General features: G+C 41.7%; 2 protein-coding genes and 1 long non-coding RNA gene across 4 annotated transcripts; 1 reads left to right on the forward strand and 2 right to left on the reverse strand.

Annotated features, from left to right (window-relative positions):
• Positions 1-18061: 18061 nt before the first annotated feature.
• Positions 18062-32718, reverse strand: LOC117005640. Of its 2 annotated transcripts, XR_004419859.1 has the most exons (4): positions 31294-32718; positions 25691-25937; positions 25219-25268; positions 18062-24536 (listed from the first exon to the last, which is right to left on the reverse strand). It is a non-coding gene; the product is annotated as an uncharacterized LOC117005640 (long non-coding RNA). The 2 variants fall into 2 exon arrangements; XR_004419858.2 differs by lacking the exon at positions 25219-25268 and having other exon boundaries at positions 18062-22092; positions 31294-32715.
• Positions 32719-34453: 1735 nt separating this feature from the next.
• FZD8 (frizzled class receptor 8) lies at positions 34454-37112 on the forward strand. The gene has a single exon (XM_033077540.2). It carries the CDS (start codon positions 34454-34456, stop codon positions 36464-36466), a length of 2013 nt encoding a protein of 670 aa, XP_032933431.1. The 3' UTR covers positions 36467-37112.
• A 17568-nt stretch (positions 37113-54680) lies between these two features.
• Positions 54681-58757, reverse strand: GJD4 (gap junction protein delta 4). Its single transcript, XM_033080821.1, has 2 exons — positions 58694-58757; positions 54681-55944 (listed from the first exon to the last, which is right to left on the reverse strand). Exons 1-2 carry the CDS (start codon positions 58755-58757, stop codon positions 54764-54766), a joined length of 1245 nt encoding a protein of 414 aa, XP_032936712.1. The 3' UTR covers positions 54681-54763.
• Positions 58758-70848: the final 12091 nt, after the last annotated feature.

The raw sequence follows: 70848 nt of genomic DNA on the forward strand, positions 1-70848 counted from the left end.
CAAACTACTAGAAACATTGGATTAGTGTTAGGAATGTTTTAATTCCAATGCTCACAGAAACCATTTTTATCCCTCTGGAGTAGTAAAAATACCCAAAAGGCTCAGTTGCTTTTTGCAATTTGCAGACTGTGAGAGAATAAAAGTTGCAAGATGTTTTGTTGGTGAGCTTCAGTGGGCATCATTAAGATGGAGCAATGAGTAAAGATCCAAACAATAAAAGAGACAACCCTTTTTTTTTTTTTGCCTTCCAATACAGGAGAAAAGCCACCAAGACGTGGCAAGGAAAAAAATAAAATTAAAGTCTTTACCTTCACGGTACACAACAGTCTTTCCTAATTCTTAGATCTTTCTTCTGTCCTTCCTAATAACATGAGCTGTCAATGTTTGCTCTAACACTTAGATCAGCTCTGCAAATATATGGTGAATTAGCAAGAAGAATTCAAGGACATTTATCACAATAAATATCATATATACCCCTGAATTTGTTTTAATGCCATGACATTTGGAAATATAACTACTCAATGAAACAAGGTTAAAATTATGCCCTGGTCCATTCTAAAGAAAATCAAACTAAAGTTTAAGGTATTCTTTTGGTGATTTGGGCTTTTTCTTCCCTCATTTGACAAAATCCTTGGGCAAGGAGCTTATTTGCTAAGCTGAAAAGCAGCAGAGAGTTTGCAAGCAGGAAACTCTGTTAATATTTAACTTGGACTAGAATTTCCCATGTTGGTGGAATCAATGCACAATGACTACAAGAGTTGGTACTGACAATATATCTACCTGGAAAAATGTTTCTGAAAAGTCTTGTAGTGACCATATGGCATAACACAATTAAAATATCTGCTTTTCCAAGTGTAAGGTAATGCTTCTGGCATCTGAAAAAAAAATAAAATATTTCTGGTAAATTATTTTAACATTATTTTTATTACTCACAAACATTTATGAGGTTAATTTTCCTTTGACAAGGCTGAATTTTGCTTTTCTTCTTGACTACTTCATGCACAGTAATGCTCTTGTTCTGGCAGTGCAAAATCTCTAAAGTAAAATATCAAAATCAATATCATTTTTTAATGAGGGAAATTAAAGCAGAAAGAAAAACAAGATGTTGAGATATTTTTTGAAGACTATACCAGGCATTTCTCAAATTCCACAAAGGTAGTGGTATCAGCATATTTTTGCAAAATGCATTTTCTAAAAACCTTCTCAGTCCTTTAGTCAGTAACAAAATGAAAATGTAGGAGATAAGCATTACCTGAAACCTCACCAAGGTGACCAGCTCTGTTCTGCTATCAGTCACTATGACCAGCTCCCAGGCCATAATACAAAACTAGGTTTCATCCTGCTTTTTCATGAAAGTCAAATATGTCCCTGCTTCTAATGAAATCAACAAAACCTTTATATTCATAGCAAGAAAAAGAACTCTGTCCTGCATCACCATGCTTCAGCGTACTTATCCATAAATAAACAGCTAGAGAACTAAAGAATTCAATTAAGTTTTCATTTCTCTCAGTCAACTGCAGATCACAGAGGAAGCACCAATGACAGCAAAGACAGATGATGAAAACCTGATCAATTGCTATCACTTCAATTTAGATAAAAAGTCACTCACTTTTCAGCTCTGCTTGGTGCCCAGAAGAGATGAGATTAAAACTAAATCAGGAGAAAAATAAAAAAATCCACACACTAGCCAAAGAAAACCGTTTCCAGCTCTTGTAAATGTCCTCAGTTAATCCTACTATGTAAAGTCAGGCTACCAGCAAAGGCGAAAAGCAAATTCCTGAAAGTTATTCCTTTGAAAGTTATCAGTACTGTTGAGCCTTCAGAGAAAAGGAGCATGGAAAGTTAAACTACCTATTTGGTTAAGTTGTCTCCTTCTATACTGGATTTTGGACTATATTAGAAAACTTTCTAGAACATTGGGGCAAACATTACAAATTCTTGTGGCTGCAACCCCCAGTGTCATAGACCATCACATTATGTGTGACTCCCAGAAGTTCTGGTGTTATTCAATTGTTATAAAGTCACTGCAGAATTTTTTTAAGATCGATCACACCCTGATTTATTTCAGTTTTGGGAAAATATAGATAAAGTACTGAGATGCAGGATCAGCAACTGACACTTTAATTTGTATTGGATAACAGTTTTGCAAGTGATTTCATAAAGCAAAAATATAAAGAACATGAATTTAGCTCATTGTTACAAATAGAACACAAGGGAGAAGACATTTATTTCACCACCACAAGCTGTCATCACATATAAGAATTTATAAAACAACAGAAGTAAAAAATCTTTACTTCATTTAAAAAGAAAACACATGCTTTGTTTAAAAGCTGAGGAATTAAAGTTGGTTCATCCTACCAAATTCTGTGTACAGCAGCAGTTCAGATATGAATGGCATATCTCAGCAGGCAGAATTAGCACCAAAGGAAACACTTTAATGAGAACAATATTAATCCTAGATTTTATCTTCCTTCTGTCAACATTTGTCACCAGTACAAATTATCCAGTCAGTTAACACATTGTCTGGTGATGCCCATCCCTGTGGCTGAACACACACCGAGCCTTGAGCAGTTGGGAGCCAAGAGTGCTGCCAAGATGTGACCCCACAGGGGAGCCCCACAGCCATGGATGCATCTTGGCTCACCACCGAAACCCACAGCTGGGCTGACCCGCCCACCTTGGGGTTTATTGTGCACCCCGCACATGGACAGAGCTGACTGGGAGTGCAGCAAGGAGGAGCTGCAGGTCCTTGGGACAGGTTATGCATTGGCACCCAAAGCTGAGGGGCCCTAGGAGAGCACAGCGAGCACAGGGTGGATCACAGCCAGGGCTTCTATTGCCACTTCCATGTGACATGAATAATCCTTTGTTTAAATTCACTTACGTAGTTGACAATCAGCATCATACAAGAGAAACAGAGTTTTGCAGTTACAAAAAAGAATCACAATTTTAAAGTATCATAAAATACTGTTCTCCTTTGAGAGGAATGTTGTATGACTTGGCCAGATTACCTCAGAAGGCCCCATGTTGGCACAATAATAAAGACACTGATGGAACACCAAATCAGAAAAACTGGAATGCTTTTCTGCCTCTGCTGCTGGCATAAAACTGGTTTTCCTTCAATCTTTCTATTATTTAATTCATGCAGGGCTACCATCTTGGTTTTTTGAGAGTAGCTAAAGAGAGGCAGAGAGCGGCAAGCTCCAAGCACAACACAAGTGAAAGTGCTGGCTGTGCACTTGGATATGTACAGGAAAGAAAAATGGGATAGAAAATTCAGCTCTAGATAAAGCAACAAAACAGAGGCATCCTAAAGATGCATCAGACAGAAAGAGGTTACAAGGTTGAATAGCAGACTTCACATCTCATGGAAACCACATTTTCCAAACAATTCAGAAGTCCTAGTCAGCCCATTCAGAATCCCTCTTCCTCACTCTGTGCTGGCTGAGCCAGGTCTTATCAACCATTTGTCTCTCCAGTTCCACATCAATTAATACTAACATTGTTAGTAAGTCTTCTACTATGCGGACAATAAAGTCCAAATCTTAGTTCAGGACTGAGAAATTTCCTGCAAAAAGTAAAAGGCTTGATTGCACAATATCCAAGGCTTACATCCATCTCCACAGAATCATTTCTACATGGAAGTTACCTTGGCATGATGACCGTGGTGGTCACAAAAGCAAATCGTAGAGGAAATCCAAAATTTTTTTGCAGGATATCCCTGGGAAGATCTGATAGATACAAGTTTTTATATGTTTTTAGTAGGTATTGCTTTTATGCTCACAAAGTTTGACTTAGCAGAGCCAACAACTCAACACCTGACATGATGCACAACAGAAGTTGTCTGACTGACGTGCAACGCACTGGTGAAAAGGGATTGAAGTCAACCAGCCACGTTTGGACAAGTCTTAAATTTCACAACAGTACAGACACTTGCAAAAGCACTGTTTGGCTGTGAGGTTTTGTTGATGGTGGTTCCCATATTCTTGTACCCATTATTAGTCAACTATTACAAGAACATGGAATAGTTACAATGAGTGGCATTTCTCCTGCGAGGCAGGAAAAGGGGAAGTGTCAATCCAATGGTTAAATTTCCACTGACATATAATGCCAGAAAACACCACTTTAGGAAACTGAAGATTGCCTCTCTTTTTTTATAATTTTTAGGAAACCATTGCTATTAAACAACACTTCTCATTGAAAAATGCAGGATACATCAATACATTAATTCCAGTAATTGCTGGCATTATGTTTCAAGATTTAACTGTACTGCACAGTGTCATGGTTTTTCATAGAGAAAAGCAAGGAAAAAACAAACATATAAAAATCAAAACACACATCAATATAAATACTCATTTGGAGGTAAAATAATGAATTGTCATTTTGGTAAACACAATGACCCTATCCTCAAAGGAAAAAGGACACCAATCAGTCATATTCTCATTGTTTCCATTCCAGGGGAAGACTGTGGAGAATTACTATTCTAGTAAAAAATAGAAGCAGCAATACTTCCCCTAAACAAAATTTATTATTTTACCCAATCCTAGACGTGCAGTATCCCATCTTTAAACCAAATTTTCTCCCTTTCCTCTTCCATCCCCTCCACAGGCACATGGGAGGGATAAAATCTAACTGCAGACTTCACCATAACCAACAATTTCCATATTTATGAAGACCCAGAAGCTAATGTAAGCTTATTGCTGACATGACAGTTGTGCCTGGCAGAGGAAACACAGGAGGGAAAAGAAAAGAGAAAGAAAAAGGATGAAACAAAACACCTGAAGTAGAAAGCCTAGCCCAGTTGTAGCGTTTTAGATCTTCTGAAAAGAGTAAATGAAGACAGAATATAGGCAAAGTAAGCCTTGCCTAAACTAAGGCTGCTCAGAGGATGTGTTTCAGCAGACCCGTGACACCTTCCCTTTTTACAGCAGTGAAACAAAAATGTGTGACTTTGCATTATGAGGAACATCTACCACATAAAAACAGTACTGCTTCTTTGTGTGATTGTGTGTGGAATTCTGGGATTTGTTCATCTTCGCTGTGAATTTGCTGCCATATTATTTTTCAGAGACATTTCTTCTCCTAGATGCCCAGAGCAGCATTTGATTGATTAGTGTGGGTTTTCTGGCTTACCCGCTAAGTTGATTTGAACAATCCATTTGTTAATATAGCGAAACACACGTTCACGATTATAAATTGTTTAACAAGTCTCAACAAACAAGTCCCTTGGTGGTCCTGAAGTTTTTTAAAAGCAGATGGATGAGGTACAATTTTATAGATTCTCTTTCCCATTTGTGAAAAGCTGCTAAGGTCGGAAATAGGCTTTAGTGCAAACAAGGGGCATTGTCAGACAATAAAGAGACAATTGCCCGTGTTAGCACAACAATTAATTTATTTGCAGAGAACCACTCAGTCTATTTGTTACCAGAAATGTGCTAATTATTCCTGCTAATTACATGCAAAACCTTCATTATCACCTATATGAGGAAGAGAACCCCTCAGGTTTCAGTGACAAATTAATTACTGTGTTTTCCTTCTGAATGTACTTCTTGACAGTCCCTGTTATCTCAAAAATAAATTGGCTAGCAGGAAGCTTGTCTCTCAGAGACATTCTGCAAACTAAAAGCAAACATACAAATATCATATCAAGTCACTACTGCTATTTTTTCAGGTAGGTATATTCGGAAGCTCTCAGAACTTCTATATTAATTTACAAGCCCTTAATCCTAATAAAATGTATCATACACTGCTAAATTCCACCATTTAGCTGTTTTCAGAGCCCTTTACACATCTATAAAACAATGGATAAGATAGCAGGCATTAGATTTTAAAAATACAACAAATAACCCCAGTGGTAAACTACATGTCAGTAAAGCATTGACGTCATTTCAGGGAATAAATATTATTTAAAATTCGTAACTAAAGTGAGAAGGAGAGCAAAGGGGCTGAATCACTTAGTCTTGCTTTATCACCACTCTAATTCAACATATAGGACACTTGGCACCGATTCTCGGCGATGCATGTCAGGGGAAGCTTCATGCAGAGGGTGAGGAAGAGGAGGCAAGCAGGATGAAAGCCTTGATTTGAAAGGTAGCAAATGTGGTGGGTAAAAGAGTTGCAGCACAATAAATCTGGCAGAGGAATGAATGGAGAGGCTGCACTGAATACTCAGCACTCAAGATAAATTGACTATTCAAAAAAAATTATTTAAATGTCTTAAATTTTGCATAGAACCTGTCAGGGAAGTTTCAGCCATTCCTGTGTGACACCTTGCCAACAGCCTGCCTCCACTTTTATTAAAAGTTGCTCTGGTGAGTTGTGCTCCCTGTGCATCCTGCTCATAGTTACTCAAAGCCTCCTCAGTTTCTGTATTTAGTAGAGCAGAATATCAACACCTTAACAATTCAGAGTATCAGTAGCATCCATAAAGGGCACATGACCATCACCCTGCAGTTCCAGAATTTGGATTTGCAACCACGACTTTAGGGGCAGCTGCGATATGACATTGTACAAAACAAAAGCTAATTCAAGGCTGGATACAAATGGTGTGGTCATGGCAATGTGCCAGGGATGGGAGAGTGTCTCTCAGGCAGGGCTACCAAAACGTTAGAAATAGTTTCATAATGAACCAGGTGATGATTAACACACATACAAAGTCAAATTTCAACAGCCACTCCACCTTATGAAGATAAAGCAGGAGTGGAGGAGTGGATTCAGACTCTGCATGTCTGTAAGACCCAGCCCCATCTCTCCAGGCCATCAGCACACAAAGGCAGTGCCCAAGAGCTGCCTGGCTTTAGAGACTGAATTCATCCATGACTCACTGGACCCATGTCCTTCCTTCACTGTAATCGGGGCATCACTTGTCATACAGCATGCTCTTCTACTTAAAACATACTTAATTTTTTACTTGCATATGTAGCCCATTTTTCAGATCCTTGTGTTCTGTGTATCAAGCAATCCAGAGAAGCCCCTAATTCACCTAAATAACTGTTGGTGCTTTCTGCAGTGTTGTTTCTCTGAGGCAGGAAATACCCAGAAATAACTAGATGGCAACTTCATTATTTTCAAGTCTACCTTCATCCTCTCCTTTCATTTGAAGCCTTCAAAAAGCTCAGTAACAATATTGCCAATAATACACTCAGCTCCCATACCCTGTACTACTGAAGTTTCCATCTGTGTATCTTGGTTTGTCTTTTGTGTCAGAAGGTAAGTTCCCCAAAGCAAGAGACATCTCTTTTGTGCATTCCTGTAGTTAGCATGTCTTAACACTACTCAACTATCATCATTAATAGAAGTAGTAGCAGTAGACATAGGAGGAAGAGTATGAAGAGGTAGCACAATGCAAGTTTTCCAAATCAGAAATGCACCAAAAGATTCCACATTTGAAGACCAATACTACCTTTCTCATAATAAAAAAATGAAATTAAAAAAAAAACCTTTAATGACAAACCAGCAAAGAAAACAATGCAAACTCTCATGTAACCATAGCTGTATTTATAATTTTTATTTTAATTTTAGCCTATAATCCTAAGTGAGGTTCTGGCATACCTGCATTGCCTTTGTGTCCTCTAGCTCAACATCTACCTTCATTCAAATAAATCAAAAATAAAACAAGTGGGTGAAAAGAAGTGCTACACTCCATCTGAGTAAAGGAAGTTGGGTTTCTTAAGTCAGAGACATTAATGTAAAAAGATAGAATGTGCATGGTTTTATTTTCCAAAACCAGTAAGTCATAAAATTGTGCCTAAAGCTCAGTCCCCACCAACAGCACTGAATCTGTTTTGATGACAGGTATTAGCCCAAGCCATAAGGATAATAAATAAAACTTTTTATATATAAGAAGTTCTATCCTCCAAATCCCAGTTTATTACCAGGTTTTTGTTCCAAAAGATGGGAAGGGCTCCTTGGCATAAGCAAAAAATCACATCCCTGAAATACTGAGCATACTTTTTTTAAGCACTATATCACTTTCTATGACTGAAAACCTCAAAAAAGAAGAGGCTAGCATTGCTGCTAGGCATCTAACAGGTGCTTTCCAACCTCCTGTGCCCAAAAGCAGTACAGCTCCAGAAAACACAAAATTAACCTACTATCAATCCATTGAAAATTGACCTCAACAAGCAAGACTTTAGGAACAGAATTCAAAAACAGGACATAACTTACTGATGATAGAAAGTTCTTTTTTAGTTTTTTTTTACAGCAGGTCACTCACCAGATTTTTGTGTCTGTTTGTCAATAACAAGAACAGTAATATTGACTGACCCTGTAAGATGACCCACAAGGGATGCCATATGGCAACGAAGGAGGATTCTAAATCTGAGGGTCAACTGAACGAGGGAGGAGAATAATCTGAAAAACAGAGGTGCATGAAGAGACCTGCATAGCATTAAAATTATTGAGAACTGGACATGAAGGGGACAATGGAAAAGGAGGTGATTCTAGACTATTTATGTTGTGACACAGAGGAGGAACAGTACATCACTTTCACAGTGAAACATTTGAGCAATAAAATACTGAATGTGCCTAGCAGGCAAAGCCTTTCTAATTTGCCTGGCCTGAATTATGAGAACATATTTTTGGCCTGGCCTATACCACAAAATATGAGTAGGATTAAGTGCATTCAAAGTAGCTGACAAGATGCTGAGACAGAAGAGAACCTTCCCACAGAGACTAGAAAGTTGGGGTCAGCGCTGGATTAGCTGACACATAAACTGCATCTCGTGTTCCAGAGGCTTAATCACTCCACTTAAACCTATCAGCATGCAAAAGTGGCAAAAGAAAAAATTATAAACTCTTTGTCATAGCTGGCTTTGGCAACTATGTGACAAAGAATGACTCAAATGAATGACTCAAAGAATTTCTTATTTCTTTACCGTGTATGAAGTTTTCAGAGACTACTTCCTCCCTTCTTATTTGTTTACACCTAGGTAAGAATTTCTGCAGTCAGAATTGTCACAGTTGTAACAGTCTGGTAGTAAAGGCTATTTTTCCAAATGTAGGAGCCCAGAGACTTACACACCTTTAACTAAAAAACACATGCACTAAATTACCAAGAAATTTTCAATTCCTTTACATTTGATGAGGAGAGGGAAGTAGTTGTTGGGTATGGAATTTTTTTTAGATCTACATTTTCCTTCAGGTTTTCACATGCTCTTGCATAAACATTTCCTGGCTCAGTATTGTGTTTGCTCACACCAAAGTTCTTCCACAGACTCTTTTTACTTCCTGCTGCACAGAAGGGGGAGGGAAGGCAGTGTGCAGCGTAGCACCAGTTATCCTTTTCAGTCAAGGTTTGATTTAGAAAAGGACCAGTCACAACTTGCTGGGAACCAGAAGCCAAGTAAATTATTTTACTGTTTGATTATCCACATCATTCAAAACCTGTGTCAGTGGCAATTGGCTTGCTTCCTGTCATGCTGGGACCTGGGTTGCACAAGTTTGTCTTGCAGAGAAATGCGAGGTTTCTGGAATTGAAGGCTCCTGGAACTGTTAGTTTTCAAAAATTTTGTCTTGGACTGAGCACCTTAACTCCTCCCTGCTCTCTAGCACAGCAGCTAAAATGGAGCCATCCTGCTGGAGGCTGTACAGCCAGCAGCTTCCCTAGGGATCCCCCACACCCTTCCCCTCGCATTAATGAGCAGCTAACTAACAGAGTAAATAGAAATAAATTAGCAACAAATTTATTCTGGTAGATGTCAAGGAAGAAAAGAATTCCAAAGAGGAATTTAAACAGTGGAAAAGATATATGAGCTTAGCAGTTCGTTGTATGAAAGAGTGCTTGTGTAAGATACCACATTAAAAAAAAATAAAAGTTCTTGTACAAAAGACTTGTTAAAAAAATAGAAAGTAAGTCTCTAAGGCTTGCACCACTAATGGAACTGTGCAGAGACATGAAAAATGTTAGCATTATCTCCAGCTCAGGAAGTCCCAAAACCATGATTCAGTAGAAGGTAGGAGAGTACATCAAGAAGGGATCACTACGTGCTTGACATTTTCTTATACGCTACCCCAGGCTGCTGTCAGAAACAGGATACCCAGCTAGACAGATGTTTAGTCTGATCCTGTATGACTCTTCCCCCTTTGTGATAGTAAGGCATGAATGTGGATAGGAGGAAAGTTATGTGCAACTCAGGAATCACAAGAAACTTGAAGTTGATGCAAGCACAGCAGCTGACAGTGAAGAGGTTCAAACCAAGGCATGTCAGCTCTGGGCAAATTCTCATCACTAAGGACTTTCCCCCTGGGAGAAGTTCATGCTGTCCAAAATCCTTCTCATAGATTTTAGGATTAATCTTAAGGATATAGGGCACCTTTGGAGTCAAACCACTTCCCCTACCCTCCTCTGGTCTTTCAGTTCCATATTTCACTCTTTAAAAAAACAAAAAAAATGTTCTCTCTCTGTAAATTAATACCTGGCATGATGCTATTGCCAATGTAGACATTTTCTGCATTTCATTCTCTTGGTCTTTGCAAGAAAACAGTCCTCCCAATGCCACCAGTCTTTCCGATATGCAAGTCAAACTTATTTACAAAGTACAGCATTCATTGTCCTGCCATCAAGCATTTGGGAACTAAAGCAGATATGCAGAGAAATTTTGCAATATAATGACAATGTCACAGTGTCAACCATAATTTCTAAGTTGTACATAGATGCTCAAAATCATCACAGTTCAAATACAGCTGGAACAATTCCTAGTCAGGAAGAGGTTTTTTTCCTCCTTTACTATAGACTACAGTGAAATAAGGAACAACATCACAAATTTTCTTTCAGCTCAGCAATCAGAAAGACTACCTGTTCTTGCTCCTGGCCATTTGAATTCATGCTCTTTCAGGCAAGTTTGCCAAAGAAACTCTATCTAGAAAATGTTATACAACAATTGCAGCAAGTAGCCTATAGAACAGCTTATTTGCTGTGACAAATTGCACAGAGCATGCTGCATACCAATACTCCATATTCTCTTCTGGGTCACTGAATTGATTCTGGTTCAAATTCCTGACAGACATTTCATAAGTAAAGACATTAAAGGACTAGCACAATTTTCTTTTGCAAGCTCAGTCTAGCCTCTACTCTAGGAGCTAGGCAGCCTGCAAGGCAATACACAGCATGGATACAAGCCCACTCAGACATTTCTTGGATTAGTATCTAGCTACTATCATGTTATGTAAAAGGGAGCTGCTCCATTTTCCTTGCAGAGGCAGCTGCTGTCACTGCATTTTAGCAGGAGATGAAGCTGTCCAAGGATATTGTGTGCTCTGGGAACATTTACCAGATCAGCTGTTCCAAATAATTCTGATCCCGTAACACCTGCTTACTGGATCCTAGTCAAGCTGACAGAGCAGGGCAACGAAACAGAGATGGTTTGGACGTTGGCTGCAACCAGCATGGCAGGCACCATGGAACAGTAAAGTTGCTTGTGGAATTTAGGTGTCACCTGGGCTAGATTGCAGTTAAGGAGGGCACTCTCAGAGCCACAGTTTTGGACTTACATCGCTTACTCTTCCAAATCTCAGGGTAAAAAGGGGTGACTTCAGTGGTATATTTCTCTTAGCAGTATCATATACTCTACGAATTTATTTTTCAACTGACTCAAAAAATTACTTACTGGTTGTGTGCACCATAGCCTGATCCCTCAGATGATTCTCCAGGATATGTAGATAATATGTGAAATAGTTGTAATGGGATGATTTTCACTATGGAGGCAATCCCCCCATTTCACTTCAGCCATCCTTTAAAACCAATATCTCTTTCATAATGGAAAGGTGATTTGGCGAGATACCTGCTTAAGCAACAGCTTCAACAAGGTCTGACCTGACACTTAACAAAAATACTCATGAATGAAGTTTAAAACAGGTGGGGGAACTGGCCAGAAAGCAATAATTTCTCTCTGTTCTCAGATAAAAAAATGTAGAAAGGTAGCTTAAATTAGAGAGAAAAATACATGTGTTTATATTATAATAATCAATGTCACCTTCCACCAGAAGAAACAATACACATGCAGAAGGATTTATTTAAAGATAATGCACTGTAAATTACAGTGACATACATTTAGTTAACAGCTATAAACTTTTTCTGCTCTGGGTCTCTTGCAGACTGGAGACTTGCACAACAAGCCAGGTACTCCAGATAAGACTCACACTATATTAAGAGAGAGAGAAGTTCTCAAAACACCAATAGAGTTGTTTAATTTACCTTACCTTCCTTGTCCATCAGTGACACTAGTTCTTATTACTAAGTAAAAATAAACATGTGTCTATGTAAAAAGAGATATAGAGATGGATATTCTGTTATTACAAAAAGGTTAAAGATTTTCATCAATCTTTACATATTAAAGAGTGTTTATAATTTCTATCACAATTCCCATTCCAACTATAATTTATAATATATGGAAGACCACAATTAATCTGCTACTTCTCCAAATAATGTTTCAGTGACTTTTGTTTAAGACCCCATCCAGATCCACAGTCCCTCATGACTGAATCTGTGTTTCAACAGGAAAAACATCACTGGAGAGGCAATGGGAGGAGTTTCCACTAAACCTGTAATGCTTACCAGTGATACTGAGCAGTAAGATTTTGATGCTGTCAGACACCAGATGAGAAATCACTTTCTAATTAAATGGGAAAGTAGCAAATACATGAGGTAACAGCCAGCTTCTGAGTGTGGCAGTAATACCATTTTCTCATTTTGCAGGGTAGGTCTGCCCTGCTTCTTTAAAAGAAGACCCTGTTAAAAAAAATTAATTATGACCTTGGGAAGATTTGCTATGTATGGCATACAGAAACTGCTATTCCCAAGACTCCGCAGCTCCTAAGTGTTTCAAAAACAGGCACAGAAGAATTAAAAAAAAAAAAACAAAAAACAGACAGGTGACAATAATGGCATCAGCAAAATACCTTATGCCTCACTCAAGTACTTTATATTCAAGGCACAAGTTACAACTCATAAATTTCATTAAATCTACCTAATTTATACCAGAATCCATTGCCGCTTTGTATTTCAAGGGAATAGAAATACACGAGAGATTGTGGACAAAAGTGATATTTCTTATAGGAATAAAACCCAAACAGAAAAAGAGAGAGACTTAGGCTTAATCTTCCTTATTATTTGATAAAAAAGCATTTTCTGAGTAAAGGTACAAGTTATTTAGGGTTTTGATCACTCCAGTACACTCTTCCATACCTAAGAGTAGAAAATGTTTCAAATATTTAACAAATCAGGGCTAATTATACAGAATAATTGAATCCTTAATATAAAGCCTGAGAGACTTTATTCTTCTAACGTTACTTGCTGCTGATGTGAATACCATGAGAAGAGATAAAGCCACAACCTGCTAATACAAAGAAGACAGTTAAAAATTACTTTCAGTTTTGAGAAAAACACCAGGTTCTGAATATAAGTTAATTATTGAAGTTTGATTCCCTTTTCTCCCCAAAAAAAAGTTATTTTAATTACTGCTTTTTTATGCCAAGTGTCTGCTGAACTTAGGAGAAGAAATGGCTTTTTATTTGAAGCATTGCCTGCTAGAAATAAGAGTTACTCAAGGGCAGTGTTTTATTGATAAAGCCTTTTTCTTAATAATCATCATATGTCATAACATTTCACAGGATTCATGAGGTTCATATTTTTTCAAAGGCAGAAACAACTGGAAGTTCTGATCTGAAGCTAGCGAAAAACCCCAAAGCACTGTCTAAAGTTGGAGTCGTTTTTGGATTTTAAATCCTAGATATAGTAAAAGTCAGGTCTCTAAAAGCAGGAGAGGTTATTTGTTACCGTAAGAGCCACCATTTTTAAACTGTTATGAGTATTTGCATACATTTACATGCACTGAAAGCACAGCCATTCAGAACAAACAAGGTTCATTATGAAGACAAACATGCTGAGTATGACTGACTGACAATCTACACAATAGCTGATTTAAACTTACATTCACCGACCATTTTTCTGGGGAGGAGGAGGAACAGCTAAGGATGCCTTACATCTCTTCAGCCACTTTTTATTTTTGATAAACCCTGGGGCTGCCTCTGTTAAGGTGAGAGAATACACTAAGCCCATTCAGCCTCTTGAAAACCTCTGCTATGGTCTCTGACTTCTAGCAGGCAAGCTTAAATGAATCTCTCTCAAGTAGTGGAATAGGTAGGAAAACTGGTTTATCAAAACACATAACACAGTTCCCTTAAACAGTTCAACTTTAAGGCATGTCTGCATGCATTCCTACTGCCTGTGACAATAGTAACACTTCCTTTCAGCCTAATAGGTCCTGAGCCCCATCCTTTGTCTGCTGATTAACTGCTCTATTCATTGACCAGACCACTAATTGCATGCTCCTTATAGTTACCCTACATTACTGTAAGAATTAATGAGACACAATTACAGCTACCAGAAATCTCAGGCCTAGCCAACTGCAAAGCACTCCAACTGAATAAGAACTCCCCAAGAATAAAGAGAAAAATTCAGCCCATTGTTCACAGGAAGCAGAATGTTTTTTGTTAAAAAATTGTATTTATTTGAAGCTGTTTCATAATTAGGCCCTGGAGAAAAAAAAAAAAAAAGAAAAAAAAGGAGAGAATAGAGAAAGAACTTGGGAACCAGCATTCACTGAGAAATCACAGCGGATGCAGAGACAAGCACACAGTTCAGATATGAAGAGAAAAAAACATAAGGAAGGAGTGCATAAAAAAATTAGTGACATGAACACTGAGAACACCTATCAGCTGTTTAAACAGAGCATGTCCCCACTGTATGGGAATTAACACTAATGTAACTTCATATTTGACAGCTTCAATCTTGAACAATTTAAAATAAGTATATGGAAGCTTCTGCAGTCATGTCTCTACTATGAGACAGAAGAAGAGGAATTTAATTTCCCACTCTCAGAATTTAATATGCATTAGAAGTCAGTGTCATTAGCCATGAAAGTCAAAATGAAGGACAGAAAATGAGTTTTTTGAAAATAACCCATATTGAAAACTGCACTCACATTTAATCTGTGTAATCAACAGCCACAGCTATTCAAAGTCTTAGTGACTACAATCACTACCTATTAGCCTGTAAGTAGTTCAAAAGCTATTATTCTCACTTGAACAATTTTCCAATACACACGAGACAGCATTAAGTTAATGAAGTTAATATGCAAAGTCAATATTCTTTGTTATGAAGTCATCTTATTCCATTGGTCCCTCTTCAACGTATTTTCACCATATAAATTCGATTTAAATTACATGTATAGTTTGACAAAGCCACTGATACTTAAAATAGGGCTTGAAATGCAGCACTATACTTTATAGTTCCAGTAACCATTTTCCAGGACACAATTTATAGCAGCCACTGAGACCCCAAACTAAGCGTGTCAGACTGGCACTGCTACATTCCAGAATCAACATCTTTGGACAGAGACAACATTTTTTGTACGTCTCTACAGGGATTCTCAATAATTGCACCTAACTGCAGCAATAGTTTAAATTCATGGGAAATGGATGTTCTTCTGATATTGTCGCTCGCTGATATCACAGCAGAACGCTTTCCTGCATGAAGCAGACAGTTACCACCATGTGGTGCTGAATCCCAAGCAGGAAACAAGGCACAAATATGGATCAGAGACCTTTGTGTTCAGTGTATAATAAGTCCAATATCCCTGTCATAGAACAGCAATCATTAACTCGGGGATCTTTTGTTAAATGGCCCCTGTGGCTGGACTGGTAACAGCAGGGATCGAATTTGCAATCCTCAAGACTAGATTCATCCGTCAGGGAGACTGCAGGCCTACAGACTCATGCATTTCCAAAGTGAGTCTCTAGGACTTCTCATGAAAATACCAATTTCAATTAACCTTGGCTGATTAATCAACCTCAGTGCATGGCCACAGAGCTTACACAGGCAGCTCTAGCTCTGGCAGTATTATTTGAAATGGGCTTTCCACATGTCTTGAAAAAACCTTTGAGGTAAAAAGAAACCTTTGTCTCAAATAAAACATCACCTAGCTTGTTCAAGCTGTTCCCGTTTCAAGACCAAAAATAGAACAAGTCTGAATTCCTGCAGTGTGATGTGAAATTATTTCTGCTAGTGCAAATAATGTATTCTGGTATCTGGTCCAGCCTTCATTTCAGATGTTATGAAGTAACTTAACCAATACAACATATCCACACACTGGAAGTTAGCTGTAATTTCTAGTTAGGCTGTCTCTCCTTCTCCATAAGAAGAAATGTTGTTTCCTGCAACAAACATTATGAGCCCACACTTTAGGGCATGAATTCTAAGGCAGAACTTCTAAATGAAAAATAATTAGAGGCATACAGGAAGAGCATTGTAAGAGACAAGGGAAGGTTTCAAGTCATTACCTGAGCTCACTTGTTATTTATGGTAGTGCATACAGCACCAGCAAAGGACAATCCTGATCCTCCAAGTGTTCTCACATGCTTATTTGTGCTGGAGCTGATTAATTCAAGGAATCCCACTTTTGTATTTCTCATCCTTTAATTTGCATGTTGCACATCATAAGCTTCACTACTAGGGAGTTCTTTCCCACCTTTTCATTGTTATATCTACATCCAGCCCCCTTTCTTCTTGAAAGTAGCTCAGTTAAGCAATGGTTTTGTCTATACCATCTCCTAAGTGTGGCCCCAAAAGTATCATCAAGATTAGAACCACCAACAGGACAAATGCCAAACATGAAAATTCATGCATTGTCAGGAACTTGCAGTTGTAAGGCCAGCCTGTAGGCAGAAGACAGTGACACTGTTCTTAGCATTGCTCTGGAGGTCACTATGGGAGCAATGTAAGCACAGGCTATGATGTATCATCTCTGTGTGCAGTGATAAACTGGCATAGGAGTCCCTACAGGATGAGGCTTACAGCTGATTTACACTAGAAAGGTTAATATAGAAATTACACTAACAAGATTCTTCTTCTCAAGCAACCTACACCTATCCCTCAAGAGAAGTAAAATGTACAGGTAAAAGAACTCCTTATGCAGTTTCTGCACTGGGGTTTTTGCTGGCATAGCTATGTCAGCAAAAAATTCATATCCCTCCCTGACAGGGCTCCTTGATAACACTTTCAAGTGCAAACCAGGTGTCAGTATTTCTGTTATGACAGAAAAAGAGTTCCACACTAGTCATGAGCTGAATATTTGGCCTTTCATGACCTGGAAAAGTCCTTGCTTCCAAGGAGGTCAAATCCCATGACCATGTTTTCCACTGCATAATCTCTCATGACCACAGTACTAGTATGGTACAGTATTAACACATATGGAGTAGAAGAAAATATATCAGTAGCCAACCATTTATATTCTGCATTCCCATGTAAAAATTATCTATTTACACTATGTTAATGCCACAAAAAATCCAGTGAATGGGAAGGATCAACAGTTCTATGTAAAAAATTACTGTGATTTTTAGAGTAGGCTAAAAATGGTTTGAAATCTACTAATCTCAGAGCATTTCAGTTGGTTATATTTGGCGATCAGAAATATTTAGATAATTCTAAGAAGCAATTCTATAGATTGAATTCCCAGATCATGGCAGGAGCCGACCAAGTACAAACATCTTTCATTTTAATCAGTTTCATTAGGTAGAAAGTTAACAATATTGGTTTGAAAGCAGCTATATAGTTTTAAACACAAGACAGTTAAATGCATAAATCTACCACATGGCATCAGGCAACAACCCCAGAGCTGAAGAGATGTTTGGAAGAGGACATGCTGCCACAGGCAGTGTTGGAGAGGGTCCCTCGAGGATCACCAGCCTTGTACCTGTTCCTAACATAATTTACCATATCCTCTCCATCTCCAGTTCAGTTACTGTCTGATCCTATAAGACTGTTTTATGTTTAGGCCTTGCACTGATGGAGCAGCAAAAGGCTCTTTGAAAGCACCCCTCACTGGGGTGGAATGCAAGGGCCATGGTCCACCTGGAGTGTTCCTCAGTACAAACTAAGATGTTCTGTGATAAAAGTCAGCATGAATAAAACAAAGAGGTTATAACTACTTACACATACAGCACTCATGGCCATCGATTAGCCAGTGTGAATCCATGAGCCACAAGAAACAGTCAATCACATTAATTTCTTAATTAATTAATGTTCCTTTATTGACTAGAAAGACAGAAAGCATATTTCAGAAACAAAAAGCAATCTGTGATATCTAAGCATTAAAATCCCTTCCCAAACTGAATCCTACTCCTAAAACTAAGATAAAGTTTAGCATGGGAAGAAAGTGTTATGTTGATTTATGCCCTGGTTTACTATTGCTGAAGAGCAAACAGCAGAGCAGAGAGTAGTTCCTGTGACAAAAGCATTAGACTGGCACAAGGTTCTGCATCCTTTGACTACCTGTGACACACATCCCTACCTTTTTGTCAGTCAAATGAAGTAGAATTTAGCTAATATGCAACTTGAATATTGGTCAGTCATACATTGGTCAAAAAGTAGATTGGACACAACAGCCAAATCCCAGTCAATTTTGATCCCTAACAATTCCTTTTATAGCATCTTTACAAGATGCTCCATAAATACCAGCAGTCTTATGTTCCACACATGCCATTGTAAGAGGGAAGCCAGTCACTGGAAATTAAAGTGCCTTTATTACATATAGAAAGTGTAAGAGTGGAAAGAGGTGAAGAGGAACAGACAGTCCAAAGAAATACAGGATAAGATTAGGAAAAAACCTCTCCCAAAACAGAAGCATAATTAAGTATCCAAAGTGCCAATTAACAGCAAATAGCCAATGAGAGAAACGTGTATGGAAGAATGCAGTGATGTGTGGGGAATTAAGGGGCCATATTGCAACTCAGCTTTATACAATGGGGAGTTACAAGGTATTTAAGTTACTGAATTCTACTTAAGAACATGAAGTCCCGCTCAGTTCTACAGGAACATCTTCACAGCTCTGACAATTTGGGTCCAAGGACTGCTCCCATGAGACATCAGTGTCTGTGCCTCTCAAGGCCCTGTCTCACTGTATCAGGCAACCAGAAGAACATTATGAATGAACTCCTGATGCACCAGTGACTCGGAACAAAACTCTCACTATACCATAAATACATTTTATGTCTACATGGTGGACCATGTTATGAGACTCAGTAAAAAGCAGTTGTTTAGGGGAAGGGAAGTTACAAGCAGTTGCTTATTCTGAATTTATGTACAGGTTCAGAAATTTCCTCTGTAAAGCTTCCAATCCTTCCCCACACACAATTATCACGAACCATTTGTGTTACTGTAGAACCTGTAAGCCCAAGCTATGGATCAATCCTACACAGACACAAAGGAAAAAACAACATGCTTACCCGATGCAAGTCATGCAACTCAAACTGTCTCCATAACACAATTTTTAAAAATTTTATTGCCTTAAAGCTAATTACTATCATGCATAGTAGAATTATCATAAAAAACATTCTTCATATTGCATTTGGCCAGGTTTAGGAAGGAGAAATATGCATTGAACACAAGGAGAAATACAGATTATTACAGTATTGCATAAGCTCTGCATAGACAGGAGAAACACTTTATTTGAAAGCAGTGGGGTTTTTTACATTGGTAGATAAAATGTATTCCATGAAAATTACTTACAAAAAGTGAACACATGGGAACCACTCCAGTAACTACAGTCTTGGAGGGCTTTCTGTTAGAAACACAAGAATATGTTTGGATATCATTTATAACATGTACTCCCTGGCAATAATTTACCCTTCCACTCAGAAACCTTGTATAAAGATACTTCACTGTTGCCACACAAAAAAATCAGAATAACTTCAGAGAGAGCAGCAAAGGAAATTTGCATCTGACACTAATCTCTTCATAGGATAAAGTATATTTTAATGAAGATATTGTCAGCAATACATGTGTTTATGCTTCTTTTTTCTCTTCACACTTGGATTTTATTTCATTTATGTCATGATCTACCTTGCAAGTTTAAGAAATGCATCATTTATTCATGACCTCTACTTTCTTTCAGAACCTCAGTTACACAGCAGACCAGGTTAAAGAAAAATCAAGTGGTTTGTCTGATAACAGTTAGTGTCAAAATAAACTGTGTATGTTGAATTTCTGTTAGCTGAAGTCATAATAAAAAAAAAATCCCCAACCCAAAAATCAATGCTTGCTTTATCTTTTCCCAGAATAAACTCTCATAATTAAACTTTCTACTTTTCCAAGTAGCTGACTATGTATTCGTGCACAGCAGGAGGTTTTCTCCACAGACATATTGACTTGGACAATAAACAAAGCAAAAATCCCTGACTGGAATTTACAGCTAAATTTAACCATGCATATTGTTAATAAAATTTGCATATATGTCTTTCAACATTAAGAAAAAATAAAAGTTGAAATTCAATTAATTTGGGCACTGCACTGCTTTGCAAGAAAAAAAAAAAGGAGATTTAAGTTGTAATTTCCATATTTATTGAGGCTGTACGTCACAAGAAATCTGTGCAAAAAAAATCCTGGTGCTGCCTTGATGAGATTTGAAAGATGACAGCATATTAATAGTAAAAGAGCTTCTCCTTAGCAAAGATGGCTTAAACAGTACCTATAAAACACTGATGAAGAGCCACATAATTTTATAAAACATTTCCAGCATCTCTTATTTCACTGTCCTTCAACCACAAAACAAGTAAAAGCAGCTAACATGTTTTGAAGAAATATTACTCCCCCTTTCCCCTCACTGTAAACTTTCCCATGAAAAATTAACAGATCAGTCAACATTGACTTCTTACAATTAAAGGTGGTAAAGGAAACATTAACTGATACTTTTTCATTGATTTTTTTTGTCACAACACTGCATCACCGCTAGCCCTCCAAAGCCATGAACTATCAGTAGCAAACATTCACCTTCCAGTCTTAATTTTTATGTCTCTTTTCACAGCATCCTGGACATTTGGATGTCTTAGGAATTTGATTTAAAGGAATTAAGGTTTCTAGTTCTTTTAAAACTAAGTTACTTTACCTGGATCTGCCTAGCCACAAAAAGGAGACAATGCAACACAGTTCTGCCAGCATAAAACCTTTCAGATAAGCAAATATACTTTCCATCTAAAGAGAGAAGATCATACTCCTTTGAGGTTACTTTTCCAGTACAAAAGCTGGATGTATTCCAAGGATTATGCTGTTGGTTGGGTGGTTTGGGTTTGTTCTGTTGGAGTTTTTTTCTTTCTCTCTTTTTTTTTTTTTATAATTGAAACAGTGAATTTTTATCAGTAAAGCTCTCATTAAATTATAAAAAAATGTTCACATTACCACAGCATGTTCTTTATGGCTTTTAATACTTGCACTTGCTCTGGGCAGGATTTCAAGGGCATCTTTAACCTTTGCTTAAGTCTTCAGAGTTTGGCTACTCCTCAAGGACTCTCTCACTGGAGGAGTGAGAGGGCAAAAGCGAGGAACTCGGTCATCACTTCAGGCATTCCCTACATCCGACTGTGCGAATAAGTGGCTCAGTCATTCTTTTCTCAGGTTTCAGGTGAAACAAACAACCATTAACACCCCGGTGAGATGCACAGATCAGCTCTCACCTCTCCAAGCATTTCTAGCTCACACTGCAGGCCTGGGCAGGAGATCTCTGAATCCTGAATTTTTCCTTCAAGTATAGCTACAAGGTTTTTCTTTTCTAATCAACAAGCCGTGTTCTGCGAGAGAAGCGCACTACAAGCACCTCCAGCACTCAGACTGTGGCAATAAAGCTTCATATCCTCACCAGCTCTAACTCAGACTGTAAAACAGTGTGGTACCCTCCTGTGAGATCCTCGTGTTGTTACTTCAGGTTTGTTTCGCAAAATGCTGTATTCAGATTATGGTGTGATGGCTTAGATAGAGGAAGTGCAGGAGAAATTTAATTCTGCAAATGTGCAATAAAAAGTAGGTAAATAACCTCAGTGACACGGAGAAGTCATCAATGTCCTGTCTGCACTCCGGTGCAATCACAGAGAACCAAAAAGCTGCTGGAAGACATGAATTTCAGTGAGGTTATCCACGAGGAGCTGAGAGCTCCCTGTGATGTGTTCATGACATTGAGGTCAGCAGAAGTCAAGGATCACAATTCTCCAAATACAAATTGCTGAGCAGGAAACCGAGCCAGTAGTTAAACATCGCAGAATCAGGCACTGAAATTAATGAGTTAAAGATTAATTCACTCACAGACTGTGTGTACATGGTCACCTCATGGGGCCATCACCAGGAAGACAAGAGATCTTCTTAGAAGAACTGGCTCTACCAGAGGCTAATTAACAGATATGCTGACTGTAAATAAAAGCAGGAGGTGGTAAACAGAAAAGAATAGAAAGTTTGATGGGGCTCCCAACAGATGCTGTGTGTCAATAAACGTCAGTGGAAACTTAGATGTTGCTTTTGTGCTCTCTTAAGGAAATCATTATAATCACATTATTCTGTAACACAGTCTAGACTAATCTCCATGCCCCATACTAGAGAGGATATTTTTGATCAACTAGACATTTGTTAATTACAAAACCAAGCATCTTGAAGCTATTTTGTTTTACATACAGAACGAAGCAGCTTATTTAAAAGTGAAAATTATTACATTCACATTTACTACCCATAAAACATACTCATAAAGTTAACAACTATTTCTTACATCCCAAACCAAATTAGTGACTCTTGTAAAAATATTGTTTGATTCCAAAATGTCAGGTAGATAGCACAAACATGTCTACAAAACAGACAAGAGACTGATACATACAATGACAATTAGGCTTTTTAAGCATAGAAACACTTTTACAGTTTATCCTCATAATTTCCTAAACCTGTAGATGCATGCCTTAACTCTGGGTTTTGACATTAGATTCTTTATATACATTTTACCATAGGATTTGCCTTCACTTTCTATTTCACAGATTTTCTGCCAACAAAGGACTCTCCATAAAGAAAATAATATTTTAATATTTTAAATAGTTTTAATAGTATTGAACACTTAGAAGATGGTAATATTCATTGTCTATACTCTGCCCTACACCCCCAAAAGTTAACCCCCACTGCAAACCAGATTTTTTGTTTCCTAATCCCCTCTCCCATTTAATGGCCAGATTTGACAAACCTTTTCTCAAGCAAACAGACATTTTAAAGTAACCAGCATCACTCACAGGAGGACAGACTATTTTGCATGAGAAAGTTTACAGGATGTAATCTTCTCTTTTCCTTGAAGTTAAAGTAATTACTACCTAGTACTGAAATGAAAGAAATTTAATAGTGTCAGTCCAATTACTTGTGAACACATGTTTATTTTGCACCCAATTACTCCCCTCAATTCTTCCAGTTTCAAGAGTGGACAGATTTGGCAACTCTACTCGCTTCTCAGTTCTATTCCCTTCTCAGTTCTTGACATTATCATAAAAATTCTGATTAAGGCATACAAATTATGTGAGAGAAGTTGCACTATTCTGTCATTCTTGACACACTTTAGAGACAGGATTACAATATCTTCTTTCACTTCACAGAATTTCTAAATTAATTCTAATAGAATTTACATATTTTTTACTGCTTTTCTGGGAAACCATGAACATTTTTTCTACTTTTTCCAACTCGTGAATTATAATGTACTAAAATTTCTTCCTTGTACAATAATAATTTGAAGTAATGCTAATTGACTGTGGAGCACTATGCTTCAGAAAGTATTTAGATTCCACACATGAGCAGCTGGTACCATATGAGTTCACTCTTATGCTTCAATATTGCATTTTTCTTTCTCTGTTGTCCTTCCTGCCACATTTTGGGTTGATGAATCTATTTCTTAACAATACTCAAACTATTTATTTCTTTTAAATGTTGTCTGGCTATTATATTTTCTCTCAAATATTTATTTTAAATAGTTCCAAAATAATAAAAGGAAACTTCTAGTACTAACAATGTTCTGTAATAAAACTGTGCTGACAGAAGTCAATAAAAAGTGTCTGCCATGTCAGGAGAAGAAATAGAAGAGACCCCACCTATTTTGGTCAATATCACACCCAGGTAAATTTAAGCACACAGGAGTAAACTAAATATATCTATTTTCAGGAAATCATAAAAATTCTGAAGAATTTATTAAAAATATATAAAAAAACAACAATCCTGCTGTTTTACTAAGAGCATGCTCCTTTACAGATTTGATCATTAATGCCTGTGAAGACTTAAACAGCATAGCATTACTTAGCAGTCATGAACTAAGTTAAACTATCATAAAAACAAAGTTAAGAATATCTAGAAAGGTATTTCTGCAAAGCTGCTACAATACAAAACAAGCATTAAAGAATAACAATTAACTTTTGCTTAAGAAATGCCACATGCTGCCAGTTGGTGGTAGCTGCTGGCTACAAACTGAATTTTGACACTGAACTAATGACAGAATAAAATACATACTGAAACTAATGCAGATCATGCTAACAATTTTCCTCCCTGATTTTTAATAGTTGCTTTGTTTTCTCTTCTTGTCATGATACAAGGTCCAGTGGATTTTGCAGGAGTCTCACACTAATGTTCTCCGCACCAATTTTGGAAGAATACACTAAAGGTTTCACAGTAGTATTTAAGACATAGTTGTTGCAAATTCTTACTTCTACAAAAAGCAACAAAGGAGAAATGGAAGTTGCAAAACCTACTTTAAAAAAAATCAACAGAATGCTTGAGATTCCAGAATCACAATCTATTCAGACAAAATTATCTATTCTTATGCTCATATATTTAGTGATTTGTTTGCACATTTCTTGGTGAAAAAAAATTTAATTTTTTGATAAATTTTGATGAATTCCAGCTGGCCAAAGCCCACACTTACTCATTTGTCAGTGTACTTCTCCTCATCCAGGGAAGGCTATGACAATTCAGATCAAAGATCATTTAGCCCAGTATCCGGCTTCCAAAAGCAGTCATAAGCCAGAGTGAAGAGAGCATGAGCAAAGAAATCAAATACAGTATTTTCCCAGAATAACTCTCTAGTGCTTCAACTACATTCCACTCAAAAATTCCTGAGACTGATGTGATTTATCTACTTATCTTGCCCAATGGACCTTCTCTTTCACTTATCCAATTATCCCTTAAACTTATATAAACTTTTTTATCCACAACGTGCCAAAGCAAGGCTACCCTGGGCAAAGCACTAGGAACTGTATTGTAGTGATTCTGTTTTGTGCACAGCCAGTACACAGTACTCACACTTTCTTACTAAAACACAGCCAAAATAAAAATAAATTTTAAAAAAGCAAGATTGATGCACCCCTTGAAAGAAAGGAGTTTGCACATACCCAAGCGAGTTGAGTCCAGTGGGAATTAATATTCTGAACACAGTAAAATGCTGCAACAGCAAGAGTTATAACAAGGTTGAATATAGCTTGAAAGCAGGCAGATGTCATGAGTGAAAAAACAGACACCCTAACAAAAGCAGCCAAAAAACTCTCTAAGCCTCCCTCAGTCCAACAACCAAATTCTGATCCAAGGAGGTTAAATATAGGGCTGCTTGAAAATTTTCCACCGCATCTATTTTTGATGGGAAATGAGGCTTCCAGCTAAACACTTTCTGGTTGGATTGTTTGGGGGTTTTTGGCATGCCTAAATATGTGCTTCTGCAAATATATTTTTCGTACCAAAAAGCCAAACTTATCAACAAAAATATTTTGATTGAAACCATAGTATGTCATTAAGAAATGCTAGTGTAGCATTTCATTGTATCTCTAGCTTACCTGCTTTATGTGGCAGATCTCTATCAACTAGACTTACCATTTAAATGAGAATTCTGATGACAGATCACTTTGAGGGATTCCCCACTTCCAGCACTCCCTTCAAACTGGAAAGATCATGGCAAAATGTCAAAGGTGGAATGCAGCCTCAGCCTTGCAGAGCAGGGCCAGCAGGCATCCAGGTCACAATGCCAGAGGAGGACTACAGTAACATTTTTCAAATTCAGTTTGAGCTTTCAGACAAAGTCTTCCAGTCCTCTGAATTCTGTCAAAGCTTGTTGTGTTTCCTAGAAAATTAAGACAAAAAATAAACAAAAAAAGCTTTGCATTTTTATATCAAAAATTCGTGCAGGAAACTTCATGGGTGAAGAAAGGTCTTTCTTACTCATTAACCTGCAGATTCAAACCTATCACCTGGACCCATCCACCCACAAATCAGAAAAAAATTAAACAGCAGTAAAATGTTTCAAGCTTTCCATGACAGTTCTGTCAGCAGGACTGTTCAAAAGCCAAGGAGCTAAATCCATACAAAAACAAACAGAGTTCAATGCATGTGATAACTTAATGTATGAGCCCTAACCTATAAAAGATCAATCAGCCCACCTTACAAAAGCAAAGGATGAAAGCAAGATTCATACAATGCTAAACTTACTAAGTAAGAAACCTGCAATACAAAAATACATACAGCAAAATTGGCAAAGTGGAATGAAAATAAGATACTCCAGTTATTATTCCCTTTCAGGGTTCTCTATTTCAGTAAAGTAAACCAGAAGGAATAAATCAAATAATACTAATACAATAAAAAGTATCAACTATCCCAACATGGCTATTATCATCCCTTTTCTTGGAACCCCACAATCCCCTGGATGAACTGAAAGCTTTTCATCCAAAACCAGGCCCTGACCAGACCAAGACAGAGAAACACTCAACTGATACTACCAGGAAAACTGTTACAACTAAATTTCTAGTATTCCTCTTCCCTTGTGGCTGTTTCCTCACATACCATTGCATCCCTTCACCCCAATGGCAAAATAAATGTATAAAGAAAATAAATAAAAGACAAGAAATCAATCAAGACTGCACCTTTTGAAACACTGTTGAGACCCTACAAAAGACAACTACAGAAAATCTCATGCCAGTGGGGTACTTCTTTCTTTCCCCTCACCATACACAGAGAGGACTAGTCCTGCCATCATTATGCCAACTAAGAATCAAGAAAATTCAAAGGAACTGGCAAAGAAATATCCTTATTTTAGAGCTATGAGGAAAACAAAAAGAAGGACATTTTGCTAGTACAGTGCAATTCCTTCCAACACCTTGCTTTTCAATCACACCATTCTTTTAGTAAAATAAAAATAGAGAAAGGTGTTTAGCAGTTTCTGCTGAGACCAGGCACCTGAGAGCTCCCTATAAGCAGTTCCAAACACTGACTAATGCTGATTCCCTACAAAGTGTTAACATCTTTGACTATCTAGTGTTATAAAATGAAAAGTGCTAACACAATTTGTCATTCTCGAGGTAAATTTATTCATCAAAATTAGTACAAGCCCATACTTGCTGTCCTTACTCATATTTGGAATAACCAACCACTGTTTTCCCAACAAAACTGATGAAGTGAAGAATTAGTCAGGGTCTAACTCTGGAGATAAAAAAAATGTTTAGAATAAAAGAAATATAAAGAATAAATATTCAAAATCAGTGATGAAAGATACATCTGTTATTTCAATTTTATCTCCTGGCAATAAGTAATTTCAGTAAGAATTTTTCTGTGTGATTTTTATCGTTCAATATTTTAAAAATTACTACTGGGCATCCATCAAAAGTTGGGATAGGAAACACTGAAACTTTAAAAATGTCTACTTCAAACATATGCAAAACATAATTCCCTTAACTTATAATTTCACTGACCTCCAAGGTGCAAAAAGCAGCATCAGAATTTATGACCAACTTCATATTGTTCAAGGATTTAATTACAAGTTTCTTTTCAAATCAGTTAGACAGAGTTTTGCTTTCTTATATCTGGGTTTTAGCCTTATCCATGCCCTTCAAAATAAAGTGTCATTTTTTTTACCAGTTCACTTCTTCCTCATAAGCACATCATCTCTTTAGTTTCTCATTTAATTTACAGCATGTGAGAAGGCATATGTGCAAATTGATGTCTCCATGTAGCTTATGAAGAATTTCTTAGCTCAAAGTGGACTACACTGCTAAATCTTGTCTCTGTACCAACCTTTTTCCACCAGGCTGGGTGAGCTGGCACAGAGCTGCACACAGGCTGGGCTGGATTTCTTGCCAGGAGTCCCACAGCTGCGTGAGCTGAGCATCCCAGCTGTGACCTGCCCTACATGAGAGACAGACCTGCAGTCCCCACCTCCTCTGCTGGGGCTCCTTCTTTCACCCTGTCAGTATCAATACTCAGAGTTGGGAAGAGTTAAATGTGCTATTCACCCATCTGCTGTCACCCAAACATGGATTAAGTAACAAAACCAACAAGGTCAAGTTAAGGGGTGGAGTCCCCTAAATTCCCCCAAAAGCTATGACATCAAAGTCCAGATACCTGCATGTCATACCATCTTAAAGCCAGGTGGGAGCTGTAATTTGGAAGATGCTCATCCCAGATGGCTACATCCCAGGCAGGTAAGGCAGGGGGCAATGCAACAGCAGTGCATATTTGCCAGAAGTTTTGCAGGGGTTTATACCCAAGTTGTTAAAACTGAGGTGTCCAAAACTGAAGGCTGACCAAATGGGCTTCCCATGCTGGGAGTAGTGGTGGTGATGTGCCCTTCAAGCATACATGAGCATTAATTACAGAGCATGGAGACAGAATCACTACCATGACTGCAGACCCACTGGTGTGCCAGAGGCCTGGACACGCTCTCACTTTGAGAACAGAGTGCTGCATGTTCATACTCAGAGTGGTACATGCTTTTCACCAGGCAGCAACTAACAGAACCAGAGGACACAGTCTCAAGCTGCGCCAGGGGAGATACAGGTTGGATATTAGGAAAAAGTTTTTCATGGAAAGAGTGATAAAATACTGGAGTGGTCTGCCTGGGGAGGTGGTGGAGTCACCCTCCCTGCAGGTGTTTAAAAAGACTGGATGTGGTACTTGGTGCCATGGTCTAGTTGAGGTGTTAGGGCACAGTTGGACTTGATGATCTTGAAGGTCTCTTCCAACCCAGTGATTCTGTGAATTCTGTGAATACTCTCATATTAATCCCCAGTGACCAGACCTCTCCTTGCCTTGTCCTGAATCCACATAACCTTCCTGAGATCCAGGAGTGCATTTACATACTAATGTTCTAGCAGAGGCCCAAAAGTAAATTCATGGTTACCTGGGTAATCAGAGGAAGACAATGCTACTCACTCTGTCCATACACACATACATTATGGTTAGCAATTCAACTGCATGAAGTTGGTGTTACTCTCCAAATACAGTGACAATGGATCAACAGACTATTTAATTCAGCACAATTTGTCTTCAAAAGTCACATGATTTATCATGTGTGAAGCATCACAGCATGAGCACAGGTGGATTTATAAATGTAGCTTGGTAACTAATGGTGAATAAATTTTCAATTTATTTTATTCAAAAGAAAAAAAATAATATGGAAAAAGCCCTCAAGAACACTTATTTTCCTTTACAATCTTTATAATCTGTACTTTCGTTCCTTCCTCCTGCATTGCTTCACTAATGAGAAAGGAAGTAATATACAATTACACTGAGAGCGCCAATACTTTGCAGCTCGATCACCAGCTGCACAGTGTGGGAGAACACGGCTAAAGCCCTTCGACAGGAGCTCATCTTATATTGCACTCATGCTAAACTGCTGCTCCCACTGACTCCTTACATTCATTCTGCTGCTTATATTCCTCCTCTAGTGGAGCCCATGCTCTCAAAGCATCCTCAGGAAGAAATCTAACCATGGTCTGCTCCCATATTCAGCAGAAAATCCTCCAGTCACATTCAGGGCCACAACTTGCAGCTTCACTGTCAGAGCAATACTGAGACCCCAGCACTGATCAAGCCCTTTGTGATCATCCTTTATGACAAAGGAACAGCAAAGGACTCTTCCAGAAGCTTCTCCTCCTCCTCTGTCACCTGCTCACTGCACTCCAGGAGCAGCTATTGCAGCACATTGTGCTCAGCCTATTTTCTTGTTGCCTGAAGTCTCTGTCATGTCTCGTTCCTACCGAACAACAGTAGCATCGTGGTATTGTGCCCATCCCAGATGAGATCTGACATGCCTGAAAAAATGTAAGCAGAACATTGTTCTTGCCTACAAATAGTTCTCATGAATCACAATAAAGTACAGGCTGACTCAGAAGATGTATGAATGCCATTTATTTTTTAATTTATTTTTGTAAAAAGAAAAATACCAAACTGGAAGACAGATATGCACACTGTATTCTCCTACCCCTATTTCTCTTCAGGTTTCACAGTACTGGATTTTTGCTTACAATTCGTGCTTTTCATACTTGCAGTAGTACAAACCAGTCAATTCTGTCCCATACTTGAATGTGACATCATGTTGCTCAGTTCTGGACCACATGCGGCATGTGAGAGACAAGGACAGACTGGCGGGGGAAAAAACCAAAACAGTTTCCCATACTTTTAACTGGAACTTTTTAGAGGAAAGCTGAACATAGTTAGATGCAACAACTCTACCTCACTGTGTTTACTAAATGGCCTGTAAAAATACTCTTTCTTCCTGCTCCTATTTATCCTGTCTTCAAAAAGTTCCACAGTTCCTAGTTTCATGGTGTTGTTCAATGTATTGTCCATGCAAAATCCCCTATGTCTTGCAGCTAACCAGCATTTGCTTAGACAGTCTCTGCACAAAGCTCTGTGGCCTGTGATAGGAAGGAGATCAGCCTAGCCAGCCCTTCTGGGTTTAATCCATGAAATTACTGCCTTCAGTCAAGGCTTCATTCTAACAAGATTATTTGAACAATTTCCATGGACCAAGTTCTTCTTTTCAAACACTTTTATAAAAGCACCATTCAGTGACCTATCCAGTGCAGACAATGCCACACTAAAATTTACTGGAGAACATTCAGTGCAAATTAAAAAGCAATTTTTTTCAAATCTTATAAACTAAACATCTCTATTTTTACATAAACAAAATAGCATGTTAAAACCCAAGATTTCATGTGGCATTTTTATTTCCAGTTAAAAAAAAAAAAAACCAAAAAAAAACCACCAAAAAAACCCCGCAAATTTACCTATTTTGAACAAAAATACCTTGTAGTTAACATTACCTGGTTTGGTGGGATCCATATAATCCCAAATGCAAAGCCTTAGATGCAGAGAAAAACTAAGCTTATGTTAGAGGGGACAGTGCCAAACCTAATTGTTTGAATAAAAAAGGCGTGAGTGTCTGTGGCAACAAAGATCTGAAGTGACAAAGACTAGTCACAAAGTGACTAGATTTGACAACAAGTCAAATCTGTAACTTTGTCAAAAGTTATAATATCTGTAACATTCTTGCCAGCTTTGTATTTCTGCATGATTTGATGATTGGACATCTGTTTTGAAATCCCAGGGGTAGAAAAGTGTTCTAAAGTATTTTGCATTGTTATAGCAAAGTTCAACTTTTCAGAAAAAGCAGCTGCTGAATTTTCTGGAATAAACACACAAACCATTTTAAAGACTTGACCCTTGATTCCTTCTTCACAGGACTTCTAGGGACTTCAGGGAAGTCTCCAAGTATGAGGAACACACAATGGGCTCTGATTCCACAGCCTTGAGCTAACCAGGCTGCTTTTCAGTCACATAAAGCAGAGCAGCCTCCTCACAGCTGTGCTGTTTTGTATACCTGAAAGACAATTTTAAAAATTATCATGGTCTTACTAGGGAATTTGGATACGCAGTCATTACTAAATTGCCATAAAGTTCCATATTACCAATTCTGTCATTACTGAACAGCTTCAAGACACACAGTATCTTTGTGCTGCATCTCTTTTTCTCGCTGTAAGAAAACAAGAGCTCATGAATGACAGCAAAAACGAAGCCAAATGTACTGTGGAGAAACTTGGTTTTCTCTTATTTCTAGGAGAGTTATAGTGTAATTCTAAACTGCAGCATTCAGCATGTCTCCAGAGCTTCCTCGCTGAAATATAGCGGTGGAAATTTTACAGCATCTGTGTTGCTTTTGGAAGCCATCACCTCACATCTGCTGTCTCTGTAGTGTAGAGTTTAAGTTCAGCATAAAAAGGCACTTTGTAACAGGCAAGAGGAATCCTGACAGAGCGGTAATTTACAGACGCGCTCGGGTCCCCTGACTAGGCTCACTCAGTTTTACATTCTGCAGAGATTTTTAAACAAGGTGCGCTTCAAGCAGCCACCAGCAAAAGAGTCACTTCTTAAAATGGAGCATCGCATCCAGGACTGGAGACTTTTTAAAGATTGACTCTGAGTCAATTGATCACTGAGTCCTGTGCCAGACGTTTTCTTCACCAGGCATTGTCCGATCTCGTAACATTTTCCGCAATGGTGTTAACTAAATTAGCGCTAAAATAACCACCTGCTACTTCTGGAAAAGTTCTGATTTTGGTCAGAAGCAGCACCGCGCGTGTTGCAGCGCGAGCACGCGGAGGAGCGCGGCCCCGGAGCTCCCCGGCCCCGAGCGAGCTGCGCCGGGCGCGGGGTCGGGAGCGGCGCTCGGGCAAGTGCAAATCGAGTGTGATCACACAGCGGGCGAGTTTATCGCCCCATCATCGCTCATTTCCTTCTAACGGGGTAATCCGCGCGTTCGCTCACGCGGCGACAGGAGCCTGTTGGCTCAGCCAACAACCCGGGGATTGTTCCTTGTTTGGCCTCACGCGTTCCATTTCCTCCTCGGGCGCCCCGCACCGCCCCCCGGGGCGGGCTCGCTCCCCCCCGCGGCCCCGCTTCTCTCCGTGCGACTCCCCGCGAATCACACGATTCCCGCCGCCGGCAGCCGGGCCCTGCCGCGTTCCCGCGGTTCCAGTCATTAGGGCCGCAGCGGGAGCGCCGCGCGAGCGCCAGGCGCAGCAGCGCCTCAATTAACAAACAAACGCGCCGTCCCGGGAGCGCGACAACCCCCCGGGACGGGACGGCCCCGCCGCGCTCGCAGCCCGCGCCCGCCGCCGCCGCTCCCCTTAAGGTGGTCTGGCTACGGTGGGGCCGCCGGAACTCCCGCCCGCCCCCTCCCCGCCGCGGGCGGAGAACAGCGGTGACTGCTCTCGCGTCTCCCGGGAGCGGAGGGCGGGGGGCGCCCGGGGCGCGGAGCGGCGGCGGCCGAGCGGGCATCCAGCCGCAGATGGCTCCTCTGCCGGCCCGGGCGGGACACGCCGCCCTGGGCGGCTGCAGGCGGCTCCCCGGAGAGTCACCGCCGCGGCGCCGGGCTGGCGCTCGGGATCCCCGGCCGTGCCAGGAGCGGCCTCCCAGCGCTGCCCTGGGCCGCGGGGCAGTGGCGGCGGCGGCGGCGGCGGTGCGGGCGGTGTGTGCGGAGCTACGGCCGCGTCCTTGCCCGGCTGGGAACCGTGTCCACCTGCCGGGGCTTGGGGCCGCTCCCCGCCGTCCCACCGGCACGGGGAGCACACACGGCACCGCCTGAGCCGCCCCGGCCAGCGCCGTGACCGCGGCTGTCCGCGCCCCAGGGTCCCCGTGTCACCGTCACAGAGCCCCGGGCGCTGCGCTTGCACCGCGCGTTGTTCCGGTGCGCCGTGCTCCCGCTCCCGTCACCAACACGTGCGAGGGGAGCACGGCGGGGACGGGGCAGCGCGCACCCCGGCCCGGACGGTGAATCCCGCGGGCAGCAGCGAAGTGATGGGAAACCCCTCCCGAGACAGCCCTGAGCGCCACTTAAACTGCTGCTGCAGTGCTGCGACTTGCCGGGAGCCCTTGCAGGGGACATAGGTGCCCTGCACAGCTCGGCCCGGTGCCTGGTGCCGCAGCCCGCGCACCACGGTGCAGAACCGCGCGTCTCCGCACGGGCAGGGGCCGAGCAAACACCGCCACGTCTCCACAGCACCCGCCACAGTCCGGCGCGGCTCCACCTTAAGGAGCCCCGGGTCCCGCCCCCCGCGTCCCTCCCGAGCGCGGCTGATAGGCGGACGGGGCGGCGGGGGCGGGGCCCGGCGGCTCTCGCTATAAATATTCATGAGAGCGCGGCGGCCGGAGCGCCGCTGCCGGGGCCGGAGCGCGAGAAGTTGGCGGAGGCGCTGCCGCGCTCGACCCGCGGCTCAGGTGGCGCGACCGCGGCCGGGGCGCCCGGCAGCCGGTGAGGGACCCAGCGCAGGGCGAGGACCGACCGGCTGGCGGTCACCCGCGGAGCCGTGCGCTCGGACGGGCGGCAGAAGCGGCCGCTCCGGCCGCCCCAGCTCCGGCCCCGCCGCTGCCCGCCCGCTCGGGGCGGTGGGAGCCCGGCACCGCCTGTTCCCCGGGACGCCTCAGCCTTCTTCACCGCGCCGCCCGGGGGCTGACGGCGAAACTTCTCTGCCGCCGCCGCCCCGTGCTCGGCCGGCGCTGGAGCAGCGGCGAGAGGAGCTGCGCCTCCCCCTGCAAAACCGACCCCGCGGGGAGCGATGCGACGCCGGCTGAGGGGCCTCCCGTGAGCCGCCCCCCATCCTCCGGCGCCGAGTGGGGGCTCCCCCTCACCGGGTGCCCGCGGACGGCGGAGTCCGGCGGGGGCTGCGAGACCTCTCACCTGCGAGCGGCACGGAGGGGGCCGCCCTCCGCCCCCCGGGGGTAGCCGGGGCGGGGGGCTGCTGTGGCGCCGCGGCTGCTGAGCGGGACGGGAGAGGAGCCGGGGCCGCCGCCCGCGCGCCGCCGAGCATGGAGTGGAGTTACCTGTTGGAAATCACCTCGCTGCTCGCCGCCCTGTCCCTGCTGCAGCGCGCCGGCTGCGCCGCCGCCTCGGCCGCCGCCGCGGCGTCCTCCTCCTCCTCGGCAAAGGAGCTGTCGTGCCAGGAGATCACCGTGCCCCTCTGCAAGGGCATCGGCTACAACTACACCTACATGCCCAACCAGTTCAACCACGACACGCAGGACGAGGCCGGGCTGGAGGTGCACCAGTTCTGGCCGCTGGTGGAGATCCAGTGCTCCAGCGACCTGCGCTTCTTCCTCTGCAGCATGTACACCCCCATCTGCCTGGAGGACTACAAGAAGCCGCTGCCGCCCTGCCGCAGCGTCTGCGAGCGGGCCAAGGCCGGCTGCGCCCCGCTCATGCGCCAGTACGGCTTCGCCTGGCCCGACAGGATGCGCTGCGACCGCCTCCCCGAGCAGGGCAGCCCGGACACGCTCTGCATGGACTACAACCGCACGGACCTCACCACGGCCGCGCCGCCGCCCGCCAAGCCCCCGCTCCGCGGCTCCAAGCCCGGCACCGCCGCCAAGGCGCCCCCCGCCGCCGCCGCCCCTCCGGCCGAGGCCCCGCGCAAGCCGCGGCCGCCGCCGCCCTGCGAGCCGGGCTGCCAGTGCCGGGCGCCCATGGTGTCGGTGTCCAGCGAGAGGCACCCGCTCTACAACCGCGTCAAGACGGGGCAGATCGCCAACTGCGCCCTGCCCTGCCACAACCCCTACTTCAGCCCCGACGAGCGCGCCTTCACCGCCTTCTGGATCGGGCTCTGGTCCGTGCTCTGCTTCCTCTCCACCTTCGCCACCGTCTCCACCTTCCTCATCGACATGGAGCGCTTCAAGTACCCCGAGCGCCCCATCATCTTCCTGGCCGCCTGCTACCTCTTCGTGTCCCTCGGCTACCTGGTGCGGCTGGTGGCGGGGCACGAGAAGGTGGCGTGCAGCGGCGGGGCGGGCGCGGGCGGCGCGGGGGCCGGGGCGGCGGGGGCCGGCGGCGGCGCGGCGGCGGGGGCGGCGGCGGCGGGGGGGCGCGGTGCGGCGGGAGGCGCGGCCGAGCTGCAGCCGGAGCTGGCGGTGGCCGAGCACGTGCGGTACGAGAGCACCGGCCCGGCGCTGTGCACCGTGGTCTTCCTGCTCGTCTACTTCTTCGGCATGGCCAGCTCCATCTGGTGGGTCATCCTCTCCCTCACCTGGTTCCTGGCTGCGGGCATGAAGTGGGGCAACGAGGCCATCGCCGGCTACGCGCAGTATTTCCACCTGGCCGCCTGGTTGCTCCCCAGTGTCAAGTCCATCGCTGTGCTGGCACTCAGTTCTGTGGACGGGGACCCCGTGGCTGGCATCTGCTACGTGGGCAACCAGAGCCTGGAGAACTTACGGGGCTTCGTGCTGGCACCTCTGCTCATCTACTTGGCCATCGGCTCCATGTTCCTGCTCGCTGGCTTCGTCTCGCTCTTCCGTATCCGCAGCGTCATCAAGCAGCAGGGTGGCCCCACCAAGACCCACAAGCTGGAGAAGCTGATGATACGCCTGGGACTCTTCACTGTGCTCTACACCGTGCCAGCTGCCAGCGTGGTTGCCTGCCTCTTCTACGAGCAGCACAACCGGCCCCGCTGGGAGGCCACGCACAACTGCCCCTGCCTGCGTGACCAGCAGCCTGACCAGGCGCGCCGCCCAGACTATGCCGTCTTCATGCTCAAGTACTTCATGTGCCTGGTGGTGGGCATCACCTCTGGTGTCTGGGTCTGGTCTGGCAAGACCCTCGAATCCTGGAGGGCCCTCTGCACTCGCTGCTGCTGGGCCAGCAAAGGTGCTACGGTGGCTGGGAGCACAGGGGCAGGAGCAGGTGGACAGGCAGTAATCACCACGGCAGGAGGACTTGGGGCCGGAGGTGCTGGCTCCCTCTACAGCGATGTCAGCACCGGCCTGACGTGGAGATCAGGCACCGCCAGCTCTGTCTCCTATCCCAAGCAGATGCCCCTGTCTCAAGTGTGAGGAGGGGGAAAGAGGCCAAAGGTTAGGGAATGAGGGACACTGGCCTGCCTAAAATACCCCCTCACTGTTTGGTGCCATTAATGAACCCCTAATGGTCCTTATTAGCCACAGCTTGTATAGAACAATGCAGCTGGCAGAGGCCCCAGGCTCCAACCCCCTCCTCCTTCCCCTCCATTCATATGCAGGGAGCATGTACTTCAAGGAGCCAGCTTATTATTTTCCTGGCAGAGGAGGGTAGAGGCTCACCCGTGTCTTGCAGGGGGCAAGGCACAGCAGCTTCTGAGTCACTCTGGACTAACAGCAGCTCTTTACTCTTGGGAGGGAGAGTCTTCCTCCCCCCATCTTGAGGTGGGAGTCTGCTGGGGACTGCAGGTTTTTGGGATGTGGATGACCAGGCAAATGCCTTACAATATTGACTGAATCAAAACATGTCTTAATTATACACCCCAGCTAAATACGGGTTTCCTACATTAAAGGATGTATTTATATAATTATTTGTTACCTTGTACAGATGTGTAAAATATGTATATATCCAAAGCTATACAGTCTGTAAATTTTTTTGTAAAAAAGTTTAGAGGCTACCCCTGTAAGAGCAAATATGAGTATTCTATTTTGTCAATAAAATGACTTTTGATAAGTGACTTTTTCAAGCTTTTCCGCTACTCCCGCCCTGGTTATTCCAGCTGCTGTGTTTAGGTAGCTCCATAAACTATGAACTACATTCATGCTCCAGTCATTACCTGTTAGAGAAGTGAGATATGTAGACATAAGAAAACAAGCCATTCAACAAGTTGTTCTGAAAAAGTGCTTGCCAAAACTGGGAGGGGCCTTACCATATTCTTTTCCTTTTTTGAAAGATGATGGTGTATTTAGACTGAGCCTTTACAAAGGAGTCATCTCCCATGGTATGTTAAGTATTCTTTTAAAACAGGTGTTATTTTAGGAATGTGCACACCCGCCTCTCATATCTGTTGTCTACATTTCTGTGAGCACCTGCCTTTCCTGGGATACATACTGAAGTGTAAAAGGTTAATGTTTTAAATTCATAGATCATGTAGTATGGAGGAACAGTGAGTTGAGATTTGTTAGATCAATCTCTTGTTAACAGATTAAACTAACATCTTAACTTTTGTATATCAAATATGGTCCTTTTTCAAGAGAAAAGGTATTGTTCTTCTGTCAGGAGTAAGCTAATTTATTTGAGCAGAGGGCTGTTGAATTAACAGAAGAATGCTTTGGCAATTGTTGAACTTTTTACCTGTCTGCCCAGTGGCTCAGAACATCATTCCTTTAAGAGGAGCTAAATGAATAGGGTTAATCTGTAGGGAACTTGGTTTCTTTTGAGTTTGGGAAAACTTTGATCTTTTCTCTTCACCAAACGTGATGTATAGTCTGAAGTTTCTTTCCCTGCTGCCTGGTTCCTCTTGTTGCAGACCAATTGGCCACCATGGAGCCTTAAAGTTCTTCAATTAAAGGGACATGGGACTTTTTTTTTTTTTTATTTTAAGAGGAAGACTTGTAACAGTTAGTGAACACCAGAGGGAAAAGGGAGAACAGCCTTTTAAACAGCTTTTCCCTGCATTGTTAGCCAGACTGCAGGCAGCAAGGCATGGCTTGGAGCATTATAGAAAAGAGCTATGAATGCCCTACAGGTGGTCTGCTCACATAATCTCCCCAATTTAAAACATTTTCCTTTACAGGACAATTGCATTACAAAACTCCCTTCTCTTTTGGTCCTAATTGAACCAAAGAACAACTATAAGATTTTCTTAAAAACTGAGTGTCCAAAAAAAATTCAAAATCTATTAACTAACATTCTAATCTGTTTTCTAAAATGAGAGCACTCTGAATACCAGAAGTAAAAACTGCATTAGACATTACTCCAGATATTTTTATATCTTCTTCTTATATTCTGTCAAATTAGCAGTCATTTAAAAGCAATTGGTTAGGTTGTGTGTTAGCAGTGAAAAGATAGCCCCAGGTCCCTTATTAACCTGCCAATCATGATAAGAGATGGGCAGCTACCCTACTAATGACACAGATACCAGTCATGATTTGTGGGAAAAACCTTGTTTCATTGAGCACTGACTTGATTATTGGTGTCCCTTTCAAAGATCTCCTAACTTAATAGATCCCACTTCTACAAAGTCACCAGGAACATGAAAAGGAGTAATTTAAAAGGCTCCTAACTCCTTGATGGGAAAAATAATTTTAACTTCTTAAATGTAAAGGAAATCCCACTGGGAGTTATGCATGGTACCTATTTATGCACCAGCTGACCAGCATCAGAATACTGACATAGCTGTAAGTGGAAAAGGCCGTACTATTTTTCTATATTCTGAAAAAGTTTTTTTCAAGGTTGTTGAAACATTAAATCAACATGGCACTTTTCCCCGCAGTCAGGTCTTCCTTCTGGGGAAGACCCACATAGCACAATCAGTTCTGCAGTTAAAAACCTTGAGTGCCTTCCCGCTCCAGGTTCTAGCAAGGAAGGCAAAGGAGAGGTACAGTCACAGCTCCTCTCTGACAATTTGTTTAGATAGGTCTCTCGCAGACTGCAGGTGCACGTTGCTAGCATTGAGATAAAAGCATTTCTGGTAAAAGAAAAGTAGCCCTCTGGCTTAACCTACTCCAGAATGAGCCAAGAGAGGCTACAGGTGAGCTAAAAAAGGAGTCTCAGAGCTAGCCAGGTAAACAAGATGCCTGTTTTGGAATTGACTGAGTAATAATGCCAAAGTTAAATGAAAATTAGGCAAAATTAAAATCACTAGGAACACAAACCTGGGGAAATTGAGCTAAAGAAGCTAACTTAGAAGTGGAGATTTTTGTGAATCAGCATAAAATTTGTAGATAGCGAAAAACAAGCAGAAACACCACCAGCAAGGCAGTTAGGTACACAAAAAGTAAAAATCCACAGCTACAATGAATTTCACATTATTAGGATGCCCTTTCTCAAACTTTAAGGTTAAATTTGCTATGGAGATCCAGAAAGTAGTGGTGAGGTGATAGAAATGACATGTTAAATTTCAAGATCTGATGATAAACTGCCTTCCCTGTAAATTTGCCAGAGAGCTACTGAAAATAGACCAAGGAGGCCCATGGCCCAAGCCCCTGCCTGCAGAGCAGGAGTGCCATCAGCATCCCTGCTGGCATAAGCTCATCCACGGGCAGGGACAGCACCCAAACACACTGGCTCCAGAGAGCTAAGGGAAAGCTTTACTGTCAATGATGTGGCCAATAGCACAACTTGTATGGCAGCATTTTGAGGGGCTGGATAAAGGGAACTGAGAACCTCCCACAGAAAGGCTGAACTGCTCAGTTCAGGTGAGTGATCAAGTTAGCAGAAAAACATGGTTTGGGATTTTTTTTCTTCTCTAATAAGCAAGATACCTTTAGAGAGCTTTTTTTTTTTCCCTTGCTTTTTAAAATTTTTTTTCCCCTTTTCTCCAGGACCTCTCTTTGCTTTACATGCTCTTACACAGATCTTTCTTCTCCTGCTGCAAAAACTGAAAACCCCTGCAGCCTCCCAGAGAGCTGGCCTAACTTCTGGTGGGCCTCTTAAAAGGAGGCAGAGCAGTGCAGGTGTGCTGCAGAGCCTCAGCAGGGACACCTCACATCCCCTGGGGCCTGCTGTTCAGTCCCTGGGAGTTAGCTGGAAGTGTGCTCCAAAGTTTTCCCTGTGCAGGAGAAGCTTCCCTGAAGCTTTGATAATCAATCATTTGGTTGGGAAGGGGCTTTGAGAAAGGGAGGAATTGGGAAATCCTCATCTATTGTAATAATATGAATGTGGCCAGGCTTTCTGGGAAGGCTGTGAAGGCACACAAGGAGTCTTTTCTCCTTTCTCACACAATATTTAAAGCATTGGGGTGCTCATCCATTAAACAGCTCTTCAGATGTCCTAAAAGCTGTCCCTGGTGGGGTAGAGAAACTGGAGGCAGGGGTGCCTCTGTGCACACACTACCCACAGTGTTCTTCACCCCAACTTCACAGCCTGGGGTTTTTCCAGGTTCTCTCAGGACGACACATCTCTAGACACCTGAAAGTGTCTTATAGAAGAAAGCAGCAAGAGTTTTTTTTGTAAGAGGAAACCAGTACTGGGAGATAAGGCAGAATGCACAAATTTAAAAAGGAATCACTAGCTGAGAAAGAAAGACCTTGGGAGAATCCTAGTTCTACTTTGAAATACAAAAATTCAATATAAGACCACTTCTTGATCCCAGTGACTGTGCTCAACACACTTATGTCACAAGCACTACATGCAGTGCAAAAGCCAAACCTAGCCTGCACAGTAAGCTAACCCTCTTAACCAGTAAAAACATGACACTTGCATGGGACAGAGAGGCCACCTAATGAGAGGGAAGAGAGAGCTGACAATAATGTACATTGAAAAACGACAAAAGATGCTCCTGGAGTGAAAACTCTCCTGCAGTCAAGACTATGCTGGAGGAAAGCTCAGCGTGGACCAGTCAAACCAGCTTGTGGAATCACAGCCAGTCTCCAAAGTGCCTGTTACAACCTGCCTGTAGCATGCCCTGCTCCTGCACCCCATTCCAGAGCCACACAGCCTGTCTTTCTCCAGGCACACACTTCCACACACCGTGATCGATGCAGCTTCTGGCCCAACAGGGACGTGAGTGAAGAGCAATCTCTCTCCATTACCTATCCTGGCCACGTTCCCTCTCTTTTTGTCCTGCATAACAAAACTGGATGGTATGGAAAAGATGGCACATCTCTTTCTAGAATTAAAGAGGCTGGACAACAAAGGTCACCCTGAAAACAATAGGATGAGACTAAGAAGAATAAAGAGATCTGAAAATGTCAGTCCAATGAAAAAGCATTAAACAAGGCAGGCTCCCAGCATGTGGTCATGATGAGTTCTAGGCAGCCTTTAAGAGAACTCAATTAGAAATCGTCAGACAGCTCTATTTATTTAAGCTTTTATAACTGCCCGTCATTACTGTAATCAGGTATATGAATTTCACTAGTTCAGCAGAAAGGATCACACATCATAAAAGCTATGGTGCTATGGAAATAACTAGTGTCTGGTATTAAAATGTGGAGCAACAATCCGAGGTGACTAAGGATAGTCAAATCACCTCAGAAACTAGTACCTAAGGTCAAATGCTGAACCAAGCTTTTTGAAGGCTGAGATAGCACCTCTTCACTCCTACTAGTCTCTTATCTGTGATCTCAAAACACTTTACATCCACTTGTGAATTAATAGTCATATTTCTTCTTGTGAGGCAGAAATTGCAGTAATAATACCCAGGCTAGTGAAACTTCAATGCAAGTCTGGGAGAAAAACCTGGATTTCCTGACTCTGCTCCGTGTCCTCAGTGCAGCTCCCTTGTATGAGCACTTTGTGACACCGATGCCCTCCCCCGCAGTGTCCCCAAAGGCCACAGCCCCGCGTTTGCCAGGCACGCTCCAGACCTGCTCTGTGAGGCTGCCCGAGCCCCATCGGGCCACGTATGCTGTAGGACTTGGACAAATCGGCTTGTACGAGACGGGAGGAAAATGACTCATTCCTCCCGTTCCTACGGCAGGCAGGTATGGAAAAGGAGATTTGCAGCAGTTCTGGAGTGGCCCCGGGCAGGGAGCCCGGCAGGCGGAGGGGCTGCGGGAGGACACGGGCGGGATGCGGGAGGCGCGGTGGGCTCGGCGCTCGCCATCCCGCAGTGCCCTCCGCTGGGGAGAGCGGGAATGCCAGCGCCATTCCTTCCAGAGCCTGTGCTCCCGCGGCCCGCCCGGCCTCCCTTCCAGAGCCTCTGCTCCCGCAGCCTGCCCGGCTTCCCTTCCCTTCCAGCGCTCTGATCCCGCGGAGCGCGGCGGGGCCGTGCAGGGCAGATGAGATGCGGGGCTGTGCAGGGAGATGCGGGACTGTGCACATGAGATGCGGGGCTGTGCAGGGGAGATGCGGGACTGTGAACATGAGATGCGGGGCTGTGCAGGGAGATGCGGGAACTGTGCAGGGGAGATGCGGGAACTGTGCAGGGGAGATGCGGGGCTGTGCACATGAGATGCGGGGCCGTGCAGGGAGATGCGGGACTGTGCACATGAGATGCGGGGCCGTGCAGGAGAGATGCCAGCCCCCGCTCCCTGTGCTGACCCTGCACACACCGCTGCTGACACCCTCTGGGCAGGGCTCACCGCCGCTGCAACAAGCACAGTACAATATAGAACTAAGATGCTTTTCCTTAAAATCCATCTTTCCAAGAAAATAGAAATTTAGTCAAAAAGATGTGGCCACATTCCTGTAGATGCCTAATATATTATAAAGGAGAAAGCTGGGCTATTTCTCTTGAACACTGACTTCTTTAATACGTTGCATTAAGAAAAGGGTTCTTATCCCATCAGTTTTGCCTTACATGTGACTTAGATGTTTTTAGGTATGCTTTAAATGCATTAGTTAGAAGTTCTTTCCTCCAAACTTCTGTCATTGATTATTGTATGTGACATTCTTCACAAAGAACTGTTAGTCTTGAATTATTTTTTTCAACTTGACTTTTTTCCAAAAATAAACTTAAGACTAGAATGTCCCATTTTCACATCTTCTGAAATTAGAAAGAATAGTTTTCATGCTATGAACAGACTTGATTCCAAATGTGTTTGAGACATGATACCTTCATCATTTCTCAGTGGTTTAAATCTGAATGCTCTCTTTCAATGTAAATCAGAAAATGTAGCCATCTGGCTTAGGAAACAAATGACTTGCTTTGGCTTTCTGTCCAGATGTAGGGAGGGAACAGAATTAAATCTGGCTTTTAGGAAAGGAAGGGGAAATATTTCCCGTGCAGACTGTGCAGCTTTGGGTGCTGTGTGTTCTGTACATCGCTGCCATCCGGAGCCGCAGCCTCTCTGCAGGGAGCTGCACGATTTTCTCTCTCCAAACCTGTGGGGTGCAAAGCACATTAATCATTATGGGTTCTAAACTGAAGTTACTTTCTCGCAAAACTCTAGGGAAGAAGTATTTTGCTATAAAAAGTTGTAAAATCTTAGTTTTCCAGGACATAGAGCAGGGCATTCGAAATATCAGATCAGGAAACCACGGAGACCCACACGGAGCTTCATTGCTGCCATCCTCGAGCTCATTAGTGTACAAGAATTGTGTGTGTTGTTTTTAGCAGCTAAAGAGTTATTTATGGCTTCTATGTTCTCAAGCCAAAGTGAGTGAGGGGTGCAACCAGGGCAAACGCATCAGAGCAATGCAAATCACTGACAAGGCATCATGAATACAAGCTGAGCAGAATTTAAATACAATCCATGAATGAGAGGAAAGATTTGCATGAGGGAAAGAATCATTAGAATCTGATTTAACAAGCAGTACATAAAATGGGCCTTTGCAGCTTAAAACGAAGCAAAGCACATTCACATTATACGTTCTTAATGAAAAAAAAAGCAAAATCACAAAAAAACCTAATTTATTAGTACAGCTTGGAATATAAATGGTTTTCACAGAATACCTTTAGATCCTGATTCAGAAACTTGTGCTTGATTGCTTTCTTGAATAGAAGTGGATCATAAGCATGTAGGGTGGTAAGGACTATTTAAGTGCATGCCAAAGTCCCATTGATTTCAGTGAGATTTTATAAGATACTTAAAGTAAGCATGTGCATAAATGTTTTCCTGAACAAGAATGCTTTTCTGAATTAGGATTTAACCCATGAATTTGCACAGTGCTTTCGAACATAATTCTTTCTGGGAAAATAGAGTAGATGAGAATATTTTTTTCAATTGTATATTTCTACATGTCTGAAAAGAAGTTAATGGAAAATTATTCTGGATAGAATTTTCTGTAAGGTCCAAAAGCCAACAGTGAACAATCTGTGGAAGCTGAAAGTAAATAATGTGCATATGACAACTTTTACAAACTGTCTGTTGGTTTCATCTCAACTAAATTCTGACAGGTTTTGAATGTAAGGTGTTACATAGATAATTTATCTCTTGGAAGGAAAATGTAAGTTGTTTTACATTAAGTGACCTTATATTCGGTCTTTGAGAAAAGTAACAGTGTTGCTTTTAAGAAACACCTGCTATTTTTTGTTTGCAGTCAGTGGTCCCTAACATTGGGCAGAACAAACTTTTAATGTAATGTCTCCTAAAGTAAAATGTGTCTACCTCTAAATGTCTTGTCCTTTGAAGTAATGGCTGAAGTGGCAGGTTCTGACGCAACTGTGTTTTCTTGATGCTTAGAGATCTGTCTCTGTCAACACTGGACAATCTTTTTGTTTCCATAGAAGCATTGCTCCAGCTGTGTATTTACATTTCCTACCATATTCCTCTGCAAATACAACACTTCTTTTATGCACTTCTCTCAAGTAAGACTTTAGCAACAACACACATGAGAATTCGAGGAGCTCAGTGTATGACCACATGGCCATATCGACTGTACTTGCGTCATGTGAGACTCTACTGTCAATTTTTCTTTTGGCATTTTAGAAGATTTTGGACTGTTGTGGTGATGGCTTGCAAGACATCTTTTTTAAATCTATGAATGGTATGACCAGTGTGATTTTTGTCTTTTGTGCTCTCTTTCTAAATAATTCTACTGTGAAAATATTTGGCATCATATGCTATTCTAGCTCAGCAGCAATACTGTTCTCCCAACTTAGCTTTCTGTGCCTCTTTTGTTGAATAAAAACTAGTATCACATTTGTTGAAAGGTAACATCTTCTATAATAGTTCTTCTCTAGCTGTTATCACTGCTTAAATATTTCTCAATATTTTCATACTTTCTGGGTTTTCTCTCCTCCCTCCACCCCTCTCCCTCCAAGTGCCTTGTGTAGGTGAAGCCTGAGGTTCAGCTGAAGACTAGAACATATAAATACAGGTAGGTATCTCAGTATAGGGTTTTTTTTAAGGTAAGGCATTGCATGAACTCCTATTGTAGTCAATAGAGTGTTAGAAATGTAGTCAGTAGGTCGTGGAATCTGGACTTAGAGTAACTCGAGTTACTCTAAGTAACTTCTTGTGGGCCTAAATTCAATTGCTCAGACATGGGCTCCAGGCGATCCTGGAGATTCCTATCCAGTCTCTACCTGCCTCTCCAAATGAGCATGGATCTGCTGTAATTTCTGTCATGCCTGAAAGACACAGGTGAATATCTCAGTTACCCCGTGGCAGCTCTAATAACATGGGATACTTCTGTGGGCAACTTATTGCAGCCCAGATCTGGATTTGACCAGATCTCCTGAAATAGTAGTGGGACTATGGACACCAACCCGACAGCTGTGTGACTAAGCATAGGTGTCTTAACCTTGAGCTGGACCCTCCCAAGAGAGGCTGGTGATTATTTTTATCATGTCTGTTGCAAGATTTCAGTATTTTCTTGCTGATGTGTTCTTAATTGCTGTTTCCTCAAGTTTTACATTTTTTGCTGGGTCTCTCATGTCTCATGCTGGCACAATGTATAGTCTTGATTGTTCTGTAGAGAGGTTTCTTCTTAGCCACTGCTCTGACCTCTTTGACCCCTAAGGATTTGGAGGGGGGAGTGTTATTCTTGACAAGGATACCTTTGATTGGTGTAATAATAATTTATTCAGTATAATCATAATTTATTGAAAAGGTGTTATTTTAGTATCACTTCTTTTAGCAGTCCCCTCCCACGCTTTCTTCTACTTCTTTGAGGTATATTAACTTATCTGTTCTTTACTATAAGTTTTATTTTGCTGTTGCTTCATTTCCTGACAAAATTTTAGAGAGGCTATTGTTTACTTTGGTCTTCCTGCTTTTTGAAATTTTCTTCAATTTTAGGACCGCTTAAAGTACATAACCACCTATCCTTAAATCATGCAAGTTGCATCAGTTCCTCTAGAGAGCAGCAAATATGTTCAAATAAAATAGCAGCATGATTCAATCTCATGCTTCCTGAAACAAAATCTTTGGTAACTCAGTTTGCTAAGTACTACTAAAGAGCAAAAAACTGAGGAATGAAGGTCTTATACCTGAGCTTGGCATTTTCAGACATTGTCTGAGAACTGTCCTAGCCCGGGTATTTAGTGTGGAAGCCTCCCACCCTCTACAAAAGCATAACACCTACTCACCAGTATCTTATGGCAGAGGGGAGAAGGAAGGCAACAGGGGTTCAACCTGGGCCAGGGACCAGACTTGGATGCCCACCAGATGCGTGGGCTGTAAATCTTCCATCTTTACACAGCACTGGCAGCCAAGAGGAAGCGCTCACTCTCAGAAAACCACCCACAAGTGCTCCATCCTCATGTCCATCAGTGGGCGTTTGACAGATGGGACTCTGGTTCCTGGTGTGCACTAACTAGGGCTCAAGGGAACTTGGCTCCTGACAGTGAGCCACAATTCTTCTATTTTTTAAGAAAAATAGCCAAGGTAATGTAAAGTCTTCCTAGCCACAGATTTCTTCAGACTAATACCACCATGTGTTTGGACCTAAATGGTACATAAATCTTCAAGAGAAGGACAAAGGTCCCTCTGTTCTTTGAGACCAGTCTCCAAGCACAAGTGACAGCTGCCTGCCTGAGAGCTCACACAGCTGGCACAGTCCTAACAAGGCAAACCCATTTTAATGAGAAAACCCATATAACAGAGTTTCCAAAAGCATGCTTGTGTTCCCAGACCTGTCTCTGGTAAGGTTTTCTGCCAATGAAGCTTCTTGGTCTGTATTGACTGTCTAAAGCAGCTTTTGAAAAGGTTTTTCTTTCAGTTAAAAGCCTGGTCAATTAAGCCAACCCCAGAACTGCAAAAGGCCCATGGCTGCAAGTAGAGCAGCTTTTCCTGAGTTTTCTGTGATCTACACTACATGTCATCACCACTACCACTTGTGCTGGTGGCATTTCCTTCAAATTGCCAGGTACCAAGGTACATATGGGAGTCACCTTCCTCAAAGTCACCACCTGACCTCTGTTAGACACAAAGAACGTTGGGAGCCAATTCTGGATGGACAGAAAACATCACCAGTGTAAGAGTGACTGCCAAGGCCATGACAAAGCAAGGGAATCCTTTCTGGAAAGTGAATTTACCATGAACTGGCATCTTGCATTGCCTCAAGGATGTTCAGCTCATCCCAGCATGTTAGCATAACATGGAGGAAGAGATGGATCAAATCAGGCAAAGAGGGAGAAAAAAGCAAGGAATGCTTTCTAAGCAGCTGAAGATGATGTTTATCACATTTCTTCCTTTCCCGTGTCACCCTCTATACTGGGATCCTGCCTCTTCAGTATCTGCCTGGCTTCTGCTGGTGGGCTGGATCAGTCAGATACAGCAAAGCAGACAATCTGCTTACCAAGTTCCGCCTCATTTTTTTGGAAACACACTGCCAAAGATCTGGGAAACTATGGAAGTGGTGGTCCCAGGCAACATGGGGCGGAACAGGCTTCCAGCATCCTGGCGTGGCTCGGGCTTCCAGCATCGCAGCGCGGCTCGGGCCCCCGTCGCCAGCGGCAGCCCTGAGCAGCAGCACCAAGCCCACCGAACCGTGAACCAAGCCAGTAAACCCCATGATCGCACAATTCTGTTACTATTTCGTTACTTTGTTGTGCGCGGCACGGATCCTCGCTGCAAAAAAAAAGTGCTCCTTATAGTCTGGTGCGCCTTATATAATGTACAAAGTTGCCAAATTTGCTGACTCCCGGCGGTGAGCCTTATAATCCGGTGCGCCTTATAGTCATGAAATTACTGTATTTTGCAGCCACAGACCTGTGCTCACAATTGTTTGAAACAGTTGCCCTGTCTGGCCTTAGCTTTGCACCAGTTTCTCAACGTAACCCCACAGCAAGGGATTAGTTTCAAGTGATGTACAAAATTCTTCTTTATCAACAGAAGTCCTCGACATCCGAGGTGTTCAGTCTGTATTGCCAGGGCCTGCAGGCTGCCTGAGGGCTGCAGAGGGCAGCTCTGCAGGGACTGGAGACACATGAAAGTTGTATTTTGGTGTCCCAGCTGAACTATTCTTATGGTGTCTGCACATACTCCAAAATCAGGGTAGAATTTGTATAGAATTTGGTGTCAGAAGCAGTGTGGGACTGTATTTCAGCTGACCTGGTGCCCAGGCTCCAGTGGACTGAATCCCAAGTTCTACACAATATGAATATTACTGATGGATAGCCATGAGCATGCCAACAGAAGTAAGCAGCCTAAATGTTTTGCTTAAGCCTTTGTTTTTAATTTGTAGCAAAACTTCTCAAAAGATAAAGTGTGCTGAGCCAAGTTGTTTCTGGAAATGAGCCTTGTAGGAATATTTCAGGAACCTCATGTACAAATAAAGCAACTGTTTGGATGTTTTAATCAACTCCTGACTCGTTTTATTTTTTTTTAATTTTTTTTTCTTACTACTTTAAGGATTTTTGCTGAAGTACAGAGGGCTAAGTAAACAGGGAACATAAGACTGTTTTAAGGAATTGTATTTCTGTGTAAAAGTAATGGATTATGTTTTTCAGATATAGGTAATTTGAAGAAAATATTTCCTATTTATTTGCACATTTCAAAGCCTATTGCTATAAGCTCTGACAATTAGGATTGATTTATTCTAAACTGAAGTAGCTCTGTGTTTCATGTAACTCCAAGCCATGAGGTGGATTGTTACTACAGCTGTCTGTCTGTCTATCTATATGTATTCCAAAAAATATCTATATTTGGACCATTCCTTAATATCAGGTCATCTTGTGAATTTCATAAAGGTTGGTAGTCCATGGGATCAGTTCTGAGTGACTGATGGGAGACCAAAAGGGGGCTGCAATGCAAATCCTGTGGTTTTCTCCAGTCATTTAAGGATTAGGTCCCATCAAGTTGTACATGAAAGTCTCTGGTGAACCTGTACAAACAGGTATCTGTCAATGCATCACAATTGGTAAACTGTGTTACAGATACTCCTTATTTATGTTTCAGAAAAATGCTTTAGAAGGAGGTTTGCTGAAGAAGAAAAAGCTTGGATTTGTTAGCCAATGCATATGAGTTGTTCATCTGCCTACCTTTGAATACCTCCACTAGACCTCCAAAGATAGCACAGAGCTTTAAAGTCTGTGCCAGAAAGAAGGAGCTCATTGCACTGTATATTGTCTGTCAGAAGTAAGAATCACTCACACTGACTCATAGAGAAATGAGCAGAAGGAGTGGGTGTCTAAGTGGGTGTTTAATTTGTCAGGACAAGTGGGGATCTGAAAGCATCCTATCCTGGTTTCTCTTTAAAAAAAATGCCTATCTTCAGTACAAGGAAAAGGCAAGTCATCACAGGGGAAAATGCAAAATTTTATTCTGCCAGGTCAAAATCTCCTGTTTATTTGAATTGTTGTTATTTCTTTGCTAAAAGTAACATTTTCAGTGACAGGAAATGCTGCGGTGCCTAAAGTCTTACTGGCAAAATAGATGTTACTCACATAGGAAAGCCAGAAATGAAAGAAATTACTCCCGATTGCTGAGCCCAAATCCCCCACCATTCTTGAGAGCACCACATATAAACCTCAGTTTCTAACAACAAGCTCAAAATCTGCCATCATCCTCACTCAGTAAATTGTTTATAAGTGAAGGCTTTTCAAAGCTAATCCAGTACTCAACATAAAGTGTTACCTGCAGACACTGAATTAGAGACAGCTCTCTACCTCCTGCCATTTCCATGGTGTGAACAGCACAGGATTATAAAACTGTTCTCAGACTTAGCACTGTGTGTGCACTCCCATGAATGAATTACAGTTGTGGACATGGCCTGGGACCTCCTGCCTGTCCAACCAAATGGAAGGAAACAGACAGTGAAGTGGGAGAAATCAGAAGCTAGTGAAGCAGACTGTAATCTATCTACATGGATAATTTTAAAATGGAGATGCATTTGATACATTCTGTTCATATTTCTTCCTTACTGAACTCCTTTTTCAGAATTGGCATTGCTGGGTATCACAGGCCAAGAGTTCGTGCTATGAGTGAGCAGAGACCATCTAATCTGCAGAACATTTTAACAACTCATTTACAATGTAAGACATTATGTTGTAAAATTACTTCTCTGTCAGTTGAGAACATTGGGCTATTAAAAGTAGATCAAAAGACAGAAGCTAAAGAACAGCCTTTTAAACTACTCTACTGTCCTATTTTTTGAGATGTATTTCTTTATTGTACTAAAATATACAAGCACTAACAATTTATCTGTTCTTCATTGTAATAATGACATTACAATAATATAATGCCCAATTAATATACTGTTTAAGGATTTATTTTAGAAAGCTAATAATTAAAATAATGATGTATCATGTAAGGACAGATAATAACTTAAACGAATAGATTGAGGATGTCTCTACATTACTAACTTCAGATTTAATACTTATTCTGGGCTGAAATGAGATATTCATGGAGAGCAACTGCTGCTGTCAGGAAATTATACATTCCCCAGACACCTGTCTAGAGTGTCTTTCACAAGAGAAGAGACAGAGTCACAGCTTTCTGTTATGCTGCTGAGAGTAAATCAAAGTGACCCAACTGAAAAAGTGCAAGAAGAGGATAAAGTGATTATAACTGACTGAAACTTGGCTTCTAAACTAGTTTGGCTCTTAATTTGGTATTTAAAAATTGAAAAGAAAAGAAATTGAAAAAAAATGTTTAGAGAAAAATTCAGATCTATTTTAGTTTGAGGTAACAAAATTCATTTTTTAATTTTAACCATGCACATATTGCAGAAACTTCCAGTGATACTTGATTTTGCTGCACAGAAAACATGAACATTTTGTGTCTCCAGCAGCCTACTAGATACTTATTTAGCAAGAGAGGTGCTAGTGAAGTGCCATTGAAGATACTAAGAAAACAACATTTTTATAACATTTTAGAATTTTCCAATAAAAATTTTACCTCTTACGTGAAATCTATTTTATAATAGATTTTCTGATCAGTTCCAACTCCTATTTCCAGGAGGCTCAATTCCTTCAATTCCTTTCTGTATAGTCTCATGGTCAGTACCACATGAGGCTGGATGAGAAATCTATCTATCTATCTATCTATCTATCTATCTATCTATCTATCTATCTATCTATCTATCTATCTATCTATCTATCTAATCTTCTGAATTATTCCATAAAGCCACCTCAGGGTGCAAGTGACAAAGTGACACCTGTACCTTGAGCACAAGACAAAGCTCCCTGAGGGTTGTTTTAGGAGTATTGTGCTTTCAACCCATCTTTGAAATGCTTTTCTGAAGTAGATGGGTTAAGAAATTATTTAAAGACACATTGGTAAACATATTATGAACCTTTTGTAACATTTCTCTGAGTATGTAATAATTTCTGGAAGGACTTACAAAACCAAAATGTGAGTTTAAAAGACTAAATTTTTTTTTAACAGGAGAAAGCCTTGCTACTTCTTTGCTTCACATCTCTCAGTTCTTTTCTCACTCTAAGGCATCTAGACATGTCTACAGCACCTCCACATTCAGTGATATTGAATACAAGGACAAATTAGAGGTGATCCTCTTTGTTTTTTCAAACAGATCTTTTTTAGCTATTTTCTCCTCCCCACAGTGGATGTCCCTCCCCAACCATCACATTTAATTCCTTTGAGCTCTGGAAGTTCACAATACTTCAGATTTCCTTTACACTTCCCTTGGTCTTTCCTTGCTGGCAAATCCACACAGTCTTTGTAATTAATAAATGTGACTTGGAGAAAGAGTAGTAAAAGACTCCAAGTCATTGCCCTAGGAGAAGGTTGTTGATTCTATTCACTCCCTAAGGAAAATTCCATACCAAATTTTTCTCTTTTAATATGCAGTTTTTATAAACACATGAAGTGCTTATTACACTTATTATATGTTGATGGATCCACAAGTCCCAAAATCAGCCAGGTTTGCAGAGGAGCAACACAACCCAAAGACCACGGTCTCTGCAGACTAAGGAAAACTTCCACTAATTTCACTTTCAATTTCAAACACAAACAGGATCTTTCCAATTTGAAATGAGACTCTTCAGTCATTAAAAAATGTCTAGCCAGAGACAAAAAACTCAGACTGTGTCCAATCACAATGCATTTATTATTTTTCCTGCCCTATTTATAGCTCACGCTGTGGGATATATGCAATAGACTGAATCCACATTTGTTCCTCGCATTCCTTCTCACATCTGAGAAGATGCAATGAATCATAAGAGGTTTCATTGTTGCAGTGTTTTGTCATGGCATGTGTAATCAGCACAGACCCCATTAAAGAGGCTTTGGAGGACGAGAAGTCTAAATATTTAATGTTTTTCTGCCTATGAAAAGTTTAATAATTAATGCTGCTTCTACCCTGGAAATGACAAATCACACAACAAGCATGCACGATGAAAGAAACAAACAGAGCTAATAGAGAGGAAAACCTTACTTAGAAGGTAGTAATTAAAAATGCCCATAGTCTGCCTCAGGATCCCAAAGGATCCCAATGGCTCCTGACCCCAACAGCAGTTCTGTGCATCTATTAAGCCACCTAATTTTGGGAGAACGCAGAAGAGAAGGGATAATTTCATGATTACCTTACACATGTGAGAAATAATACACAGGTGTGATGAGCCTGTCTTGAACATCTCTGCATCCACAGGAGAAAGCTGTTGTTCCTTCATGTCCTGCACATGGGAGCCATTCCTTGAGTTATTACAGAGACTTGTTACATGGCAGCCCAAGAGCAAGACTAGATCTGTGCCTGGTCTAAACAACATCGTAGCTACTCCAGTGCCAAGCAGTATCTACAAATACCAGTTCTTGACACCCTCTGAATAATTTGTTTTATGAGACACTACCACCAGCACATTTCTCTGGGTACATGCTCCTCCACATCCACTCCCACTGATGATCTGCAGGTATGTGCAACCTTCAACCCTCACTGACTTGTAGCTAAAAGAAAATTCATCTCATGCATTGCTGTGCTGTAGTGCTGGACCACGCTTATGCAAATGTGACAGAATTAATGCTGAAGGAAAGCACAAAGTATAACTGTAATAAAATCTTCTGTGATTCACTCAGTTTAGACATGTTTTCAAATTATTAGCATTATAAGTCTGTCAGACAAAGAGGGTTAGCACTTTGATACAGACATTGCCACTATATCCTCCTTTCAGGGTAGAAATCATTTTCCCTAAACCCAGGTCTGAGATAATCACATTGTGGGAGAAATAGGTATATCTAGAAAGTGATTCATCTTACCTTTAGAGACCCCTAAAACAGGTCAGGTGACTCATTCCCACCTCCTGAAACTGAGAACCCAGTGTGACTACTCAAGGCTGAGAAGTAACACCCTGTAGACGTCAGTGGAGCCAGAGCATGGGCATTGCTGCTGGAGCACTCCCTGACACCCTTCTGGCTCACACCTCCTTGTTGTTTCCTGGGAAATTCTCAAGCACAAGATCACTCCCAACAGCTAATGTGGATGCAGCCACTCTGTTTTGGGGGTTATTGTAGCTCATAGAATGGTTTGGGTTGGAAGATTAAAGATCATTTAGTTCCAACATCCCTGCGATAGGCAGAGATATTTTCCACAAAACCAGATTGCTCAAAGCTCCATCCGACCTGACCTTGAGCAGCTCCAGGGATGGGACATCCAGGACATCCACAGCTTCTCTGGGCAAACTGTTCCACTGCCTCACCACCATTAAGTAAAACATTTTTTCCTTGCATCTCATCTAAACCTACCCTACTTCAGTTTGAAGCAATTCCTCCTTGTCCTGTCACTACATGCCCTTGTAAAAAGGCCTTTTCTGGCTTTTCCTTAGGCTCTTCTAGGTACTGGAATGTAGTTGAATATCTCAGATGTGGTCAGACTGCAGCTGGCATCAGTGTCAGAGAAACTGACCCTGTTAGCTGGAGAGGTGTCGCCTTCAAGCAATGAGGTCCAGAGGTTTTAACACATTAACACTTTGCTACAAAACAAGTGTTTTATTTTATTCACTGCCTAGTCTTCTTCTTGAATATGCTGTCTTAGAGTGGACTTTGAGACTTTAGTATGAGGGGATAAATTAGGCTTCTTACAGTAGACATCATATCTTAGCTAAGCTCAATCTTTTGCAATAAAACTAGGTTAGAGTAAACAAGTGTTCACACATACTCCTGGAAAAACAGGTCAGTCACATCAGTAACAGTCCACAGCCTTTTTAAACCATCTGCATGCAGAAAAACATAAAGATGTCCCATTTCTAAGGAACAAGTCCCTTAATCCAATACCCTTCAAGCTCTTATCTGAGGTTTTTGTTTCTTTTTTTATGGAGGTACATAGCATAGTAGAGTATCTCTGCAGCATAATCACAGCCAAGGGATTCAGCTGAAACTCCCTGAAGCCTCTTCAGGGATGCAATGATTTGCCCTGCCAAGGTCACAGCACAGTGCTCACTCTGGCTTCTACACCCATTCTGACTTTTTTGACCTCAGGCAGCTAGTGCTGCTATAATTTGATTGTGCATCAGGGCTTTTTAGCTCAGCTGAAGGGTAGAACCCTAAAAGCTTGCTCTGAACAACAGAGGAAGAAACTGCAAGAGGAGACTCGAGCTGAGGTCTCAAAGCCAGGGCAGTATCTTTAATGGAGTCTTGCTGAAGTCTGGGTCTCACTTGGCTGCAGGGAGTTCCTCGGTGCTCTCTGGCACACACAGGCTCTTCAGTGCTGTGCTGCTGAACAGCAAGGTCTCCTGACACACAGCACTTACTGCTGCTGCTGAGGTGAGTGCTGGCACTTTGCTGAGGGACACCTTCAGGAGGAAGAACTGCCTCCTCTTCTTCAGAGAGAAGCGAGCAGGAGCCATCACTGGTCTGACAGCTGTTTGCTGCTGGGCCATCCCCATTTTGAGGTGGAGAAGAGTTACTCTGCTGGACTGGGGGAAGATGCAGCATGCTCTCCTTCTCTGTGCAGAGGTTTGCCAGCAGCTTGTTCTTTTGGTTTCTTGCTGTCATTCTCCGGAGAGCACAGACAAGGTCAGCAAGGCTGAGCAGGAAGGACAGACTGCTGACCCCCCAGATGAAAATCATCATGATGGACTTCTCAGTGGGCCGGGAGATGTAACAGTCAACAGCACTTGTGCAAGGTGAGTGGTAGCATGAAAAGCGGTCAGGAACAACAAATCCAAAAAGAAAATATTGTACAGTTGCAAAGGCAACCTCAAGCAGGGTCCTAATAAAAAGATGAACAGTATATGCCCCTGAAAAATTAAGGACTCTTAGGCTGTCTGCATCACAATCTACTCTATTGACACCTGCACTTCTACAGGGCTCCTTCACATTTCTGGGGCCTGATAAACCCTTGTTGCTCTTGGACTCATGCCCCAGACAGTGCATCCTTACCACGTACATAACTACCTTGTGCAAGACATAAATGCTGAATGCAGCATAAGGCAGCAGGATAGACACAGTCTGAATGAGCCAGAACCTGAAGTGAGATATGGGGGAGAACAAGTCATAGCAAACGTTGGAGCATCCTGGTTGCAGGGTGTTGCAGACAAAGCGCTCCTGCTCATCTTGGTACAGGGGGTAGCCTGCTAACACCACCACTGCTATTCGCAGCAGAATTATCAGCATCAGCCAGATCTTCCCTGCAAGAGAAGGAAAGGTGAGAAAAAGAGTCAGATCCCAAGAAGGAAGGCAGGTCATGCAAAGATGCTCTTTCGATATACAAGGCATTTGAAGAAATAGTCTCCCCTCTTATTGGCTCCAATTTTTTTTGTTTGTTTTTTTGACTGGGACTGAAAATCCAGTGAAAATGTGTAGCTGACATATTTCGTAATCTTCCTCTAGACTCGACAATATAGGAGTTAAACACACAATAAACCATGCCAACTGAAACCTAATGAAAAAACCCTGATAAAAAGAGATCACAACTGACTAAACAATCCCATTTCACTCAAATTTTTCCTTGTTGTTGGGTTCCTGCACCTGAATTTTGTCCTATCTCAATAATACAGATCAGGTAACACAGTATGAGACTCATCTAGAAAAGATTGCTCCATGACATAGTATTTGTTCTTGGTCTTGGCTGTGACATTGCATGCAAAGTTTACTTTGGCCAACAAAATCTCTCTGTCATGTCTAGAACAGTATTTACTAGCAAGCTATTCATTATTTTTATTTTTCATTATTAGCAAACTTATGCAAAGTGTTCTACAAATGTACATTTGTGTGTGCACCCCAGACATTTCTCTCTGTTGCTTTTTTGGTTGCCCCATCTTGGCCATGATTTCCAGCCTTCGTTCACCTTGGTGAGCAGCCTTTCTCCACTCAGACCTTAAATTCCCTTCTATCAAACCATTCCATGATTCTGTAAAAGCCTAAAACCTTTTCCTGGGCAGGATGGGAAGGCTTAAAGATACATCATTCTGTTGTCAAAAATGTGTTCTGTAGCAACACATATTCAACATCTGAAGTTAAGTTTAACATTCGAATTTCTCACATTTCCTTTTGAATCCCATCACCAATTCCCTATATAGTTTTGAAAAAGTAATTTAATTTAATAATCCCCTACAAGAAAAGAGGAAAAAAACTGTTTAACAAGAGAGGGGAAAAAAACAACATAAAATAACTATAAGATTTAATTTTGTTTTAAAGAACTGTTAAGACACTAATTGTAAACACAGACAGAGAAAAGCAAGACTCAGCGACTAAAGAGAAATATATTATATAGAGTTAGTGGCTGAGAAATGTACTGAAAAGCTCAAGTCATTAATAGTGAATGCACATCTCACATGCACACAAGGTTTTGTGTGCAATCTGTGAAATAGCACCAATACACACTATAAAGGCTTTAAAAAAATCCAGATCACAACGAATTTTTCTATACTAATTATTTATGGGTGTTGCCTTGGAGAACTTTCTTCTGTATTTCCCATAAAGCTATTTCCCAGTAGTTAATGTGAATTTAAAATACTCAAATATTTTCACAACATCATGTGATACCTGTTATTGTACTGAACATACAGTTCAAGTGCCCTCTAAAAACCATTTGTAGCCAGTACACTGATTATGGGCTAGAACAGTAAAACTGCACTCTGTAGTGAAAAACATGAAGAATATGAAAGGTTTATGAGAGATCATCAGGGAAACTGCTGCTCCTGGCAAAATAATGTATTATCCAACCATAAATAAATTGAGGCCTTTTCATTTTTATCTTTAATCCCCTGAGCTGTAGTGGTGGTTTTGCTGTGTTTCCAGCCTCCTGTGTTTGCTGGCAGGCTGTACTGTAACTCACTTTTTGACACAGTGTGGGTCAATAGAAAACACCAACTCTACAGAATCTCTCATCTTTAGCAAACCATGTTTCATCCTTAGGTAGCAATTTTTTCCCTATGAGGACCTCAAAGTGTTTGAAGCTCATTAGTTAATTAGGTTCAAAATACTACATGTATTTCACTATCAATTTTTAATTAGAACATGTACAATAGAGAGTACTGCTTAAGAAAAATCAATGGCTCCTTAGGAAGTAGTTTAATGTGACATACATTTGAGATAACCCCTCCATGCATCCCTGTCCCTAAAGACCCAGTCTTGATTAAACATACAAGAACAAGCCTCTCCAGCAGTCCTGCTGGGGCTCAGCTGGGTGCTCCCTGCAGTGCACAGCATAAACTACAGCAAATGCTGCAGGCAAGGAGTCTTTACAGGGCCCTTGAAAGTTTTTCTCTGGCTCACACTTTGTTCAAAGTAGCCCATGAAGGAGGAACAGAATCTTATTTAAATAATAAGGACAAAAAAATAAACAGCTAACAGTTAGCTAAGGAAAAGACAATGGCATTTTGCTTTGCTTTTTTTTTTTCTTAAACGCATGTGACCCTTATTGGTTTACAAAAATAAAGAATGAAAAGCAATAATTAACCACAATGGTAAACACAAACTTCTTCCTGTAAAAGAGGAATGGGTGGGTCTTCAGACCTCACCACATCTTCAGAGTGAGTCTTCTGTTCTCTTCTTTAACTTTTAAAATTTGTTACTACAGCTATTGCATACAGTCTACCATTCACTTTGTGTGGTATAAGTTCAATATTACTTCTGTGTGTTTTTACCATGATCCTTTTCCAGCTGACAGCAAGACCTGTCATCAAGAAGACCCAAATTTGTTGCCAGAACATTTTACACAAAATAAGAAAAAATCTATCAAAGATAGAGAAGTAATCTGTTTAACAAGAAAAGAAATCCATTAACCTCTTTTATCAGGTATCAAGAAAACAACTTACTGTTGTACCGATCACAGAATCATAGCCTGAAATTAAAGTTGGTTACCAGTAGGGCACTTGGGTGGCTTCAGGATATGAAGCAGCAAAAGAAAGAAGAGAGCTGTTTTAAAGTACTTACCTACTATAGTCACGTTGTAGTTGAGTGTGACTATCAAAAATCCCAGTGAGTCCCAGTGCTCCATGTTTGAGCAAGCTCAAAACACTTCCAGCTCCTGATGTCCTAACAGTTTTGTCATTTCCAAAGGAGATTAGACCTAGACAGGGAGGAAAGGGGGCAAATAAAGGGAAGAAAATACAAAAAAGGAAGGAATTTTTGCTAAGGGTCAAGGACAGAAATCAGGAACTCAGCCAAAACAATGTGTTGATGAAGGATTATTTTGATGATTTGAACAGGACTGTTAGTTTTGAGTGTTGATCTTCTTCAGGCTTTAACACGTTGTCTTCTAAAAGCTCTTGCTTGTCAGATCCAATTGCTCCTACCTCTGTGTGGATCCTCTGTCCAGGCAACTGCAAGTGGACAAACAACAACAGGAGTGATCTCTGCCATTGTAGACTATTCTTACCCTCCAGGGCATACCAGCCTCCTGGCATTGCTGAGATACTTCAGTGGTGAAAGACAAGGAGAGAGGAAAAAATAGCATGGACCAGGAAATAACAGAGTCCTCTCTGTCTCCCCACAAGAATTGCAGATGAATAAAAGGAAAGGGGATAGAAAAGGATGAGCATCCCTGTGTTTGAAAAGCAACTTCAGTTCAGGTCACTGGAAGTTATCCCACTGAAATTTCCCGAAATCACTTGGTTTCTAAATCAAAACCTCCTTGACAGAACACCATGGCCCTGTCAATCACAGCCCCACCAAACTCTCCTCTGTGTGCTGAGCCAGCCAGAAGGCTGAGCCTCCCTGCAGGCAAGATGAAAAACAGAGGAAGTTTTAAAAAATAAAAAAATCCTAAGGGTGGGTCTGGTTTTCAAGATGCCACAAGTCACTTATTTTTAATTTATGTCAGTCCTTTTGGCTGAAACTGCTTGATACTTCACTCAAACTGCTTGGAGATCACTCAAAAGATCTTAAGGGTGACTGAGCAGCATTCTAACACCCAGCAGCCCCTCAGCAGTGGTGGGGGAGCTCCCACTTGGAGCAGAACGCTCGTGGGCTCAGCTCTCTTTGACTGCAAGGTGCCACTGCACAGCATGTCCTGGACATTGCGTCACTGTGTTCACCCCAGGAAAAAGCAGGGCTGAAAATAAGGCTCTCAGCTTTCCCTTCCTCACCTCACTTTTCACCCAGGTTACCTTGGGGAAAATAATTACCGCCATCTTCCACCCACTCTCACCCAGTTGTGGGATGTTGCCCTGTCCTTTTTAATCTGTGGTGTGGCAAGGACAATCCTGCTGTGAAAACTTAGTCAGGAAATAGTAACCCCCAGAAAAGCAGCTGAAGGAGTCTGTGTGTGATATAGCAAGGGAGAAAAGGGGAACTGCAGCTGGGCTGAGCTTTATGACTGAGCACATCTTACCTGGGTAAAAGGTAAAACTAATAGTTTCATAAAGTAAGATATACCTGCATAAAGACTTTCTCCCCAGCTCTCTGCTCACAGAGAGCAATGCCTTGGCAGAACACGCTGAGCGTCCTGTCTGCAGTAAGCATCGTCCTAAGGAAACCCTGAAAGTGGGGCTTGAAAAGATTGGTCCTTCAAAACCCTTTGCCTGTTATCTGTGTAAAAAGATTTTTAATTGCAGTAGTAAATACAGAAATCTTATTGGTTTCAGAATTGATTTATGTAAAATATTTGCAAAACTGCTATTTCTTCTGTTACCAAGTTTTATTTATGGTTGGTGATGATGTTTTTAGCTTTATTTAGTTGCACACACATACACACACACACATATTTTCTTTTTTTTACAACCAGAGATATGTGTGTGTGAGAAGGGAAGGAAGAAAAACTGGAGAAAGTCAATAGAGAAAAGATGCAAATGGTCAAGATATGAATTATGCTGAGATATGAAGGCACTCCTGGTTAAACACCCTTTGTCAAAAATAAAGTCAGGAATGCCAAGATGGTGGCAGGATATGAATGCTCAGCAGCTGCATCCACACAATAGGCTATAAATTGTCTCTGTCAATATTGTCAGTTAAAATATCCTTGCTTGTCGTTGCTGTGAGACCTCCACCATTTGTGTAAGAGGGATAACAGCTAGGAATTTAAGTCCCCAGACTGTTGCCTGAAGAACTATACCAGGCAACATCTGATCCCATGGCATGGCTGCACTGAGATAGGATGGACCATTCTTTTCTAAAAGAAAGCAGGCACCCTCCAGAGTGACAATGCAGCTTAGCTTAGGTCAGAACGCTTGAATTATATTTTAGCTTTTACAAATGACTTTAGCTTTTTTTATTTTTGCTTTTCTAGACAGCTCCTATCTCACTTGAATCCAGTGCTTCTCCTCTCTGTGGTGTGTCCTCTTCCCAAGCCTCTGCCATCAGTCCATGCTGGGCTCCAGTCTGTGGTGGTATGAAGTGTTTGGTCTCCACAGAACCACAGGATTTACTTCCCTCACCCCTTGGTTCAGCACTCTTTTGGGCCATGGTTCCCATCTGAAGATTTTCCACATCATAGCTGAAGATATTCACCATACAATCCCCCTTGCTGGTTATTTATCTTTAGCTGTTCCCTGCATTCCCTGTTGGCCTCTAAGGACTGTGAAGAAATAGGGAGAGCAATATTACAGGCATGGCTGTAGCAGCAGCAGGACTCCAGCTCTGCAGTGCCACCAGTTGGTTTGGCACCATTGGATGGTGGCATGTGGTGGGCATGTGGTGCACAGTCCCAGTCCCAGCTGTAGAATCTCACAAACAACTCATCCCGAAAAAGCTGTCAAATCTGTGAACTTGCACTGCATTCTAGTTAAAACGAGAGGCAGGTAGAAAAAATTGACATGGTATTGGTTAAAGCTAAACCTTGAAACCCAGAAGCACCTCATCACATCTGATTTTAGGAAGGGCCCTAAAAGCCACTGGAAAGCTTTCAGAGACAAACAATGAAACATGAGAAGACACAATTAAATCTATTTTAAAATTTCCATCTGCTCTCCACATTCATAAACCCTTACCATAGATCTAGGACTTGATCCTGCAAAAATTCACAGATGTGACTCCATCATTGTGAGAGACCCACTGAAACATTTTGAACTACTGGAACTGCATCTCACTGCAGTGTGGACCTGTGCCACACCCTCAGGCTTAGACCTGGGTTACTTCACACAGAGCAAAGACACTTCAGTTGTCCTTGGCTCAGAATGACACCCAGAGGAAGGCAGAGTTAGCTTGAAGCCACTTAAGGATCAAATCTGTCACCTGAATGGTGCCCCAATCTACATCACACATCAAAAAAAACTCTCAGCAAATAAAGGATTCCTCTGGCATAGCAAATCCCAAACCCTTCTGTCATACCCAGTAAAGACCTACACTAATGACCCCAAAGTAAAGTGAGAGTTACTGTGGGAGACTCCATCCTACACAGCACCTGGCAATGAAGGAACGTCTCTCTACCAATTTAATTAACGTTGAGGCAAAATAGATCAGCATAGCAGCTTCCATAAAAGACAAAGGGATCTGGCATTTCAGTCCAGGTCCTTTGGCCTATCATAATTTAAGAAAGAAAAAATACAGATGCATATCTAATATTTTAAAGTCTATTTAAAATCTACTTAGAATTTTTCTAGTTAGCAAAAAAAATATGCATTAGTGATAAATCTCACAGTAAATCCAACTATTCTGAAGGTGATTTGTAAATGGGAGGCAAACCGATATGGAAGGGACAGTAAATATTAAAAGCCATTTTATCTCGATGGCCTTATTTTAAAATTTGTGAAATACAGCAGAAGGGGGAGAGAAAGACATGAAGGACAATAGCAAAGCAGTAGGCAAAGCTGTCCAGAAAAAATGCTCTTTTTAAGACGTATGTGCTACACACATATCCATGTATGTCACTCTTCACAGCACACACACAGCCAAGGAGCCAGCACAGCATGGAAAATCCTTTGCTTTACCCAGGCACACACAGCACTGCACACTTTGCATTCCCTGGGACCTCTGTCCAGCTGCCCCTCGCGTGCTGCTGCAGGGAAATTTATTTGAAAGCAGCCTGTGTCCAGAACAGCCACCACAGCAATTCAGACATGGAGAAGGCAAGGTGATCCCAGCTCCAGCTGTTGGGCCACAGAGCCTGCACGCACTGAGGCAGGGGAGCAGTGAATGTTTTTCATGATGATCTATGCTGTGGGGAGGTTAAATAATGTGCCCCTATTCCCCACTGCTCAGTCTCTAACTCATCAGTCCCCAGAAGCGGCAGATTTGAGTGCAAGGACAGGAAACTTCCAATAAATGCACCTGCCTCTTCCCCATCTCTTCCTGCCTCCCATTCCAGGGAGGAGCTGCATGCACATGTGCTCAGATGTACATAAATGCCAATGCATGTATGTCTAAAACAGCCCAGAAGGACAGCCAGAGCAGTGAAGTTCAGCCCATTTTTTAGCTGCTCATATTGTTTGGATTCGACCTTGCTGAGTTCCACACCAGCTCGGTGCCCTTGGATGCCTAAGCCTGGTGCCTCAGTGCCTCACATGTGCTGTCTTGTCTCACTGTTCCTCTACTAATTTAGTAAACCTAAAAAAAGACTGTGTTTTACTGCATGCTCTCAAGGATTTAGACCATTCTCTCACATTGCCACAGAGACCTTTATTCTAACTGTTTGAATATCCAGAAAAGTCACATTTCTAAAGGGAACCTGCTTCTAAGAGGATGACAAATGGAAAAAGCAGCTCTTCTTCAGACTTTGGTTCAGCAACTTCACAGCTACTCAACCAATAATTCTGAACACTTCAAGACAGATATGAAGGAAAATTAAGTAATGGGAAACATATTCTCATTCAGGAGCTCAAGGCCAATTTCTGCAAAAGTGTTTAATTTACTAAGTAGTAAAAGTACAAAGTGAGTCCACTGTATTTTCAAAAGCACATTGTTAGTATCAGCTTAACTCCACTGAAATAGGCAGCTACATGAGCACATTACATTACTGAATTTTGCTCTGCTGTAATGCAAAAAAAAACCCCAACTTGTGTAAGAGAGATTTCTTTTTTAAATGTTGCACTTAACATTGGACACCGAGTTTTACACTTACTTTTCTTCACAGTGCCAAATACAAAACTGAAGGTTTGGAATGTTTAAGGATCCTGTATTTTATGATGAAGCAGGTGATTTCCTGTTTCATTAGTGTCCAACATTTGGCACTAAGGAGTTCTTCCCCCCAGCAGGTCCACACCTAGCAATGGTCAGGCAGGCAAAAAGCAGGGTCAGCTGATACCATGGAAATCCTTTAAAAAAGAAAAAGGCCTTGGGTAATTGGGAAACAGATTTAATGATAAATAGAAGATGGCAAGAAAATCTTTGGGTCACCATGTTTTAAACTTAAAAATTTGTTTCTAAGTATGAGCATTGCTAGAGCTGTGGAGGGCAGGGCAAATATGCCTGTTTGCAATATGCACAACAAAAGAGGTTACTGTGCTGGTTCTGGATTTCAGTAAATAAATCTGTCATCTTAGATTTAACATACAGGCAGCCACTGTGCATTTAAAATAAGAGTCCTTTACACCTTCTTGTATTTCATGGCTGATCATTTTAAGAAACAAATCCTATACTGTTGTCTCTGTTATCGAACACTGACACTGCTTTTTCTTTCACTATGGACAGATGCACTGTAACTACGTGGTCATTAAACCAAGCACAGGGGGAAAGGCTAAATGAAAGAAGGAAGCTGAAAAGAGAAATGGTATTTTCCCCCCTCTAATTCACATCCAACTTAAACTTCAGGAACCATTGTGGCAGTACCAACTGTGGATTTCTTCTAACATGGCATTTTCAAGTAAAATTCATCCTTATGCAGAAGTCAAAAAGCATATTCTATTAAATCTCATGTCTTGAAAATATGGCTTTAAACAAATAAAAGCTGTATCTGGTGCATAATAAAATCCTTATCCAGAAGAGTACTTCTGTCTAAAAAGAATATTCTGTTTCATAATGAGAAATTTTGATCTTCAGCTGTTTTTAATCAACAATGAAGGGAAAAATCTAATATTGCTCAAAGCTGCTACTCACAGCTTACGAGACAAAAGAATTCTTAGATTTCTTGCATCAATATCAGGATGCACAACTTATGTATGAACATCCGGCCATTTAAAAGACAACATGAAATTGAGTTTTTGCACTCACCTTTAAGAGATGCACATCACCTTACAGTTTTATGAGGTTTGTTTTGACCTTAAACTATGACCTGCTAATAGTCTGTCTATTTAAGTTTGGTGTGGCCTTGTAAAAAGTAATTTAAACAAAATTCACATAGGTCAGCCTCCATAACATTAGGAAAAATTACTTCAAACGATTTGAATTTGCTCTCTGCCACAAACCTTTGCTTTACAATACAGTTTTTCCATGCCAGCTGCCCACAGTTTCCATGGTTTCTGCTTTGTTTTCTTCCAAGAGCCATTTTTAATAATCACTGCTAATGAACTCAGCACATACTGGGCAGTACACAAGGAATTCCCCTGTTAAATTGCAATAGTATTCACATTCTATGTATTCTATCAACCAGTATTTTTTGTTTTAAAGAAAAAAGCCTCATAAAATTCAGCACAATGGATCAGTCCTTAGTAAAATTAGGAGGAGTTCAATACCCAACTCTCCTTTGACAATTTTACTACAATGTCAAAAGGGTAACATGGATCCTGAAGGATTTGTTCCAATGCTTTAGAGAGCAAAGGAAAACAGACAGGAATGACCAAGAGTAGATTTCCCACAGGACTCATCCCCAAGGCAGGCTGGGAACACACCACCATTCTCCCTACCCCAAGCAGCTCCTGCTACCCAGAGGCAAAGAAATCTCACACAATGGATAAATAAATGCAATGGGATAAATGTCCTGTACACTGATGGATAAATGTCCTACTGGGGTCAAAGCAGAGAGCAGTGAGATTTTGCTAGGAAGGTAAACCACAGCAGAGATGGGGAAGAACACCAATTGAGATCCTGTTCTTTTAAATGATAGTCAGTCTATTTTCCATGAAAGAGCAGGGATTACTGATTATGCTCAGTTTACTCACCCATCCCTTGCAGGGTAGTTCAACCTCTCCGTTCACTGTTTCCAGCACAAACCATCTCCCATTTCTACACTTGCTCTCCTTCAGCTTTCTTCCAAAGGAAGTTTCCCCCCAGAACTGAGGAATATCTCCAGCAAAACCTTTCAGATCACCTGGGTAAAGTGATTTTGTCACTCCAAGATATCACATAGCCCCCACTGAAAATTCGTTCAGTCCCAGTAACAGAAATGAAATTTTATTACTATGGCAAGGCACAAACACAGCACAAAAAGACAAAACAGGGCCATTAGCTCAATCTTTCTGCATCCTCTGCATTATGACAGATACTTTGCTATTTCAAACAAATCTACAAAATTGCTCCAATTACTGTGTTTCTGACACTATTAAAAATTGTATCAGTCCTTTTAACTGGTGTAGTGGGTTGAGCACTGGCAAACCCAGGACAACTGGCCACAGGTATTTATGGATATATTGCCTTGTGACCTGTATTGTGCCTCCTAATTGCTGTTACTATTTCAGTTTCTCCTCTTTCCCCCTCCCACATTTTTTACATTTTACTGTTTTCTCTTTTGACTGCCTTCACTCCCCTTTCTGGGGAAAAAAGTACTTAGGTCATCCAAAAACTCTTAGGAAACACCTCAAAGAAAGTTGTTTAAGTACATTAACCCACACAATTTGTCAATGATGTTTTCATTTCTGGGGAATCAATCCAAGAAATCACCAAACAGAATCATGGTATACGATAAACCTGTATTCCTGAATAAACTGTATTATTTTATGTACATGACAAAGGGAGTTATGTTGTATATATGCACATATAAGATGATTGGCCTTTCTTTCAATGGCCACATACATTTATATGCAAAAAATTTAGAAGATCTTACATTTTTGAAATTTAGCATGAGTGCTCCAGGACATGCTTAAACTGCATTGCCCCACAGTAATAATGTGGTTTCTCATACAGAAAGAGTCAGGACAAAATTTTTCACTTTGATGTTTCAGCTACTCATGTATGGACTAATTCTCCCTTTAGAGCCTTGTGGCAGAATCCCCCAGCCCCTGTTTCTGATCCATAGGAATTCCTGTCTCAGGTTGTGATGCTCAGATAGGCAAAATCAATTTTCAGTTCAAGTAATGTGGCCCCTACCACTCCTTCCAGCCTTCAGCAATTATTTAATTCATCCCTGAGGTTTACAGGTTTGAACCCATCTAATGTTGATAAAGTAACCCAAAGTCCCTGAGGTGAGCTCGGTGTCTCAGGTCAGCTCTGCCTCTGCTCTCAGGGCAGTGCTGTTACACAAGTGTAAATGATGACGCTTCCATGGTGCCTGCTCACTGATCTAATGCACAAACCTCACTAAACACACTGCTGAAGTGTGTGCAGATAAACCAGGGAAAGCAGGTCAGGCTGGAAGGGACCCTGAGCAGCCTGGTCCAGTGAAGGTGTCCCTGTCCATGGCAGGGGGTTGGAGTGAGATGATCTTTAAAGTTTCCTTCTGACCCAAACCATTCTATTATGGCTAACAAATATCTGTGTAATCTAACACTATGAGAGGCGCTGCTGATGATGCAAATATCACGTACAGGGGCAGGGAGGAGGCACAGGCAGGTGTGTTTAACACTGCCAGGAGCTCTGTCCAGCAGGCACATCCTAAGACACTGGCACAGCACAGGAGGAGGCCAGGCAAGATCAGAGACTGACGCATGAGATCCGTGCAGGCAAAAAGAGTCAGAGATCTGTGGTAGGTGAGAGGTGCACTGGGGCTGCCCAGTCATACAAACCCAATTTCACTTAATTGTGTCCCATACACATTCCCTTGATAACACAAGATAGCAGAACTTCAACGCCCTGTGGCAGCTCAGGTTTGTGGCTGCAAGGATGAGGGTAAGGAACTGGTGGGGTGGGAAGCCTGAGTTCCTCACCTCAGCCTGGTGCTGACTCAGCTCAAGCACACTTTTCCACTGCCCCAAGAGATCCTCTTCTTCCACCCTCCTGTATCACCCACCCTTTTAAATTGCATTTCAGCATGACTTCTCTGGGAATGCACCTCAGCTCTTAAAGGGTTGGTGGGATTGGGGCTTTCTGTTCAAATTCTGAGAAATCTGCATTCAGGAGAGCACAGGACATTCAGCAACAGATGATGAAACTATTTCTAGGGACATTTTATTAAGAAGAAAAGGAGCTCTATTTTTTTCCCTCTAATTGTTAGAAATCAAAGCTGCAGTTTTGTTTTGTTCTCTGCACCTCCAGTCCTCTGAAGCTCTCAGTTTATACTGAAACTATTAGAAAATTGTAACATTTCTTACAAATATTGGAAAACGGTTAAAAGTTCATTGTTTATGTAACATGATGAAGGGGACAGGGCAAAAACCTGCAATCTTGTATCACTGGATTTACCTATTCTTAGTAAGTCAAAGTGCATTCCTCAGGGGGAAAACAACAGGTTCAAATGACATTTTAAATAATTACTTTTTCTATTACCAACTGCCATAGAAATTCCTTATCTAATGCAATTAAAACAAAAAATAAATGCTCACATGCATACTTGTACTGAGTTGTCAAGGAAAAGCTCAAGCCTGAAATTATAAAGAAAAATCTGAAATGCAAAAATTTAGATGCTGATTTGCTATGTATTTTGGAGAAAACTTAAAACTGATTGCCCTGGTTCCTTTTTCTAGGAGAAAATTATTTTAGAAAAGGTTAAGGGGAAAAGCCACAGCTGGGAATCAGATATCTGAGCACACAGTTTCAGCTAACACATGGTTCAGCTATTTGCACACTTTAAGGGGCAGAACAACTTTGTTCTGCCACATGCCAGCAAAACAGAGCAGAACAAAAAAAGCCTTTCTGATGTACCACAATGACAGGCCCCCACAGAAAAGCTACAATTTCATAGTCTAGATTTCTCACAGGTCAGAAACACTGACAGTGTTCTCACTGAGACTCCTGATTAAATGTGGAAGCAAAAGAACCAGGCCAGTCCTTTGATCGCTGAAGCTCGGTGTCAGGGTGGCATGACCACAATTTCTCTAGATTAAGTCAGAACTGCTGCTTTATGCTTTATAGTATTTACTTCTGTTCAGCTGAAGGAATCATTGATCCAAAGTCTCAAATAAAGCAGATCTGGAAGATCACCTTACCCAACAGCATCCAAAATTATCAAGATACACCCAACTCTTTTCCTAGTTTACAAGAACCATTCCTCCAGTTTCTCAGAGGACAGACTTAGAATAGGTGCCCTATAAAATCCTGGTAGAGAACACATTCAGAATGTGGGCTTGTTCCCATGGCACAGTGTAAGGTACATAACTACTGGCAGTAATAAATTACATACTTAACATTACAAATGGCTGGTGGTGATTTACACATTTAAACCATTCTTACTTTTGTGCAAAGCAATGATGTAAACTGGAAGGTAATTTTCCATCTCTGTTCAAAACTCTTCTGTGCAAAACTACTGTAACTACAAAGGACTAGGGGTTGGGTTGTTATTACTGGGGGACAGGGCGTAGGAGGTTGTTCTCTGCAATCCTTCTCACCTTCCCAACCTGTGATTTGAGAAGTGGGACTGACACAAACTGAGTTGTTACAAGCAGGAGACTCTCCTTACTCAGTGTTCTTACTGATGAAGCCCCACAGCAGCAGCAGGTTACCCCCTGCAGCTTTTGTACTTAACAGGAACTCTCACTACTTTTTTTATTTCACCTTTTTTTGGTAAAGTCTACCTTCAAGTATTACTGATTATATTCTAATACTTAACAATGTGTAGGAAGTTTTTGCCTGCACAGGATGACCTTTTACTGGAAGGCCACGAAAGGAAAAGGATGGAAGTATTATTATGGAAGTGAGGTGATCACCAATACTTTTCAAACACTGAAATTATGTACCAACATCAAGGCAGTTCTGCCATTCAAATGCTTGATGTTCAAGATTATTTGGTGTATGTACTTTACATGCTCTTCTGTACCATTTTGCTCAGTACAGCCTGGTCTTCCTTCTCCCCAGATCTATGGCAAAACACTCTGCATATCCTGTCCCACTGAATAATCCCTTGAACTCTTGCCCAAGAGATTAAAGACACACTTCTCAAAGTACCATCAATGCCTTTTGGTTTTGACAGGATAGAAGGTACAAATACATTTTCCCATCTTTATTTCCTGGATTATTCTTAAAATATACACTTAATTGTGCCTCATAGCCCTTCTAGCACACCAATCCCCATCCTTTGGCCTCTCCTTTTTCTACAGCAGAATGCTTCACTTGCCAGAAATACTTGAAAGAGAAGTATGTGGCCACAGGATGATCTGTATTGTTTAAATATAAGACATCAAGGGTATCACAGCTGCCAGTTCCCAAGATACTGTTTCCATGGAGAATAACTTATATTAACATTTAAAACATAGGAGCATGAAAACCCAGAGCAGTGAAGTAAGAAAACCTAAAGCTAAGAGAAGAATTAGCTCTGTATTTAAGTGTGCTGTGGAATCTCTTACATGAAGGTGATGCCTTACTCTAATGCCTGTTTAGAGAAGCCCTCAATGTCACATGAGTAAAGCTCCACCTGTTTTTTTCTGGATTTGCTTCACTGCCAGTGAATTCAAAGGGGTGGCAGTGCTAGTTCCAGAGATCTTCCAGCTTCAAAGTTTTATTGCATTACAGTCTATATGTCAGAGATGCAAGGAAAAAACATCTGAAACTAAATCAAGTACATTAATTAAATTACATAAGAACACTGGGAAATTGTATTTTACAAAATACAATTTTTGACATTTTGTTATTATTTGCTGCTCTCCATCTGTAGAGACCATTGACATCTTGAGCTGTACCAACTCTTAATAGAGATTCTGGACAACTCATAGGTATACAGCCACATTTCACCACACCAAGAAGTTTGTTTAGTGTATCTTCACCAAATAATATCTCCAGGTGTAGCAGCTAAAAGTCTCTACTGAAACACATTACACATAGTGTAAAGGGCATGAAAAAACAACTCTCCTTTTTCACACCAAATTCCCTCAGGCCAACTATTCTAGAAGGGACACACGAAATACAGTCTATTTGTACTGCTCTGTACCTGCCTTTCTTCAATTTGCCATCCTGTTGCTTCTTTTTTAGCGGAA

Source organism: Catharus ustulatus, chromosome 1 (assembly GCF_009819885.2).
Source record: "Catharus ustulatus isolate bCatUst1 chromosome 1, bCatUst1.pri.v2, whole genome shotgun sequence".
Classification (NCBI taxonomy): Eukaryota; Metazoa; Chordata; class Aves; order Passeriformes; family Turdidae; genus Catharus; species Catharus ustulatus.

Bases quoted from the DNA above. Each gene is read 5' to 3' on its own strand.
- FZD8 (XM_033077540.2), top strand. From the start codon at position 34,454: ATGGAGTGGAGTTACCTGTTGGAAATCACCTCGCTGCTCGCCGCCCTG.
- GJD4 (XM_033080821.1), bottom strand. From the start codon at position 58,757: ATGGAGCACTGGGACTCACTGGGATTTTTGATAGTCACACTCAACTAC. The intron at 55,945-58,693 runs GTAAGTACTTTA...CTTCTCTTGCAG, and splicing joins CTACAACGTGACTATAGTAG to GGAAGATCTGGCTGATGCTG.